Source organism: Lissotriton vulgaris, unplaced genomic scaffold (genome assembly GCF_964263255.1).
Source record: "Lissotriton vulgaris unplaced genomic scaffold, aLisVul1.2 SCAFFOLD_2302, whole genome shotgun sequence".
NCBI lineage: Eukaryota > Metazoa > Chordata > Amphibia > Caudata > Salamandridae > Lissotriton > Lissotriton vulgaris.
In genome coordinates this window covers 95,012-167,100 of record NW_028242786.1, presented here as the reverse complement: position 1 = coordinate 167,100, position 72,089 = coordinate 95,012, and the positions used below count along the sequence as shown (strand labels likewise).

The 72,089-nt window shown below is 45.8% G+C and overlaps 1 protein-coding gene across 1 annotated transcript; it reads left to right on the top strand.

Annotated features, from left to right (window-relative positions):
• The first annotated feature begins 35,056 nt into the window (after positions 1-35,056).
• On the top strand, positions 35,057-47,746 carry LOC147668840 (mas-related G protein-coupled receptor member H-like). Its single transcript, XM_086948410.1, has 2 exons — positions 35,057-35,192; positions 39,359-47,746. The coding sequence occupies exon 2, from the start codon at positions 39,376-39,378 to the stop codon at positions 40,354-40,356; it is 981 nt and encodes a 326-aa protein (XP_086804536.1). The 5' UTR covers positions 35,057-35,192; positions 39,359-39,375; the 3' UTR covers positions 40,357-47,746.
• The last annotated feature ends 24,343 nt before the right edge of the window (positions 47,747-72,089 follow it).

Below are 72,089 nucleotides of genomic sequence, written 5' to 3'. Positions count from 1 at the left end.
GAGGGGAGGAGCGGCTTCTTGTGCAGGATGGGCATCCATGTTTTAGGAAGCAGAATAATATTAAAACACCTGCAGCTAACACCAGCAAAACAGGGAATCCACCAAACAAACTCGAAAATATTGAATGGAAGAAAGCGGGGATGACACCAAAAATCTTTTCAAATGTAGTCACGAGACCACTGCTAACCAATTTAAAAAAAGGAGCTAAGCCAGACGTGGAGGAGGCATTAAAGATTTGATGAACTAATTCGCAGAAATGAAACGGCAAGTCAGTATTTAAAAGTGCCTGCACCTCTGTGCGTGTGTTAGCTATGTGAAGGACATAAGTTTCACGGGCCGAGCTCAGGGCCACTTCCTTTTGAGACGAAAGAGCCCTTATCCTGCTCATACCATTGAACTCCGCTTTCAAGGTTGGGATGCGCGGCCAGATGGAAACATCTGAATTCCCATGCGTGGGTGGATATAACACGTTCTTGCAACACACCACACGTTCTGATACAGTAACCACATAGGCGATACCGACCATTAACCCACAACACTCCTCGTTATTCAAAAGTAAATAACTACCGTTTGTCAATAAAGTGAATGTGGGAACTATTGCAGGAACTGGTGTGCCTTTTAAAACACAGGCTAAATTAGGCCGGTCCTGATTACAAGAACCATGCAACTGGATGTGTCTGCATATCAGTGAACGGTCAGGCGACTGTGTGCATTCTTCACCATTCAGATTTACTTCCTTTCCATCCTTCAGGCATTTGTACGTGTATGGTAAAGACCATGTCTCATGTAGGAAAGCACTGCCTAGTGGTTCATATCGCCCTATCGCAATATATCGCATACAATTAGTAAATTTATACAAAGCAAATGGCAAAGTAATAACACCATGGATAAGCCATGTAGCAGCAGTTGCCTCAGCTACAGAAAAGGGCAAAGATTCTAACTTTTCAATGTGTAACATAGAAAATGATGCATCTCGCATGGAAAGCATGCGCTGCTTGTCAGTCAAATTAAATGGGGCAAATAGGGATGACACGTTCACGTAACTCCAGGGCACGCGACCCGCTTTCAGAGTCTGTAGTGTCCATGCAAACTGCATTACAGAACGCAATTGATTTTGACCATGGTACAATACAGACACCTCATCATTCACAATGTCAACTATAGAAGAGACAATATTGTTCAACGTGTAAATTCGGGAAGAAAGCATGTTAATACTGTTATCGACAACTGCAAGTACTTTTTCCAAATTTGCTTGGTCAATCACCCTTAGGCGCTTAGCAGCCTCAATTTGCGAAAATTTCCAAATTTCATTATAAACCGCATAAATCCACCGTTTAGATCTACCCTTAGCCGGGCCTTTTATAAAATCATTTAAATCCACATTATCAGTCAACTGAGACAGATGTAGTTTAACTGCAGCTAAAGTGGAATGTTGTAACCAATTCTGACACAGTTTTCCCACAGAGTAAGCGGTGACAGTATAATCAGTTTCAAAACGGGGATCAGGTCTGACTTGTGTGAACCCTTCAGCCAAACCCAGAAAACGACGTTGGCAAGAATCAGCACTTCTTTGCCACATCAGCCAACCCTTCGAATCCAAACTGGATACATTGTGTAATAGAGTCTGTAACTCACAAATAGACAATTCAGAAAAATTACCCCAACCAGAATATTCTTCCAATTCGGGGATAATTGGTGTATTTAATTTTTTAGAAGTAGCCAATCCAAAGCATGTTGTTTGGGAAATGGTAGAATTTAGAAACAACATGTGATTCGGGATGAGACATGCACGGTGCAAAGCCTCAGTGCCTTGTACCTGCCAATCTTTGGTACCCCAAACCGATTTAAGGTCAATTATTCCTTTCCAGAATTTGCAGCCATCTACAGCTAATTTGTCTAGAAAGGACTTCGAATACAGCAATTTTGTATCGGTAAGTCTAACTTTGGACATGGGCTTTTGTGTCATTTTGAAATAAAATGACTCAGGTTTTGATTGATTAAAGTCTGTAAAATAAGTGTATTTTTTCAGAAATGTACTGGAGCTGCCTATTAATGGAGCTGGGCAGTGTTCCCACTGTGTGTAATTCACAGCAACCCTCCTGGAATTCGTCTTATGCAGAAAATGATTATCATAATGTTGGAAGCAAAACAAATCACCATAATTAACAGAATCTAAATATAAATCCTCAGCATCAAAAGCAGCATAATATTTCAAATCAGAGAATTATGCTTCTACGGCCTGAATATCCCAATCATCAGAACGTATATTTTGTTTAATCACATCCCCCATGTTTACTCTAAGCACATTCGGAACATTAATCACTTCAGTGGGCCCATGTATCTGAAATCTAACCTCATCCCACACAATCCCATCAAGGACAGGCCAAGCAGTAATGTTGACTGTATTCAAGTCTCGTTTCAGTCTGTGTGCTGAATGTGAAGAGGAAAGAGGGGCCAATGTTCCATTAAGGTACCGAATTCCTGTTCTTTCTTTAACATAGTGGCCATTGATCAGGCGGAAAAAATAAAACACAAAACCAATTGACATTAAAAGGTAAAATGAAAATAGAATCAACCAAATGTATGTCCAAGGGGGAATTAAAAAATGTTTTTTTAAATAGAGTGGCATATTTTGCAATAGTTGAGGGTTTCTTTGAAAGTTCCGAAACAGAGTCAAAAGAGAATCTGGACTGGTCGGCCAAATGAGTCTGCAAATCAGGCATAGATAAATCAGCAGGATAGGTGTAGTTCAGCTCATCAATGTTAGTAACAGGAATAGTATTTAATAAAGGACTGGATATAGCAGGCATCTCGAGGGATACCTCAGGTTCTGCACCAGAAGTAATAGCCAGCACAGAATGCCTCACCATGGAAGGACAGGATACAGCCGGTGTCATGCTATGAAGAATGGGCCACCCTGTGTGTCTTGACATTGTCAATACAGATAAATCTGTTTTCCTTACGACCTGGAAGTGGTGGTAATATGACTGTTCTCGTGCCCTTCACTCCAAGAACTCGAACTGGTGCACGATATGAGGGACCAAACTCTTTCTTGTTATCGATCTTCTCTCGAACCAGTTCTCCAACTTGGGGTAGCCAGCCAACTACCGGGATCTGCAACGCATCATCCGATGTGGAGGGCAATTGTTCCTTTGCTAGACTGTCTCTGGTCTTTTGTAGATCCTGTAAAACATTGCAATGTTCATCTACGTCAAAGGCCGCGGCCTGGGCCTTGCAGTCTAGACCGTCGAGTTCAGGGACGTACATCTTGATACCAAAGAGCATTTCGTATGGGGTCCGCCCACCCAGAGACCTTCTAGGGAGATTATTAAGCACACACTGCATGCCATTGAGGTGGGCCAACCATTTTCTGCCAGTGCCTATAACTCGAGCTGTCAAAGATTGCTTTAAGTCACGGTTCATTCGTTCCACTTAACTATTTCCCTCGGGTCTGTACGGGGACGAAAACTTGACTTGGACCCCCATCCTTATACGCCTTAGAGGCGAAAGCCGGACCCTGACCTGAATGGAAGGTACCACAGGCAAAAATCCCTACAAAGACTCGCAAATCCTTAATGACAGTCCGTGAATCAGCGCTCCGATGAAGCCAAACCCACACAAAGCGTGTGCATGAATCAACTACTACTAAGATGTACTTATATGCAGTATCAGAAGAAAAAGGACCGCAGTGATCTAAATAAACGCACCCAAGCGGTTTATTAGAGATGTACAACTGTGTCTGAGGCGGACGCGCAGCAGTTGAAGGCTTAATTTGATGGCAAATGTCACATTGAAGGACATAATCGCACGTCTGTTTGTACAGTCCCCGCCACCAGAACCTCTGTTGTAGCTGAGTTACAGTGGCTGAGACGCCCGCATGCGCAGACGACACACCTTCATGAGCCGCTGTAATCAAAGCAGCCCTGCGATCCGAGTTGGGAATTAAACGTTCGCCAACTTCAGGAATTTTCACATAAGGAACCTTATCGGGACTTAAGTGGTATGTGTATTTAGAAGGGAATCCTGCAGGATATTTACTTCCCTTCTCAGTAGCAGCAACCGCTGCCAAGATGTCATCATCTATCTTACTTTTGGACCTCGTGACTGCTGCAACTAAGTATTTAGATACTGCTGACTTCGCTGCTTCATCAGCAAGCGAATTACCAACAGCGTGGACTCCCACGCGCTGATGGCCAAGAGTATGAATCACAAACACGAGTGGCAACTTCTCTTTGAGTTCCGCCACTCGGACCCAGATCATTTTATGTTTGATTGTGCTACCTTTGGAATCACGAAAATCATTCTGAATCCAAAAGAACAAGTTCTCTTTGTAAGACTGGACACAGTAGTAAGAGTCACTTACGATCAAAGTCGTCACACTCGGATCTGTGTACTCCAATGCAAGCATCAGAGCACGAAGCTCTGCCAATTGTGCGGTGCAGTCTCCAAGCGTCTGCGTGTGCACGACACTGGACTTGAACTCATCGTTCACCATGGCACCGACCACAATGGCGCATGCGGAAACGTAGGCATGTTTAGAGCCATGCGCAACCTGCGCCGAACCATCAGTGTAAATGATGCAATGGAAATCCTCCAACGGCCGCATTGCTAAAGGAGCTGGATGAACAAATTCATACTGTAAGTACTCCTGCGACCGTAAAGTGGCGTCAAAAATAAACGTGACATCCTGGGATGACAAGGATGCAGCCCATTGAATCCACCGAGGGTGCAAAGCTTTAGAATTTGGTACACTGGCTTTCGTAACTGCCTCCAAGGCAGGACACGGGGTCACAACCAACATGCGTTTTCCCTGTGACAGGGCACGTTCCTTGAGAATTGCCATCTGCACAGCCATCAAAACTTTCTCCACAGTGGAAAAGCGCATTTCAGCCGAAGTGTACAAGTGTAACTTGTAAGCCATAGGTACTGTATCTCCTTCATTAAAAGTTAGGTACGTGAAACCTACCGTCCCCGGGACAATTCTTATCACCAGGTTGGTCTGGTTATCAAGAGTCTGTAAGTATTCAGAAGCGAGCAAATCAGCTTGCAAAGACTGCAGAATAGCTGAATGCTCAGGCAGCCAGCATGATTTGGAGAAAGATGGTTGTATCAAAGCATACAAAAGCTTGATATGCTGGGCATATTCCAGAATGTATGTTCTTCCGAAATTCAAAAAGCCCAGTAAAGACTGTAATTTTTTCAGTGTTGTAGGAGAGCGCAACTGTGCGCACTTCTCCAGGAAGTGAGGAGCCAAGCCTTTTCCTTCATTAGTTAGTTCATTGCCTAGAAACAACACTGTGTATTCTGCAATGTGCGATTTTGCAAAATTAAACTTGTAACCCATGTCTGCGAAGTTACAAATAATACTGTTCACTCGACACAGATGCTCCCAAAGTTCGTCGTCCGTGAGATAGATATCATCCACATAGGAACAAGCATCTGGGTCGACCCTCTCCAACAGAGAGACAATGCGGGCGGAAAATACTCCAGGACTGTTCTTATAGCCCATTGGGAGACGCCAAAACATTTTTTTGACACCGCCGCATGTGAAAGAAGTCCATTGGGACTGTCCAATGAATGGGCATAAAAACCATTGGAAATGTCAAGCATGGTTTTGAACCGCTTACGCACAAGACTATTTACAAGGGCAGAGCCGTGAGTATTCTGTACTGCACAGTTACGGCAATGCGAGTTCAAATGCCGGTAATCCAAAGCCAAACGGTAAGAGCCGTCCGGCTTGTTTACAGTAAAAAGGGGGTTATTCATCGGTGACACACATGTTTCAAGTATACCTTGATATTCCAATTGTTCAAGGATCGCTGCGACTGAAGCTTTGGCTTCACGCCGTATGGGATATTGAGGTTGAGGCTGCGGCTGAGACCGTAAAGGAATCTCGTGGTTTGGGGACAATTTATCCCAGCCACATTGATTGCGGTACACAGCCGGTGCAAGCGCCAGAGCCCACTCTTCTGCAAAGTGCAACGCTTCCACTCTCGAAACAGTGTTCGCGAAACTGGGGAGGATTACCTCCTCCCCACGTGGAGCCGCGAGCACAAAAGGTGGGGGCCAGTCAGCCTCCGAAAGCAAAATGTCATACGTAGACGAAAGATTTTCCCAAAATACCCCTTTTATGGTACGCTGTATGTCACCTTCAATTAACAGGAAAATTTCAAAAAGTCTATCAGGGGGAGGAACTCTGGTATCAGCTGTTTCAATCACAACATAAGTGTCAGTCGCTGTCACCTTCAGTAGTGGACGGGGGGCCTCTCTCACTATGGTAATCTCCGCCGCGCTGTCCAGCAAGGTCAGAGGTTAAGTCAGATTCCGAAGCCGCGTTCTCACAATCTAGGGCATTCGATGCGCCGTTAAGGCTGCGACTTTCTTCTTGGCAAACTGTGGTCTCTGAGGCATAGAGCCCTCCTGCTTTTCTGCACCGTTGCACGGGCGGGGCTGGCCACGTCCTTTCTGACCACCCCGGCCCCTGCCGCCCCCTCCACCACCGGTTGACGGAGCCGATGAGTCCTGAAAGGAACTAGGAGAGCGTTGGTCAGAAGCCTGAAAACGTTCAGGTGATTTATTCATCGCGCGGTCGCGCAAATCATAAACTCATTCCGACTGCGCAGGCAACGGAGACGCAGGGCTCGAAACCTGTGTTTGTTGTTGTTGTTGTTGCTTACCCTGATTCTGTTTTTTAGGCCAATTTTGTTTCTTGGACTTGGGTTGAACGTCAGTCTCCGAAGCTTGTCCCTGGGGCTGCTTCTTTTCCTTAGTAGAAAAAGGCTTATTACCCTTACTGTAGCGACCCACGGTTTTATAAGCCGCCACAATTATCCTTGCTAACTGTCGGGGTTTCTTGGCATTGGGCACCAGCGCCAAAGCGTTAGCTACCTGAAAATTCACTGCATGCCCCTTGACATTCGCAAGGATCAGATCGCGAACCACTTCAAAGGAGCCACATAGGCGCAAACCCTACTCAACAGCCGATTCCGGCCTGTGGTCATCTTGAACACGTTTAAGGACCGTAGACAGATTGGACACAGACAGGGAGCCGAAGCACCTCGAATATACAGCTGTAAAAGTCTTACCCCAGGTCTCACAGTCAACAAGCTCTGGGGCCAAATCGTTCGGCAAACTAAGCGTAAGAATCCGGTGTTTCTCAACAGGAGTCGTATTAGGAAACACCGCCTCCAGCTGGTCAAATTTCTCGGCAAGCCAGAAAGGAAATTCATCCTTATTCAGGGGCTTCTTGCCCATAACGGAATTCACCATGACAGGACTGATTTTCAAACCAGCCTGCCCTGCCGGAAGGGCTGCACCTCTAGGGGCTGCCCCCTGAATATTACGACTGGCGTAATGCACAAGGGCCCTAATTACGGCAATGGCGACTACATGAAGTCGCCTAAGGTCAGCCACGTTACAAGTGGCGTGATTAGGGTGAGGAGTAAATCCAGCCAAAGCGGGCCAATTTGTGCCTGGAATGGACAAAGGACCTATCCTCGGAGCAGTTAAAGCGTGTGGTAGGGCGCCACCAAACCAAACTCCATGCTGCCAAACATCAATAGGTACTTCCTGTGCTCTGTACGGAGCATATTCAGCAGGTACAGGTGATGCAGTGTACGAGTGGTACACACCAGAATTTGCGTCCACCGGTGGAAATGTCACCCACGAATAAAACAGTTTGTACGGGTAAGCATGTTCCGTACTCACCACTAGCACCACAGCCAAGCCTTCAGCAGGTACATCATAAGTCCGCAAATGATCACGCACCGCAATGCGACTATGCAGCGGGATGTCCACGGCTTGTGCCATGAGTGCACAGGAACGTGAAAAAACAAAGATTACTTTGTAGCACAACTGGGTAGTAATTCAAGGAAACCGTTTTTAGATAGATTCAAGCTTGAAAAGACCTATTTCAAAAATAGGTAGGTTTTTCCGACACTGCCGTTTTCCGGAAACGGGAATGAAGGGGTTAAGGTTTGAATGATATACTACTCGAGTGTCATGATATAAGGCCAACAATGTTGGGCGCCATGTAGCAGGGTTTCCGTTCTCCCACAGAACTGTGCACAGAGATCTAGAACCTCGGTGAATTAGGGTGACCCAAAACTCACCTTAGTATCCAAAATCCCCTTACCGAACTAGCTACAGTGTCTCATTGGTCATAACAAACTCCCAATGACTTAGACAAACCAGAACATGAACTTGGGTTACCTCAGGTATCGTGGAACACATGAACACTCTTTCGCTCTATAATAATTTCAAACCACAACGGGGAGTAAAAGAACACACGTGCAAGTTTGATATATTTATTTTTCAATGCAAGGTTCTCAAACGCAGTATCTTATATAATACCAGCATACATATTATAAAAATCAGAGTTATCAGCATAGTCACTAATCCATAGTAAGCGAACGGTGATAGCATATTATAATGCAAAAATCTATAGAAATCTGTATCACCTATATTTCGCGCACCCTATGTAGCATACTATATTATATCTAAGAAGGTCTCATTTGGGTTTTAGCAGGGCAGGCCCATACCTCTAAATATCAGTAGGAGAAGATCACATCATCAGCCACCAGCTCTCTGCATGCAAAGCACCATCAAGTGTGTTTTTGCATTCTCTGTAACTCTATCTTAAACCCGCTTAGAGCCCAATGTTGGCAGCAACATTATTTGTGTTATGTCTAATGTGGTGCGAGGATCAGGCCTCCCAGCAACCTTGTGTTAGGTTATTCTTAGAGGGTGCAGTTCTCAGTGTGCAGACAGTGTACCAAGTGTACCAAGCACAACTGATATCAGAGCAATACCATATTATTCTCAAATAAATCACATCTTTCGTCTAGGTTGAAAGCTACAATAACAATTATGTGTTGTGTGCAAACTGAAGCCGAAGTAAAATATGTTCTTTAAACATTTAATAAACTCATGCTAACTTAACGCAATATATAGAAAAGCAGTAACTATATGACACTGCCTTATGTCCAAAATGCTACTGCACCTCCGTTACCCCCTCCTGTTGCTCAACAAGTGGTGGCTCTGTTGCCGATTGTCCAGCAACAGGCTCAGCATATTAATGCTTCCTTGCCTGCTTCTGCTCCATCCTCACAGTCTGTAATTTAGACCCCACGTTCTCCTGTTCCTACTCTTCAGCCTGCTATGTTTTAGTCTCTGCTGCCTTTTACATCTGTAATGCCTCCTATCCTTTTGAGGGACTCTCCTGCTTCACAGAGGAGGATAGCAGATGCTGTTTCAAGTTTCTTTTCTCCTCTTCTTTGGTCTTTAAATTTGTCTCCAGCTTTCTCTAGATGACAATCTGGTTGTCAACTTCCTCTTACGTATGAGAGAGTAGTTTTGGGTTCCCTTGCTCGTAAATGGATTGAGCATGGATTAGAATATAGTGCTGACGATATTATGAGTAACTTCTATCAATGGCCAGAGCCCACGCAGAGATATGTTTTCAATGTTATGTGTCAAACCCTTATTAGAGGTTGGGAAGATACGGAGTCAGATACAGTTCCTTCGGAATTACTGAAAAAAAAAAAATTACAAGCTGACTTTGATAAAAGTTTTATTGTAGGACACCGAGTTGAAGAGGCAGTGAATAGACTCATTGCGTTTCGAACAATGTTTTTGTCCCTGTCTGTTTCCGAGACTAATGCCGCCATTAAACAAGGTAGTAAGAAGTATCCGATGCGTGAAGTTCCTCCCGTATGAATAGAAGAGGTGCTTGGTCCACCTCAAGTCCCTGCTCATTTCCAGCGTATATGGGTTCACGAACCCTGGAAGAGGTTTGAAGTGTTGGCGCTTAAGAACACTCTTCCAGACCCCCATAAAAATCCTGCTGGATATTACAAAGAATTGTCCCAAACAGTTGACGCTTGTATTATGAATTTGGCCGATATTGATATGCTATTTGGAAATGTTGTTCCGCAAGGTATATGGGCACGGATTCGTAAGGAGAATCATGTACCTGAATTAGGTGGTGATTGGGCTACTATCAGAGCTGCGGATGTGAATCGGGTGGGTGGTGCGAAACCCGAGGATTTGATTATTATTATTATTATTATTATGTTTCTTATATAGCGCCTGAATCGACCCCCGAAGGGGTATCTCCGCACTTGCCTTGGGAACCCGTCCTGGCTTTTCCCTGTGAGATAGCCCCTACAGGCATCCCCAAGGTGAAAGCCAGGCACGTTTATTGACCACAGTGGTCACGATTTGAGTGTAGTGGGTGGTCAGCGATTGTTTGTGGATATGTTTGTATATAATTTGCTTCCGAAGTTATCGAATAAATTAAAGAGTTCTGAAAGTGCATGGGCTGTCTCTTCCCCTGCTAAAATATTAGCTACTGCACAGTATTATGAGAATAGGGATAAGGAAGAGAAGGAGAAACAAGAGAAGAAAAACAGATATTTAAAGACAAAGGTTCTTTTACAGCAGGCGTATCCGCCTCGCTCAAATCAGTGTCAGCAATCTTCTCAGTTTCAACAGCCCCCACAGTTTCAGAGATTGTTGCCGAAGCCCGAGTATTACACGCCGCGACCTTCGTTAGGTCCTAACCAATGTGCATATTGTAGGGAAGAAGGACATTTCAAGAATAGCTGTCCAGTTTTATTACAGCGTAATAATAGGATGCCTGCTCCTCGAGGTCGTGGTAATTTTCAGACAGGATCTAGAGGTAGAAGACGAGGTGCGTCCTCTCAGGAGCAGCGTTCTTTTCTTCACCTACTTCGAATTACTTTGATCAACAGGCAGTTCCGTCCACACAATATTACAATGATGATTATCACGTCGAGAATAGGGCTGATGATTTTCAGATTGAATAGGACTGCCGTGGACAAAGTAAGGGAGTTGTGTCGAATCCAGTAGATCAAAATAGGCAGTATGTCACTGTCAATACTATGGGAGTTTCAGAACAGTTTCTTTTGGATACTGGTGCGATGAGAAGTTCTATCATGCATTCTTTTTTTTTCAAAACAGTTTTATTAAGATCGCTGAGATAAACATACACAGTGCTCCGATCCCCGGAGGGGCTGTGACAACAATTATGTTTCATAATGTGCGATTCATTTAACTGTCATACCTTCCACCCTCCACCCCACACCCCAACTACCCAACGCTCCCCTACCCCCCCTCCTGCAACGCAATGTCTCTTCAATACTGTTTAGGGTAAGCATACAAATGTCCGTATATGTAACCGTGTCTCAACATGCCCGTTACAACTGCCCATTCTCGCCCCTTGGCGGTGGTGGAGGCTCCAGCCACAATCCCCTGTAGTCTGTCCACCTTTTCCATATTTTATAGTGTTTTGTGGGGCAGCCTCTGGCCTCCAACACCGGCCACTCCAGTCCCACGCAAAAGTCCAGTACTTTCTTCCACCCGATCACCTTGGGAGCCCTGGGATCCTTCCAGGCCTGTGCTATATCTCGTTTGGCTAGTGTTAGACCCAGCAGCAGCAAGTGCCACTTGTAGACGTTACTGCCCACCCCTTCTAGCACATGGAGCAGGCCCAATTTTGCCGTACGGGGGTGGTCCCATCCCAGCACCTCCGACAGACAGACCCACACACCAGTCCAAAATCTCGCCAGGCCACTACATTCCCACACTGTATGTAAGAGGGTGCCTATTTCATGGCCACACCGCAATCACGCCAGGGACTCAATCAGACCAGCCCTCCACAATCTCTCTCTGGTATAATAGGTACAGTGCAGGTATTTCAATTGTATTTGGCGTAAGCAGACAGCTATTGCCGCCCCTCTGGGGGACTCGAGAGCCTCCCGCCAGTCCTCCTCCTCCAACTCACCCACATCCCGCACCCAGCGGTCTCTCAGGGGCTGTAGATCCGATGAACAGTGTGTCACTAACGTTTGGTATATTTTGGATATCTTTTTGTGTTCTAGATCCCCCATAAATACCTTCGCCTCTAACGGGCTGAATTCAGGTAGCGTATCTAAACCCACAAGTGCAGGTGCCAGAGCGTGCTTAAACTGTAAGTATCGAAAGAACTGCATGCGGGGCATGTCAAATTCTGTGCTAAGGTCTTTAAAGGATTTAAGTGTGGTGCCCTTTAGGACCCGGCCCAATGTTGAGATTCCTATCAAATCCCAGTCCCCAAATCCCGGAAGGGACATCAGGGCCGGTAGTTGCCCGTTGTGGCAGAGTGGGGTCTCCCCCGTCAGCTTTCCCCACCATCCCATACGACGCAGTGATTGTCGCCATATCTGGAATACTACTTGTGTCGCCCTAGGCAATCTCTTTCGCAGCTGCGCCGAGTATAAGACCGTGTGTAGGGAGTCCGGTTCCATTAGGTACCTTTCTAGGGCATATGCCAGATCCTGTCTGCCACTGTACCACCAATCATTCAGGACTACCAGGTGTGATGCTTGGTAATACGACAAAACATCCGAGGTTGCCAGTCCCCCACAGTACGTGGACAGAAAGCAGGTCCGCAGAGCTACCCGTGACGCCCCACCGGCCCACAAAAATCGACCGAGTGCCAAGTTGACCAGTCGAAACCATTGCGGCGGTATTGGGAATGGGTGGTTTTGCAGCTGGTACAGCAAACGGGGAAGGGCAACCATCTTAAAAATGGCGGATCTACCATATATATTGAGGGGCCTGCGGGACCAGCATTTCATCTCCTGCTGCACCTTGTCCCATATGGGAACTACATTGCGCTCCCAGGCAATTGTCGGCGTGGTCGTCAGGAACACTTCCAGATACTTAAGACCCCTGACCGCTCTCTATAGTGGCGAGGCCCACGGCCTGACCTCAAAGTGGTCTCCCAAAGTACAGAGGGTGGATTTCTGTGGTTTCAGGTCTCGAGACTTCTCCGAAGATTTTCATTATGTCTAGGACCCGCGGCCCGGACCGATTCACATTTGTAAGGAAGAACAGGACGTCGTCCGCATATAGTGCGATTCTGTCCGACGGTCCCGCCTGCCACTCAAAGCCCCTCAGCTGTGCATCTATCCAGACCCATGCAGCCAGTCGGCTCCATAGCTAGAGTGAATAGGTAAGGCGAGAGGGGGCACCTATCGGGAAGGCTGCCGATACCTCCCCCGCCACCCTCACCGAGGCCGTCAGACTGGTATATAAAAGTCGGATATAGGACATAAGGTGGGGCCCTAGATTGAGGCGCGGAAGGAGGGCAAATAAGTAAGTCCAACTCAAGGAATGAAAGGCCCTGTCAATATCTGCTAGTAAGAGTGCCGCTCGATCTCCGGTTTTACTCATCGCCTCTACCGCCACGTGGGCGCGTCGAATATTATGCTGCGTCGCCCGGCGGGGCATGAATCCGGCTTGGTCCGGATGGACCAAGTCTGATATGTATGGGAGAACGATTCGCAAGTGCCTTGGCTAGTATTTTGGCCTCGGTGTTTAGAAGAGAGATTGGCCTATAGGACTCGTGGCGGTCCGGTGGTCGACCGGGTTTGCAAAAAACTACTATTTCTGCATGTCTCCAGTCCACCGGCAGAAGGCCCTCCTCTCTCGCTGCCTCTAGGGCGGCCTTGTAATGCGGCCCCAGTTGGAGGTGGTAGCGCTTGAAAAACTCACTAGGGAAGCCATTGGGCCCGGGGGCCTTACCAGTATTGAGGTCCCCCAGCGCTGTGTCCAGTTCCTCGGCCGATAGTGGGGCCTTAAGGCACTCACGCACATCATCTGGAAGCGTGCAGGGTGGAAGATCAGTTATAAATTTGTCAATGTCAAGTGCCGAGAGGGAGTCCCGCGGGGCACATTGTATCGCAACGTAGCCGGCGAAGCTGTTCGCCAGCTCCCTTGGAGCTGAAATGGAGGCCCCGGCATTATCCCTGAGGCCCGGCAGTTCCTGTGTCTGGAACACCTTTTTGCAGAGTCTATGGAGCATCGTACTGGATTTGTCGCCCCATTGATAAATTCTACTTCTTGTCGCCAGCCAGATTTGCCGGGCTTCGTCCAACTGGAGGGAGGCATACGTCTGCTGCGCCAATAAAAGCTGCCCTACATCCTCCAGGCGGCTCGCCACCCCACATTGAGTCTCCAGCCACTCCAACTCCGCCGCGGCCCGCACCAGTTCCTCCTGTCGCCTGCGCCGCGCTGCCGCGCACCATGCTATATCTACCCCGTGAAGCGTGGGTTTCAGAGCCTCCCAAGCTGTCCGTATGTCGGACACCGTGCCTAGATTTTCATCCCAGTACTGGGCGATGGCCACCTCCAAGTGTTGTGAAATGCTTCCTGCTGCAGATGCCAGGTGGAGAGGCGCCACCTAAATGGCCGTCTCTCTCTATCTAGGGTAACCTCAACCACCATGGGGGAGTGGTCCGAAAGTCCTCGCTGCAGGATAGTCGCCGAGATTACTCTGGTAACGACTGCACTGGGAACAAAAACATAGTCCAGTCTCGAGAACTAGTGGTGGACCGCCGAGACGTATGTGTACTCCCGCTCATATGTGTGTGTAAGTATCGCCATGTGTCCACCCAATTCAGGCCTCTCACCATACCATTTAATTTAGTGGGGGTATCTACTATGGGGTCACCCCTGAATCTGAAGCGGTCTATCCGACACTGCATTACGTCATTCCAGTCCCCCCCTATTACCGCCAGGCCATCTGGGATTTCAGCCCACACCGTGAAGAGTTTTTCAATCAGAGCCCATTGCAATGGGGGCAGAGCATACACGCTCCCAAGAATTATCGACTCTGAGCCCACCGTCCCTTGCACAAAGACATATCGGCCTTGGGGGTCTATCCAATGTTTTGTGTGTGTGTAAGCCAGTCTGCGGTGTAACAGTATTGCCACCCCCGAGAACCCCTCCCAAAGCCCGCGTGATAGACCTGATCCTAGCCATACCTCTCTAGGCCCAGAGCTTTGTTACCCATTAGGTGTGTTTCTTGTAGCATCAAGACACCCACTTTCTCCCTCTTCCCCTGTCTCAGCACTGCACCTCTTTTGATCTTGTCGAGCATACCCCGCACATTCCAACTCATCACCTTCATTAGGGCGCCAATATGCGCCCGCCCAGAGTTTTCAGTCTCCATCTAAGCGTAGGTGGATTCGTACAGCAAGTAGCGGGCACAACAGGCGTGGAAACCACAACAGCATTTTTCAAGACAATCGTGTGCAGAACAACCCCCCTCCCCCTCCCTCAGGCCCCAACCACCCCTCCTTGCGGTCCCCCCTCAAACCAACATCAATCAGCTTCCCAAAACTCCCCCCCACCCCCACCCGATACCTCAATGAATGATGAAGTATCTGTCGCGGTGTAGCATGACTTCTGCCCCCAACATGAGACAGACCGCCCACCCGACCAATGGATCCCCATAGCTACACTTAACCCACTAACAAACTTGTCCTAACAGAGGGGCCGAGTCCGCCCACCCTATGCCGTCCCCCCACCCGGATCCCAAAACCACAAAGTTACTTGTATAGATGAAGTCTTAAGCTGCAGTCCGCCAAGGCTGTCCATGTCCGGGAGGAGCATATCTTCCTCCCTTGATCCTGAGTGATCAATCATCTTTCGCTGCGATACCTAAGATGCCGGATCTTGAGAATCTGGAGCCCCAGTAGCTCCCGCTGCCCCTTTCTCTGTAGAAGAGTTCTTCTTAGGACGGGATCTCAAATTGCTTCTGCTGCGCGATCGCCGCGGGGTCCGAGGGGGCCCGGCAGTGGAGGAGTCCGAGTCTCGACCCGGGGGAGTGTGCACCCTAATAAGGACCATCTTGTCCGTCCAGGCAAAGACTTCCTCTGGGGTGTTAAAGAATAGGGTCTTGGATTGAAACACCACTCGCAGGCAGGCCGGGTATAGCAGTGCATACTGAATTTTCAAGCCCCGCAGTCTCGCCTTGGCCTCAGTGAAGGATTGGCGTTGCCTCTGTACCAACTTAGTGTAGTCCGGAAAAATCAGGATTTTATGATTGTCATACAGCAGAGGTTCCTTTATACGGGCCTGTCACAGGATCGTGTTGCGGTCGTGATAGTTGAGCAGTTTGGCTATCACAGGTCTAGGGCGTTCCCCAACCGGCGGCTTCTGGGTCAGTGATCGGTGTGCCCGTTCGATTATAAAACATCGCGATAGGGACTCCGGAGGAATCCAACTTTCTAGTCAACTGGTCATGAAGGCCTCCATGCCACCCTTCTCACAATCCTCCGGAAATCCCACAAATTGTAGATTGTTCCTCCGGGCCCGCCCTTCTGCATCCTCTGCCCTCAGAGCAAGGCCTCTCTGGATCCCCTCCATATTGGCCACCTTCTTTTTAAGAGTCGCGACGTCATCCTCCCATCCAGTAATCCTTGTTTCGGCTTCAGTTATGCGAGCCACAGCATTGCGTAGGTCTTGGCGCAGTAATGTAACATCTGCTCCGACCGCCCCAATTTTTGCGTCCAACATGTCCCGGGATTGTGTTATTGCCGCCATAAGGGCAGCATTATCAGGGACGGATGTAGGTGGTCCCCCGGCCGCACCGGCACCCCCAGGCGGCCCCATAAATTTATCAATTGTGCCCTGCTTTGAGGTGTGTCCGCTGTTGCCGCCCCTCGTCATGGCTGCCAGTATATACAGGTACTAGGTCCAGGGCGCTACCAGAATAACGATCAGGGTGCAGGTGACCTTCCCCAGGTCAATTCGCGCCTCTGCCTATGTCGTCGCACCCCTGCGCTCCAGCCGTACCTCAATGGGGCCGCTCCTCACTCCGGAGACCAGTAGATGGGCCACTGCCAGGGCCGGGGCCACGTGAATCACTCCGCTCCGCAGGGCGCACTCCAAGGGGCCCACCACCACCGTCCCACGAGCCGTCACCGCTGGGCCAGGCCACAGGATACAGACCCCTGCGGGGTTAACTCACGTTGATCGTTGTGCAGCAGGCCACTGCTACCTGCGGCCACCTCTCCTCATGAGGGCCTGCCCAGCGGCCCACCAGTGTCCCCAAACCAGAAGGGGAGAGGTCCCAGTACACTGCGTGAGAGGCGCCAGATGATTGCCCCAGTCCAAATATCTTGTCCCCCCTCAGGCAGCAGTAGGAGCCGCTGTCAGGGTGTAGCAGAAGGCGGGGGGAAATAATATTACCAGGAGGGGGGGTCTCTGTCGCTCCACAAACCGGCCGCTTCCGCCAGTCCGCCGCGACTTCCAACCGGCCCGCCCAGCCGCCGCCTCAGTCCCTCACACGGCATGCGCTGCAGAGCGCCTTGAGACCCTCCGTGTAAGTAGCGCGCTATATAAATGCCTGTGATTGATTGATTGATTGATTGGTCCCCCGTAGCCGAGCCACCAGCCTCTGCACCAGTCCCCCTCGGGGCACCTCCGCTCCCACGTCCTCCTGAGTCCCGATAGTCAGGGACCGGCCACAGCTCCACCTCCTCGCCGGCCACGCCTCACTCCTCACTTCCGGCCCGCTGCTGCAGACCGGAGGTCCCGGCTTCACTCGTGGCTGCAGGCCGCACAGCCCCGGGGCCCGAACCACCGCCCGGCAGTTCGTCACAGCTCCCAAAAGACCACCGAGGCACCGCAGCTAGGTCCGACGGCCAGATGTGTCGGTTTTGGGCGTCTCGGGGTGAAGGAGATGAGGGATAGATGTAGGATAGTTGATCGGCGGGACGGAGCTCACCTAAGCTGCGCCCGTCATGATCGCCGCCTTGTCCACGCCCCCTATCATGCATTCTAAACTCCCTGGGGCACCTTTGTCTGGCTTAATGAATACCTCTGTGGGATTTTCTGGCGCCCCAGTCCGTAATCTGGTTTCTTGTCCCTTGCCTGTCTCGATTGGTCCTTATGATTTGGAAGCCTCACTTATTCTGACAACTGGTTGTGGTGAGAATTTGCTAGGTCTGGATTTGTTGAAAAGACTGCATGCAACGTTGTACTGTTCCCCTTCTGGTGTACATCTTACGTTGGGAAAGACATTGATGTCTTCTATGTGGTTGTCCCGAGACCAGTTTCCATCTGAGTTGCTTTCTCTTCCGGAAAGCCTTTGGGCCATGGGTCCAAATGACGTGGGTCGTCTTGCGATCCCACCGTACGAGGTCACAGTTATTGATAATGTTCGAATGCCACGCATTCCCCAATATCGTATTTCTAGTGATGGAGAAAGAGCACTATTGGCTATTGTTGATGATTTTATTTGGAAAGGTGTGGTCGAAGAAACGAGAGGCAATGTTTGTAACAGTCCTGTTCTTCCGACTCTTAAGAGAACGGATCCTTCACAGCCTCCTGTCTGCCGATTTTTTATTGACCTGAGAGAAGTCAATAAAATAGTGGTACCACAGTTCCCTGTTGTTCTGGACATTACAGCTTTGTTAACAATGATTCCTGCTTCAGCAGTTTGGTTTTCTGTGATTGATTTACAGAACACTTTCTTTAGTATTCCTATTGCTGAAGAAAGTAGGGATAGCTTTGGTTTCTCCTTGGGTGGCCGAAGTTTCCACTTTAAGAGAGCTCCTCAAGGCTATTGTGAGAGTCCTTTTGCCGGAGGCCTCCACAGACCCAGGTCACACCATCCTACCCGGCGACTTGGTCTGTGTGAAGAATTTTCAACAAACCAAGAATCTGGAGCCTCGTTGGTCTGCGCCTAGTCATAGCTCTCTGATTAAAGGCATAGTGGTAATGGCTAAGATTATAGAAAAGAATAGGATTCCATTGGATGAGAAGAGAGCTTACGATGGATGGAATGTTACCCACTATGTCTCTATTCTTGGTGACAAAACTAAGAAGGGTGAGTCTTCTCCAGTATGGACTGTACCCCATCAAGGACATTTTTGTCTCCAGGTAAATAGCAAGAAAGCTGACATCCAGCAGAAATGTTTATACACATACATCTTTTCAGCCCCTGATTTTCCTTTTCCCGTTGGTTCCGTCTCAAGGAACATATTTTGTCTGCAATGACCGAGCCTATACTTGGCTCCCTTCCAACTTTTCTGGGACTTGTTACATAGATTTCCTCCTTCCCCCTACATATACGGCTCCGTCAGACCATCACAGAGTTAGGCATAGCAGAGGTGTAATTGATGCCAAAGACATGGCAGAACAAGAGGGAGGATATTTCCTTAAAGGATTCCTTCCCTTTTGGGGCCCGATGATTAACAGTAGACACATCAGGCAATTGGTTCGAGTGGTTGAGACCACTATTAATGTTACTGCAGGTGCGATAGGTAACATTACAGCAGAGCTTCAGGCTGACCGTCTCATGACGTTGCAAAATCGAATTGCGTTAGATGTGATCTTAGCAGAACGAGGAGGTGTCTGTAGATTGATCGGATCTAGTTGCTGCATTTATATTCCTCTGACCTCTGTGCCCCTGGGCCGGTCACTCCTCCTAGCACTGCGCACTCTCCCCGTGGGTATGCCCCTGCTGACCCGTTCCCGCCGCTGCTCGCAGCTGTGGCCCTGATTTCCTGATTTTTCTCTTCCTGACTGTCCCTTGCCCAGTCCGCCGCTTTCCCGCCGTTTTCCCGCTGTTTTCCGCCGTTTCTCTCTTTCTGGCTGTCCCTTGCCCAGTCCGCCGTTTCCCGCTGTTTTCCCGCCGTTTTTCTCTTCCCGCTGTGCCCCCGTCACCTCCCCGCTCCCCGCCGCTGTTCCCCTGCGGCCCCGCCCCCCTCCACCTGGAGCCTTCCCATTCGCCACCCCGCTCCCGCCTCCCAGCTGCCCCTCCCTCGCTCCGCCCCCTCCACTCTCCTCTTATGGCAGAGTGGCCACCGCGCAGCGGTCACGCGCAGCGGGCGCGCCGATTGCGCGCCAAAGGTAAGCCCGTCTGCGCCCGTCCGTGCCTGGACCGCGCCCAGCGCCAGGACCCCTGGCCCCCGCACCTCCCAGCCCACCCGCCGGACATACGACGCAGCCACCCTCAACGCACTCAACGACGGCCGATTCCCGGGATGCTACCGAGCCACCCCGAGACGCACCCACGGACCCTTCGGCTGCAACGCCTGCAAGTTCACCTGCATCCGGACCTGCCACACACCAGCACCCGCCAAGAAGAGCTCCAGCAGCAGCCACCTCCAGTGCATCCTGCTCAACACCCGCTCCGTCCACAGACACGCCATCGAACTCTGGAACCTCATCGACACCACATCTCCTGACGTTGCCTTCCTCACCGAAACCTGGATGAACGCCTCCTCCGCTCCCGACATCGCCATCGCCATCCCAGAGGGCTACAAGATCACCCGGAGGGACCGCACGACCAACCAAACGGGAGGAGGCATCGCCATCATCCACAAGGACACCATCCGCATCACGACCAACACCGACGGCATCCTGACCACCGCCGAACATCTACACTTCCAGATCCACACCGACCCGAAGACCACCCTCAGAGGCACCCTGATCTACCGTCCCCCAGGACCACGCACACACTTCAGCGAGGACATCGCCGACTTCATCAGCCCGCATGCCCTCCCCTCCGCTGACTACATCCTCCTGGGAGACATCAACTTCCACCTGGAGAACAACAACGACCGCAACACCAGCATCCTGCTCGACAACCTCGCCAACCTCGGACTCAAGCAGCTGGTGTCCACCCCCACCCACCTCGCCGGACACACACTCGACGCCGTCTTCTCATCCAGCAAAGACATCGCCTTCAGCCACGCCACAGGACTCCACTGGACGGACCACAGCTGCGTCCACTTCACCTTTAGAAGAACGACGACACACCACCACCAGCAACAGGTTGCCCGAAGAAGCTGGAACAAGATCACTGCCGACCAGCTCGCTGCTTCCCTGAGCCAGCACCCTCCCGCCAGCTCAGCGAACCCCAGCCAGGCCGCCGTCAACCTCTCGAAGTGGATCAGCAACTGCGCGGACAAACTCGCCCCACTGAGGACCCCGCCCAGCCGACCCGGTAGCAAGAAGGCCCCATGGTTCACCGACGAACTCAAGAGCTCCAAGAAGAACTGCCGAGCCCTCGAGAAAGCCTGGAGAAGAGAACCAACACCGGACAACATGGCCACCCTCAAGCTTGCCACCCGGAAACACCACCAGCTGCTCCGCGCCACCAAGAAAACTGCCTTCAAGGACCGGCTGGACAACAACGCACACAACAGCAAGGAACTCTTCAACATCGTGAAAGAGCTCTCCAACCCCAACGCCGGAAACAACGACATCACCCCATCGCAAGAACTCTGCAACTCCCTCGCCTCCTACTTCCACAACAAGATCGCGGACATACACGACAGCTTCAGCACCCAACCGACGAACGCCACGACCGACACCACCGAACCAACGCCCCCCACCACCACCCTCCGCGCCTGGACCCACATCAGCACCGAAGACACCGTCCGCATGATGAACTCCATCCACTCCGGATCGCCGACCGACCCCTGCCCTCACCACATCTTCAACAAAGCCGACGATGTCATCGCACCCCACCTACGGGACATCATCAACACCTCCTTCACCACCGCCACTTTCCCAGAGAGCTGGAAGCATGCCGAACTCAGCGCGCTACTCAAGAAACCAACAGCGGACCCCACCGAACTCAAGAATTACCGTCCCATCTCCCTGCTCCCCTTTCCGGCCAAAGTCATCGAGAAGACCGTCAACAAGCAGCTGGCCGCCTTCCTCGAGACAAATGGATCCCTAGACCCCTCGCAGTCGGGCTTCCGGGCCAACCACAGCACCGAGACCGCCCTCATCGCTGCCACCGATGACATTCGAGCCCTGATGGACAACGGAGAAACAGCGGCCCTCATCCTCCTTGACCTCTCCGCGGCCTTCGACACCGTCTGCCACCGCACCCTTGTGCAGCGCCTCAGCAACGTCGGAATCCAGGAGAAGGCACTAGAATGGATCGTCTCCTTCCTCGACGGTAGGACACAGAGAGTCCGCCTACCACCGTACAAATCAGAGTCCACCGAACTCATCTGCGGCGTACCCCAAGGTTCCTCGCTGAGCCCAACCCTCTTCAACGTCTACATGAGCCCCCTCGCTGCCATCGCACGCCAACACAACCTTAACATCATCTCCTACGCCGACGACACCCAGCTGATCCTCTCCCTGACCAACGACCCCGCCGCCGCCAGAGCCAACCTTCACGAAGGTATGAAAGAGGTAGCCGAGTGGATGTCGACCAGCCGCCTAAAGCTGAACTCGGACAAGACGGAAGTCCTCATCCTGGGATCCTCGCCCTCCGCCTGGGACGACTCCTGGTGGCCCCCCGCCCTGGGCACCGCACCCAAACCGACAGACCACGCACGCAACCTGGGCTTCATCCTGGACTCCTCCCTCTCCATGACCAGGCAAGTCAACGCCATCTCCTCGTCGTGCTTCAACATCCTGCGCATGCTACGGAAGATCTTCCGGTGGATCCCCACCGAGACCAGGAAGACGGTCACCCAGGCCCTCGTCACCAGCCGACTGGACTACGGCAACGCCCTCTACGCCGGAACCACCGCCAAGCTCCAGAAGAGACTCCAGCGGATCCAGAACGCCGCAGCCAGACTCATCCTCGACGTCCCACGACACAGCCACATCTCCAAACACCTGAGGGACCTGCACTGGCTCCCGGTCAACAAGAGAATCACCTTCCGTCTCCTCACCCACGCTCACAAAGCCCTTCACGACCAAGGCCCGAGCTACCTCAACAACCGCATCAACTTCTACGCTCCCAAACGACACCTCCGATCAGCCAATCACGCCCTCGCCGCCGTCCCCCGCATCCGAAGAGCGACGACAGGAGGAAGGTCCTTCTCCTACCTGGCCGCCAAGACATGGAACTCCCTCCCGACCAACCTGCGCCTGACCCAAGACCACCTTGCCTTCAGGAAGAAGCTCAAGACCTGGCTGTTCGAGCAGTAGCAGCACCCCGCCCCCCCCCCCTCTAGCGCCTTGAGACCCTCCGGGTAAGTAGTGCGCTCTACAAATGCCTATGATTGATTGATTATTCCAGACGACGCTCCAGCAGTATACCAAGCCATTTCCAAATTGCACACGGTCTCCGAGTCCATTCATCAAGATGAAGGAGATTGGTCTTTTATGGGATGGTTTTGGGGAATATTGTCAGCCTGGGGATGGAAGATCTTAACATTCCTTGGAGCCATATAGGCCATCATATTCTCCTGTTGTTTATGTGTTCAATGTGGTCCTGCAGTTTGTGGCCTGTTGGCTACTTTATGTGCTCCACAAAGACAAAGAATATTAGGATGATGGTGAAGCAACAGCTTGAAGATTTTATGAACATCAGTGTTGATTCCGACTCAGATTAGCATGAGTTGGTTTGTTTTTGCCTGAGTAATGGCAAAAGGAGGGTCTGAGGTTCTGAAAATTATGACTTCATTCGTGCTCAGCCTCCATTTTGTGATCGCCTCCATTTTATGTTGCCCTCACTCAGGCAGCTCGGCGAACGCAATGTTTATGTCGTTTCTGCCTTTGAGTGTCAGGTGGCTCCTCTGCTTGTGTTTACTAACGAGTGTCAGGGTCTGGCCGAGTACACTAATTCCTGTCTGAGCTGATTAATCCCCGTCCGGATTACATGTTAGTTCACACCATTGTTTCCTTTAAGTTATCTTATCTGCTGTCCTTCGCTACATGTCTCATGCATTCTCCTTTTTCATGACTGTCCTTCTACGACACACAGCTGTGTTTTCTCTGCTTGTTAAATCGAATAATGTGGATTTATTTGTAATTTACTTAAGGGGTCGAGTGACAAACGGAACCGGGAATCTGAGTTGCTTTAGTCTTAAAACATTGTCTACAACGTTTGCCTATAGCTCATGCTCTTGTGTGATTGCATTTTGCATTGTATTGTATCGTATATAAACCTGTGCGCCACGAAGTTAAGTGGCAGGCTCTTTTGAACCTCGTTGTACTGACGACTTCTAAGACCACTGTACTAGCTGCAGCTAATAAATACCATCTTCTACGCCAGACGAAGAGTCTGTGTCTCTGTATTTGACAAGGCAGGTGAATCCGGGGGATTTAGGCGTACCCTGCGCCGCCCGGCCTTAAGGCTGCGGTTCTCCAGAAGCCCTCACCCACCAACCTAGTTAGTGGCATGCTTCATCATCGGGCCCACTACAGTGACACCGAATGTGTCCCGGGTGTGCTTCAACGCCAAAGATACTGCTGAGCTGGTATGATTGCTGAGTGTGCGGTGTAATGAGTGAGTAAGTGAAGGTTTAAAAGCGGTACAGTGGGTCCCAGTACCCGAGGGTACCCGAGGGTAAAGAGATAAACTTTAATCACTGGGCCCCTGTTAGCAACTAAAAGGCAGTCGGACGTGCTGGAGTGTGGATTATGACCTCCTGTGTCCTGTGTGGTCTACATGTTTCAGCCAGGCCTTTCGAAACTGGCTTTCCTCAGGACCATTGAGGATGTGAAAAAATTGTGCAAGTAAATAATAAAATACTAAATTATAGTGATTGTGTTGTTTTTTTATAAATGTGTTGCACTCCATAAAGTGCGTTATATGGTATAGGGGGATTCCCTCTTGCTTTACTACACATAAAACATATAGGACGTAGACAGACGTACAGGGTAGAGTCATATTAGCATAGTATGCTGATTGCACAACATTTACCGGCTGGTAAAGTGTGTGCTCGACCTATATGAGGCTAAAGTGTGGTCATGTTAATGACATAACTGGCGTGGGTTTTTATCATTTGAAACGATTGTTGTGGTGGTGGGCTAAACAGCGGATTTTAGCAGGGTGAGATACAGGTAAGTAAAATACATTATCCTCACACAGGCTAGTGGTCTGTAAAAGCCTCCTTGGGTCACTTGGCAGAGAAAAAGACCCTGAAAAAAGTTTCGGAAAACGTGCGGTTAAATCCGACCTGTAGGGAAAAAGATTCCAGCAGCTTACCCTGTTTGTAGCGGTCGTTTGGTGGATTTACTCACGGAATTGCCGGTCTGGATCCTCCTTGGACCTGTCGTCCTTCTGCGGTGCCCGAGTGAAATGAAGGGGCCGTCGGCCGGGTTTAAATAACCTGTCTGATTGTCTGCATCTGGGTATTGGTAAAAATAGAAGAAGGTGCGGGCTCGTGCTGGGTGCCTAGTCATCCTGCTGCGGTGAGCATGGGAGCGGGAGCAGTGACTCTGGCGCTTGCGCGCTGCTGGTGAGAAACCGCTCAAAGAGACCTTCTGTGTATGCGCATGCGTTTTAATGCGTTTGAAGCTACTGCTGGTAATGTCGAAGGGAAAAGTTACTTCGATTAAAAGTCCAATGTTTGAGAGATCAGCGTTAATGTGCTTTGGGCAATATTGGGTTTACAAAATTATTTGGAATCACATATCATTAATAAAATGTCAGTGTAGTTGCTTACAGCCTGATTCATGAAAGACCCGTTTTGCGAGTCTCTAATAGCGATTCATAAGGAATCGCTATTACAGGCTCGCAAAACGGGATTCATGTAGGAATATCCCAAAAAAATGTGATTCCTAATTATTCCTTATTTGCGATTAGCAAATTGCTAATCTCAAATGAGGAATAACTCCCCATTCATTCCTATGGACCAAAAGGCCCATAGGAATGAATGGGGAGTATTCCTTATTTGCGATTAGCAATTAGCTAATCGCAAATAAGATAGCGATTTAAAGGGTGCCAGGGGTGTCCAGAGGACACCCTGTAGCACCCCTTAAATGCTAATTTAAACAGGTGTTGCACCCACACATGTCCAAAGGACATTTGGTTTGTGCAACATGCAACTCAGAAAAATGCTTTTAAAAGCATTTTTCTGAGTTTTCGCTGTTTACCACGAGGTTTGACCTCGCGGTAAATAGCGGCTGAAATTGCGATTTCGCAATTTGAAAATGGATGATGAATTGCAATTAAGGAATCTCAAATAGAGATTCCTTAAATGTAATTCCTCGCAAATTTGCGAATTCGCTATTACCGATTTTTGCATTTGGGATGATGAATCCCAAATGCAAAAATCGCACTCGCAAAGGGCCAGATTCTCAGAATCTGGCCCTTTGCGAGCGCAATTACCTTTGATGAATCAGGATGATAGTGCTTACATGCATATTATAGCACTGGCCAAATGGCTGAATAGGTGGCTAAGCTGGGGTGCACTGGCCACTGAGAAGGTTAGGAAGTTGGAAGGACCACGTGGCATGGTGTGTTGGTATTATCATTTATGGGGACTCAGCTGGGAACTGTGAGTGTGTTATGCTGTTACTCGGGGTGTGAGTACTCATGGGGTGAGAGAGATCCACAGGATGGAGTCAATCAAGCCCTCTGTGTGGGTAGAGAGGCGGTGTATCCAGCATTGTTCCTTCAAGAGGAGGTTCTTTTCATTTGTTTCCGTTACTTCAAACTGCTCAAAAACAGTCCATGTGAAGTCATTGGGGGTGTGGTTGTGAGACAGGAAATGGTCTGTCAGTTTGCTTATGTTTTTACTGCACCGAATGGTGCTCCTATGTTCAGTCATTCTAGTTTTGACTTTGCGGGTGGTCATCCCAATGTACCTGAGGCCGCATCTGCAGGTTATTAGGTACACCAGGTTTGATGAGTTGCAGGTAGTGAACTGGCATTGTGTCCATGTTTTGCCAGGTTCCAAACTGAGGGTTTTTGATGGGGATGTCAGGTGGCATACACTGCAGTTATTGCAGGGTTGGTGGCCTGTGAGTTTGGGTAGGCCCCAGGCGTTCAGGATTGTGTTGTCTGCGGGGTGGTTGTTTCGCCTGGGCCTCGTGGATACGAGTTGATCTTTTAAGTTCTTTGATCTTTTATACGCAAAACGCGTTTTTCCCAGTCTCTAGTGCCTGAGTTGATGATCTTCCAGTTTTTTTGGATGATGTTAGACACCTGGTTTGATGGGGTATTGTATGTAGTTACACAGGTGAGTACGGGTTCCTCAGGTGGTTTGACGGTGGTTTCCAGGAGTGCGTCCCTGTTTTGGTTACGTGTCCTTTTTCAAATTTTTTTAATGATCCTAGTGGGGTACCCTCTGTCCTCAAGTTTGTGGACTAGGGCGGTGGATTGTTGTTTGTAATCATGAATGTTGCTGCAGTTGCGCCTGATGCGTAAAAATTGTCCATAGGGGAGGTTTTCCCTCAGGAGTCTAGGATGGAAGCTGTCAAACCTAAGGAGGGAGTTCCTTGCTGTGGGATTGTAAAATGTGGTAGTAGTCAGGCCGTCTTGGTCTGCTCTGATGTTGAGGTCCAAAATGGCCAGTTCAGTATGGCTGCTAGTGCACGTGAAGCGTAGGTAGGCATCACGGCTGTTTATCCAAAGTAGGAAGTTGTCAAGTGTCTCCTGGTTGCCTTCCCAGATGATGAAAATATCGTCGATATACCGACGCCATGTCTTTATGTTGGTCGAGTTCGGATTGGTAGGTGCTTGGATATGGGTCTGTTCAAAATGGTGGACGTAAAGCCCCACCACGCTAGGGGCAAAAACACTCACCATAGAGGTTCCGTTGCTTTGTAGGTAGAACTTTCCCTCATATTCAAAATAATTTTCTTTCAGCGCAAGGGTGGCACAATCCATGATGAAGCTTCGGGGGTATGGTATAACCAATTACCTCTACCTCACCCTGCTAAAATCCGCTGTTTAGCCCACAACCACAACAATTGTTTCAAATGATAAAAACCCACGCCAGTTATGTCATTGACATGACCACACTTTAGCCTCATATAGGTCGAGCACACACTTTACCAGCCGGCAAATGTTGTGCAATCAGCATACTATTCTAATATGACTCTCCCCTGTACGTCTGTCTATGTCCTCTATGTTTTATGTGTGGTAAAGCAAGAGGGAATCCCCCTCTAACATATAACGCACCTTAGGGAGTGCGACACATTTATAGAAAAACAACACAATCACTATAATTTAGTATTTTATTATTTACTTGCACATTTTTTTCACATACTCAATGGTCTTGAGGAAAGCCAGTTTCGAAAGGCCTGGCTGAAACATGTAGACCACACAGGACGCAGGAGGTTCAAGTTCAAGTTCAAGTTCCAAAATGTGTATAGCACACTACTCACACAGAGGGTCTCAAGGCGCTTGAGGGAGGGGGGTGCTTTACTTATCGAATATCCAAGTTTTTAGTTGCTTTCTGAAGGAGAGGAGGTTCTGTGTAAGGCGGATGTGGGTGGGGAGAGAATTCCAGGTTTTGGCCGCTAAGTAGGAGAAGGATCTTCCCCCCATGGTGCATCTGTGTATGCGCGGAATTGCGTCGAGGGCTTGATTGGACGATTGTAGTTGGCGGGAGGGGGTGTAGAAGGATAGTCGCGTGTTGAGGCATTCGGGTCCTAGGTCGTAGAGGGCTTTGTGTGCGTGGGTGAGGAGACGGAACGTTATTCTCTTGTTGACAGGGATCCAATGGAGGTCTTTCAGGTGGCCGGAAATGTGAGCTTGCCGAGGGATGTCCAATATGAGTCTGGCTGAGGCGTTTTGGATGCGTTGGAGTTTTTTCTGTGGTTTGGCTGTGGTTCCGGGGTAAAGGGTCTTTCCGTAATCCAGTCGGCTGGTGACCAGTGCGTGAGTGACCGTCTTTCTTGTTTCGTGGGGATTCAATGGAAGATTTTTTTGAGCATGTGTAGGATGTTGAAGCATGATGATGAGACGGCGTTGGCTGTCTGGTCATCGAGAGGGAAGAGTCCAGGATGAAGCCCAGGTTACGTGCGTGATCCGTAGGTATGGGTTCGGTTCCCAGGGCCGGTGGCCACCATGAGTTGTCCCAGGCAGAGGGGGATGACCCTAAGATGAGGACTTCCGTTTTGTCCAAGTTTAGTTTTAAATGGCTGTTCTTCATCCACTCGGCTACTTCTTTCATTCCGTGTAAGTTGGTTTTGGCGGTGTTTGGGTCTTTGGTGAGGGAGAGGATCAGCTGGGGGTCGTCTGCGTAGGAGATGATGTTGGGGTTTTGTTGGCGCGCGATGGATGTGAGGGGACTCATGTATACGTTGAAGAGGGTGGGACTGAGTGATGATCCTTGTGGTACGCCGCAGATGACTTTGGTGGCCTCTGATCTAAAAGGGGGAAGGCGGACTCTCTGTGTTCTTCCGGCGAGGAACGAGATGATCCAGTCCAATGCTTTTCCTTGTATTCTGACGTTGCTGATGCGTTGTATGAGGGTGCTATGACAGACTGTGTCGAAGGCTGTGGAGAGGTCAAGTAGGATGAGGGCAACTGTTTCTCCGTTGTCCAGTAGTGTTCGAATGTCGTCTGTTGCTGTGATGAGGGCGGTTTCGGTGCTGTGTTTGGTTCGGAAGCCGGACTGAGAAGAGTCGAGGGATTTGTTGGATTCAAGGAAGGCGGCGAGCTGACTATTGACGGCTTTCTTAATGACTTTGGCAGGGAATGGGAGGAGCGAGATGGGGCGGTAGTTTTTAAGTTCAGTGGGGTCTGCTGTGCGTTTCTTCAGGAGAGCGCTGAGTTTGGCATGTTTCCAGTTTTCCGGGAAGGTAGCGGAGTTGAAGGAAAAGTTGATGACATCGCGGAGATGGGGTGCGATGATGGAGTCTGCTTTGTTGAAAATGTGGTGGGGACATGGGTCGGTTGGCGATCCTGAGTGGATGGAGTTCATCAGGCGGATGGTGTCTTCGGTGGTGATTGGGTTCCAGGCGTAAAGGTTGTTAAAGTGCGGTTTTGGTTCAGAGGTGGGTGGAGTGGACTGTTCTTCGGACTGGTTTTCAAAGCTGTTATGTATTTCGGCGATTTTGTTGTGGAAGAATGAGGATAGAGAGTCGCAGAGGTCTTGGGATGGAGTGATGTCGTTGGTGCCGGCGGTGGGGTTGGTAAATTCTTTGACGATTTTGAACTTCTTGGATTTCTTAAGGTCATCGTTGAACCAGGGGGCTTTTTTGCTACCTTGCTTGATTAGATGGTTTTACAAGGGTGCTAGTTCGTTGTGATCCATTGTGTGAGGTTGGTGGCTGCTTGATTTGGGTCCGATGATCTGGCAGGGGGGTTTGGTGAAGCGATGTGAGGAGCTGGTCGGTGGTGATTTTGTTCCAATTTCTTCGAGGAATAGGTTGTGGGGGGTTGTGGGTCGTGGTCTTTTTGTAGTTGAAGTGAACGCAGCTGTGGCCAGTCTAATAGTGAGTTGTGGTGTAATCGAAGGAGATGTGCTTGCTGGAGGTGAAGATAGGGTCGAGCGTGTGACCGGCAAAGTGGGTGGGGGTGTCAACAAGTTGTTTGAGTCCGAGATTGGCGAGGTTGTCCAGAAGGGCGGTGGTGTTGCTGTTGTTTTTCTTTTCCAGGTGGAAGTTGAGGTCTCCCAGTAGATGTAGTTCTCGGAGGGGAGGGCATGTGGGCTGATGAAGTCAGTGATGTCTTCGCTGAATTGTGTGCGGGGTCCTGGTGGTCAGTAGATGAGGGTGCCTCTGAGTGTGGTTTTGGGGTCGGTGTGGATCTGGAATTGGAGGTGTTGGGCGGTAGCGAGGTTATCGTCGGAACTGGTCGTGATGCGGATGGTGTTCTTATGGACGATGGCGATGCCTCCTCCTGTTTGGTTGGTGCGATCTTTTCGGATGATCTTGTAGGCGTCCGGGATGGCTATGGCGATTTGCTAACAGGGGCCCAGTGATTAAAGTTTATCTATTTACCCTTGGGTACTGGGACCCACTGTATAGCTTTTAAACCTTCACTTACTCACTCATTACACCGCAAACTCAGCAATCATACCAGCTTCGCAGTATTTCTGGCATTGAAGCACACCCGGGACACATTCGGTGTCACTGTGGTGGGCCCGATGAGGAAGCATGCCACCAACCAGGTTGGTGGGTGAGGGCTTCATGAACAAACCAAATGGTTTACTAGCACACGTACCTAATTGAGTCTTCCTCTCACTACTTAGCTAGTCCTTATTGATATCTACATATAATCCTGGGGATCCGGACTAACTTACCTAGTCCTCTCTCCTTTGATTTGGCGATAAAAGCATAAAGCCCCACCTAGGGCTAACTATTAGTGCTTGACCGGGTTAAATCCAAAAGTGAAGCTGACCGTAATGGAGCGCGTGTTGGACACAGTGCCAGATAAGCCCTGCTGAAGTTTTACTTTCTCAACAATTGAGCCAAGAGTTTCGTTCACGGGGAAGAAGATTGTTGGGAGTAAGAAGAGCGTCGCTGGTGATCGTCTACGGGGCTCAATTAGCTTACCAGCATCACGGATGGACAGGCTGGAGCCTCGTAGTCATGAGCAGTGGTGCTTGACCAGGTCAGTTTGATCCTGTGTGCAAATGGTGTGCTTCAGCAGCAAACTGGCCCATTCATGAAGAGCCAAAAAGCTTGATTTTAGGGGCCCAAAAAACACTTCAAAGGGCCCGGACCTGAGAAGCACCCATTGGGGGTCAGGAACTCATGAAGACAGGTCATTGGGCTTTCGGGAGCCTGTTTTGTCCCTGGGGCTCATAGCAGGAGACCAGAAGAGTAGCCATTGGAGTCAGTCAGTGGTCCTTGGTTCAAGATGGGTTTCAAGTCCAACTTTCTTGAAGTGGCATTGTGTAAGTGGTCACGATAAATTTGACTTTGCCAGTAAAGAGGATTTATTGTTCCAAATTCATAATAAAAAATCCATTCACTCTCAATCAGGAATTACAGCTTATCTACTGGAGAAAGAAATCCCCAATGTTATCCTATGATAGGGTAGGCCTCACAGTAGTGAAAAACAACTTTAGGGGTTTAGCACTACCAGGACATGCACAGCTTAAAGGTACATGTTCTAGCTTTTGCTTACACAGCACCCTGTCCTATGGGCTTCCTATGGCCTACCTTAGAGATGACTTCTGTGTAATAAAAGGGGAGTTTAAGGCTTGGCAAAGGGCTTTACATGCCAAGTCAATGTGGCAGTAAACTGCACATACAGGCACTGCAGTGGCAGGCGTAAGACAGGTTTAAACGGCGACTTGTTTGGGTGGCACAATTACTCTGTATGCTCACTACTAGCATAGAAATGTCTTCAGTCCTGGGCATATGGCATACCAGTTACAAGTAAACTAAATATGCCAGTTGTGTATACACCAATTTTACCGTAAAGTGCTCAGAGTCCTAAGGACAACAAAACGATTCAGCAAAAAAAGGAGGTAAGCAGGAAAAATCTTTTTAGGAAGACCACCCTAAGGATGACAGGTCTATCAAAGATGTTTAAGTGTTCAAGGGAAGAGCTTTTTTAAATCCAAATCCACTTGTCCTCACATAGCAAATATTCAGAGAGATCGTAAACAGGTTCTCATTCATGAAGCACCAGTATCTGTTGATGAAAAGACATTCTTAAACTTCACTAACATCCTTTGTAAGAAATTGAAAGCAAAGTTAGTGAATGAAAGCCATATATATATTGAATACTGCAATACCTTCAATCTGGTGTGATATTGGTACCCACCAACGCCATTATTCCAGGTGTTGAAATACTGCATTGATATTCACTCTCATATTATAATGTCAGCATTGTAAAGGTACAGAAGCAAAGATTGTTGGTCTCACTGGCTCAGTGGTTGTGAGAAGGCCAGAATCACTTCGTAGAATTACGTAGAACTTTCGAAACTACCTAGGCCTATGTTGAAAAATAAATATTACAGATCTTTGTCACTCAGAGCAGTTGCATTTAGGCCAGCAAGTTGTGACGAGCTCTAAACCTGAGGGTTTGGAGTTGATGGATTCCAAGAAACTTTCTTCAAGTGCGAGTCTAACTCTTTTTTTGGCTGGGCAGGGAGTAGGTCGAGTGAAATGTGACCATGTTGGGAAGGACAGTCAAATGCAGGATAGTTTGGTTTTTCCTTTAGGATTTGGTAAGTCCTGCAGTAGGAGGCTGTTAAATCTGGGGGTCTCTATTTGGCAGAGGTAGGTACCAATGTCCAAATAGGGACCCTTGCTTCTAGTCAGGGCAAGGGGGATACACTCTTTAGATAACCCCTGCTCACCCCCTTGGTAGCTTGGCACGAGCAGACAGGCTTATCAAAGGCAATGTGTAAAGTATTTATACCAACACTCACAGTAACACAGTGAAAACACCACAAATGGACTCCACGCCAGTTTAGAAAAATAAAGTATCTTTATCTAAACTACACAAGACGCATCAGAGCACAAAGCAGTATCCACCTACTTGATATTTATTCACAAGTCTTGATACATTTAGCTACATTTAGCTCCCCAGCATTTGCTACATCGCAAATGTTACTGATCAAAGAGTATGACAGACGGCAGTAATGTGTTGTGATTGGACACGGAGCCTGTCTACAAGGGACCATGACAGATGGGAAATTATGGCACAATCCTGATACCTGAGCATTCAGAAAGCAGAGCTTCGTCCTCCAACCAGAAAAGAAAGATGGCATCATGGTGGTGCTGTGTACACTGCACTGACACCCTGCCAATGAACCTGCTGGTTACTACATAGGAATCTGCTGTGAATATAGGGCCCGATTCACAGAATGAACTCAAGACTCAATCCTAAACTTACTACTATTTTGGTATTCACAGAATGAACTTACTACTTTTGGTATTCACAGAAGTCATTATTTTGTCTTAAGTCTGTCTTAAGTCTGTCTTAAGACAAACTTAAGATAAAATCCTAACTTCTGTGAATACCAAAAGTAGTAAGTTCAGGATTGAGTCTTAAGTTCATTCTCTGAATCGGGCTCAATGATCTGAAGAAATATGAGGCGATCCCCCCACTCACAATGGGGGTGGAAGTAGAGCATGAGGGTTGACCGACTTTACAGATACTCACAAGGGCATGTTAAGTGGCTCACGATGACCTGATTTTGAAGTACAGGGAATAATTATCACAGAAGAGGACTTAGAGGGAGGGGTCTTCACTTGTATTACTTCGACACCAGGGTGCACCAAAGCAGTAAAAGTGCCGCAAAATCCAGTGTTTCTTTTGGTTTTTCCTGAAGCAAATATTCTTTTTGGTGGTGTTTTGTCAGTTATAATCTGTTTTAGTGAAAACCAAGAACTCTACTGATACATTTCAACACTGAGGTGTTTGGGATTTATCAGGTGCAATGATTATCACATATTCTGACTTTTTTAAGGACTAACAGGCAGATGCTGGTGTTTACTATTCCAAAATCTGCATATATCTTTAAATTCTGGCATGCTTGACCTGCCAAATTCCATTGGGGATTGCAAACTTCATCGTATCTAATAATTAAAGGGTGCAATCAGCAACGCGCCACTTGTAATTACATTCCCAATTGCAATTCAACCACGGATGCAAATATTGCCTTTGTCACTTGACACATCAAGGGACCTCGGTGAGTGCTTGATGCTTCTTGTGCCTCAGTCATGTAACTCGGTTTAGGAGGCCTAAATCACTGGTGTCCAGAGTTAAAATATAGCAGTGGTATACCTAGTCTTCCCACGTGGTATGAATGTACATGAGATATCATTAAAATTGGTCATTCCGGTACCTAAGCTTAGAAACATTTCCATTGTCAGTGGATATCCTAAAAATGTGCATGGTATCAGGCCCTCTACGTATCTGTTTTTTACACTACTGGTTTAGGATAACCTGTACTGTGATACTAGCTATATCATGAGATAAAGTGATGTGTAATTATGGCACATAGTAAAGTCCGACATCAAGGTGTTCAGATTTATCCGTGCAGCAATTATCATCTATTCTGACTCTTTCAGATCACCATGCAGAATTTGGTGCTGAACACTGTAATATCCACACTTCATAGTAAATCCCAGCAGCTTTGACCTTCCAAAACTTAAAGGAGGGGGCAAACCTTATTGCATCTGGTCATTGCCAGGCACCTTCTTCCTTCACCACAATCGTCTCCATGAATCAGTCCTTAGTTTGACCTGCTGCACAGTTCAGAAATGTAAGTGTTTGATCAAGCATGTATGATTCACATTGTATATCACAAGATAATAGGCCATAACGGAAAAAAACACTTTTTGTGTCCACCCAATTGAAGCACATTCACCAAACGCACCCAAACGTAGAAGTACCCGGATTCAAAAATAGCTTTGTAATTGGTTGCGGGCACGCCCCATGCCGCTGACGTATTGCACAACAGGTGCCCTCATGGCAGAAGCTTGCACCCGCGGTGCCATGCAAGATCTGAGTCACGTTGGCATGCAGTGCTGGGTGGATGCCAGCTTTCAGGGTGGCAGCGTGTACTTGCTCTCTGGCACAACATTGCCTGTTTAAAAACATATCAGTTTTGGTCCGTCATTTGCAGGAGAGACACCGTCGCAAAGACAATGAAAGCCTCGGAAACGTTCCTCAGTGGCCCAAAGTGAGGCTCCCGCCTCCACCTTCAGTCGGCTGCTGAGAGAACACGTGGCGTCAGAGGGGCAGCTGAGCCAGACACGCTCAAGTAAAGTATAAGCCTTACTTTAAAGCCCTCTCTTTGACCTTCTCACTATTGATAAGCTCATTCTCCCCTTTCCCCCTCACTGTCTTCTTAAACTCCCTCTTCCAGCTGTAACTATCATTCACGCTGTCCCTACATCTAGCTCTTAAAAGAGGGTTAAGTCCTTTTAGAACACTATGGTCCGTAATTATTAGTTTTTCAGAATTTAGAGGGAAAAATAGCGAGACCGGAATGACCAATATTTTTATCTCCTTACCATACCTCAGGCATTCCAAGTTGTTGCCCAATGGAATGGGGAATAACTACGTGGGCCTGGGATCTTTTTTCTGCGGGTGATCTGTGATTGTGGGAGTCTGTGGGCGCAGGGCCGTCTCTGCTGTGGCTCGGAAGAGCATTGAATGTTCCTTCTGTGCTGTTGGGGGAGGGGAGGTGGAGTGGGAAGCCTCCCTTCCCCTTGGATCAGAGGTCAAGAGGACGTTTCTGCCCCCGGTTAAACTAGGACCGCTCTCTCCTATCCAGTAATCCCAGGCGTGGGAGCCCTGGGCGAGCAGAATCGGCCATGGTGGAAAACTCTGCCCCCAGAACTCAGGAATATCGCTCCAGGAACTTTTAATCGAGGAGACACTGGAGGCCTTCCTTTATGGGGATTTGGCAGAGGGCATCACAGCAACTCATCTTGTAGCGAGTCCCTATGTCAAAGTGAAAAGGCAGAAATGCATTGCATTTATCCAATATTGTGCATGGTTGCATTGCATTTATCCAATATGGTGCATGGTTGCATTGCATTTATCTAATATGGTGCATTCATGTCCTTTCCCCCTGCACTGACGCCATTTCAGCAGCCTAGTGCCAATTCAGGCCCCTTTGCACAATGGTGCAAGGGTGCCTGTGTAGTCGGCAGGATTGTTTTTGTCCAGGAAGGGTTAACAATCCTGGGAGGCTTTATCCTCTTCAAACGTGTCTTGCAGAGCACAGAACACACGGAGAGAGGCAAAAACAAGGAGAAATGCAGTTATTTCTCCTCGTTGCGCTTCCCCTAGGAAGATGTGAGGTTTTGGCGCAACCCCAGGATTACCTAGATTTGTAAATCTGGGGAATCGTAAAAAATCAATGGGTGTTGCATCAAAACACGACCACAATACCTATGGGACGCCTCCCTAGCGCAGAGTAAGGAAACAGCAATTTGCACTGCCTTCTCTTACTCCATATCTATGAGAACAGTCAAAACCATGCATAGTGGCTTTAGGTGACCTCATAAATAAGATTTTGCAGTTTGCGATGCTGGATAGTCACAAAAAGTGATGCTACGGCGGGGTGAGGGGCTCATAAATATGCCCCTGAGTGTTAGGAGTGTTTTATTGTGGGGCATAATATATAGCAGTGTCATGTAAATGAGAGAGAAGGAGCAGATTGATAAATTGGGTTGGTCGGGATTATATATAATTATTGTGTTAACGGCCCCAACAACGCTGGGATGCCTGGCTTCACCTTGGGGGTGCCCAGGAGTGGGCATTTCACAGGGAAAGGCCAGGAAGGGTTCCACAGCGGTATGCGTACAGTGCCAAGACGCATCAGGGTATAAGTGCGCTATACAAGTACGAATTCATTTCATTCATTTCATAAAGATGCACATTGGAGTATTGTGGTGGTTATGAAATAAGGTAAGGTGTTCATAGTGTAAAGGTAGTGGGGATTGTAAGGGAACATAAATGATGGGTTGTCTGGGACTGTGAGTGATGGTGCAAATAGATGTTTTTATGTGGCTAAATGTGAAAGGGGAGAAGGAGATTGACATGTTGGGATTGTTTGCAGTTTCAGGGGAAGGTTAGGTCGATATTTTCAGTGTCTGGAGATGTATTTATTTATTTATAAAAACACTTGTAAAGCGCGAACGAAGGCCCTTGGGCATCTCGGCGCTGAAGTTACTGCAGTGTTTAACCAACAAGGGGGGCTGAAGTTCATTGATTAAAAAGCCAGGTCTTAAGTTGCTTGTGGAAAGACCAAAGAGAGGTGCTGGTTTTGATTGAGTGTGGCAGTGTGTTCCACAATTTCGGTGCGGCCACAAGGAATCTTCTGTCACCCCATGTGACGGATTTGGTTCGGGGTACCATCAGTTCATGTGAGCTGGATGAGCGTAACGTTCTTGAGGGACAGTAGGGAATGAGGTTTTGGGTGAAGAATGCAGGTCCAACATTATGTAGAGCCTTGTATACCAGGCAAAGAGACTTGAACTTGATTCTCTTTCTCACCGGTAGCCAATGAAGCTGTCTTATGGTGGGTGACACAGGTTGATATTTGGGGATGCGCCCTAGGAGCCTGGCAGCTGCATTCTGAATAGCCTGCATTTTCAGTAGCACTCTCTCCTGGGCACCTAGAAACAAGGCATTACAATAGTCTAGGGTAGATAAGACCAGGGAGCTCACCAAGGTTTTGCCGGCACTCTCGGGTAGGAAAGGCAGAATTTTCTTTTTGAGCCTTAATTTGTGGAAGGCTGAGGAGGACATCTGGTTTGCGTGTGGTAGAAAGTTCAGGCGATTGTCGAACATGACTCCCAAGTTCCTCACCTTATTGATCGGGTCCGGGGGCTGGCCCATGGATGATGGCCACCAGAGGGGGGACTACTCCGGGGATAAGGTGCCAAAGATTACAACTTCCGATGTATCGGAGTTTAATTTCAGGCAGTTGTGAGCCATCCAACTGCAAAGGAATAATAAGTTGGTGTACTTTTGTATGTCAGGGAAAATGCAGACAGATATGTTAGGATGAGCGGGAGTGCAGGTTGAAGCATAGCATTGTTTGGTAGTATCAAAGAAGGTGAAGAAAGATGTTGTTGGTGGTTGGTGTTTTAACATGAGATTAAGTTATCTTTTTGTTTCACCTGGGAATTCAAGAAAAGGCCAGGTAGATGTGTTCAGGGTTTGTGGTGCAAGTAAATGTAGAGTCACAATATTGGTTACTTGACATAAGGAATAGTGTAGACGGATGGGTCAGTGTTTGAGTTTGGAAGAGAAGGTGTTAATAGCGGTACTGCAGTGTTTGGGATTGAAAAGTACGATGCAGGTAGATTCTCTCTTTTTTTTTAAATAGTAGGCAAAGATGCCGATAGAAGTTTAAGGTGTTTGAGTGGGAAGTTGAAGATGAATATGTTGGGATGCTTTGCATTGTCAAGTTAGTTGCCGATCAATGAGTCTTTGTGGTTGGACTGTCATGGAAGGTGTAGATCGATATATTGGGGTTGTTTGTAATAGTCAGGGTAGGTGCATATTGTGCATTTTGATAGGGTGTTATGATCTGAATAGTGAGGGAAGGGGCATATTGGTAAGTTGGGGTGGTTTATGGGCTCAAGCCATGTGCATATTGGTAGGTTGGGGTGGTTTCTGGACTCAAGCCAGGTGCATATTGGTAGGTTGGGGTGGTTTGTGGACTCAAGCCAGGTGCATATTGGTAGGTTGGGGTGGTTTGTGGACTCAAGCCAGGTGCATATTGGTAGGTTGGGGTGGTTTGTGGACTCAAGCCAGGTGCATATTGGTAGGTTGGGGTGGTTTGTGGACTCAAGCCAGGTGTATATTGGTAGCTTTGGGTGGTTTGTGGAGTCAGGACAGGAGCATATTCGTATGTTGGGTGGTTTGTGTGGTCAGGGTAGCTGCATATTGGTATGTTAAAGTGTTTGGGATTGTCAGTGAAAGTGCAGATTCATATGTTGGGACTAACTGGTTTTGTCTCAGATGAGATGTTGTGGTTGGGGAGATAGAAAGAAGAGGTGTGGATAGATGCACTGAAGTGGACAGTGTTTACAGAGGTGTTGCAATAGCCATGGCTGTAAAGGTAAAACTAACTTGGCTGCTGTTATATTGAGATTTATCATTTGCATCATGTTTGACTAAGTAGATCACATGGAAAAACTAAAGTTTATTTACACAACTTTTTTTCTCATGCTTTTTTACCTAATTAATTAATTGTTCAACAGTTTCATAACCCGCACAATTACTGATTGGGACATCCTGGCGCATGATGTTGCACATAAAGTATTGTTTATGTTTGTTTTTGAATAAAAGGAGGGTTAACACCTCGGCCTGGTTTACTTGTGAGGTGTTAGAAGTTGTCTTAGGAATTTGGTATATTTGTCCACCATGTTTGAGCCCAATTTTTTTGTTTTTTTTTGTTTATAGGAATCGAAACAACGAACATGGCATACTTTAGCAATAGTTCTAATGCAACTACATTTAAACCAGAAGGAAACAGTACAGAACTTGCCAATCACGATGCAGACCAGAAGCAATTTGCACGAACACTGGAAATCGTGACTTTGGTCATCTGCATCATTGGACTGGTTGGAAATGGCATCATCTTGTGGTTCCTCTTCTTCAAGATGAAAAAGAACAACTGCAATATCTATATAATCAACCTTGCAATAGCAGACGCCATCTTCCTTTTTGGTTGCACCATCATACTTGTGATATTCATTTGTGCCAATAGTTATGTGAAGTTATCGGTAACAGACAGTACCAATGCATTGAAAACTGCTGATGTGCTCTACAGCCTTGGTTTCAACACCAGCAGTTTTGTCTTGACGGCCATCAGCGTGGAGCGGTGCCTGTGTGTCTTGTTCCCAGTGTGGTACCACCATCGACAACTCACGAAGCAGTCTGTCATTGTATGTCTCCTACTCTGGGCCCTATCCTGTTTGGTGGTGGTTCTGGAAAGCTTTCTTTGCAAGCTTGATGTGGAATACCCTAAACCAGGGTCTGAGTCATGCACCGGTGTCTACCTGTTCACCTCCGCGTTGTACCTCTTGGTGGTCCTGCTCATGGTCTTGTCGAGCCTGACCCTGATCATCGAGATACGGAAGACCTCCAATGAATGCCGCCCACTTAGGCTTTACATTGTCATTATGGTCACTGTCGTCATCTTCCTCCTATCAGTGGTGCCTACAAGGGTGCTGGGTCTTTTGTTATACTTTGGGGTTCTGCCATCAGAAATGTTTTTAGTGGAATTTGCAAATGTGATATTCTTCTGTACATCTATATACTGCAGCACCAACCCTTATGTATTCATATGTGTAGGGATGTGGAACAAGCACTGCTTTTGGCGTTCCATCAAGCAGGCCCTGGAGAAGATCTTTAAGGAGACAGAAACTTCATGGCAAAAGCAGTCTGAAGACAGCTAGAATGTTTTCATTCTAAAAATAGTGGGTGAAAAATAATGTATGCTCTATCTCTAAAGGCCCAATTCACAAAGGAGTTTCCGTGCCTCACTTGCATGTGTGAAAGTTGGAAATCTGGCAGCGCAGTAGATCTTCCACCACTGTGAGGTTAGTGTTGGGGTTTAAACATGGGTGATCCTAAAGGTGAAATAAAAGAGTGACCATTAGAAATGTTATAAACATCACCATGTTGTAATTGTGGGTTTTCACAGACAGTTCCAATTGGGTTTTATACCCCTTTTGCAGACCTAAAACTCCCTGGTTGAGGTAGTCTGGCCCTTGTTGTGTAGGGCTTTGTATATGTGGGTGAGGAGTCTAAAGTGGCAGTATTTGCTGATGGGAGCTAGTGGAGTGTTCTGAGATGGGGGGTCATGTGGGTTTGTCTCGGGAGGTCGAGGACGATCCTGGTGGCTGCATTCTGTATTGTTTGGAGAGGGTTTAGGAGTTGGTTATTGATCCCTACATATAGGGTGTTGCCATAGTCCAGGTTTCTGGTGATGAGAGCCTGGGTGATGGTGCTTCAGGTGTCTGTGGGGAACCATTTGAATATTTTATTCAGCATGCGTTGTATGTGGAAGCATACTGAGGCGACAGCATTCACCTTTCTTTTCATGGATAGATTACGGTTGAGGATGATGCCTACATGTTTTTAGTTTTCCATGTCCTGGGAAGGGGGCCTAGTTCGGTGGGCCACTAGGTGTGGACCCAGGGGGATGCGGAGTTCCCAAATATTAGTACTTTAGTGTTAGATCTGGGCGTCTCTAGTTGGCAATGGTATTTACCTTTGTCCAAATAGGGAACCTTACTTCTAAGTAAGGATAAGAGGATTACACTCCTAGATAACCCCTGCTCATCCCCTTGGTAGCTTGGCACAAGCAGACAGGCTTATCTCAGGCAGTGTGTTAAGCATTTGTCAGCATACACAGTAATACAGTGAAAACACTACAGATGGACACAACACAGGTTTTATCAAAATAAGTATTCTTTATATTGACTTAACACAAGACCACAAACAACAAAAATCCATAATACTATACTTAAGATTGACTTAAAGTTGGTAAAAGTTACGTAGTTCAAGTTGATGATAAATGCGACAAAGTTCTCAACAAAGTACCTGGATGCGTAACGCAAAGTGAACAAAAGGCTCGCAAAAGGGGAGATGTGTCGGTTCTGTGATCCGGGGGAAATGATGATTCGTGCCTCCATGCTTTCGCAGAGTAGGGGATGCATTGTGATCTTTACCGGTGAGGGGTTAATGCGTAGATTTTCGGCCTGCTGACCCGTTGCGATGCACAAGATGGCGCCTTGATGCAATGGGATAATCCGGTTGCGGTGCGAGAAGATGGCATCCTTGAAGCGACAATGCGGTGATGATGCGTAGACGCCCTGGCAGCCTTGCGACGACTCTGTACTTTGGAGCCGTGACAGGCCCTGCGACGCACTTCTCTGGAGATGCAATGGCGACTCCCTCGATGGCGTCACGCCTCTCCAGTGATGCGACAGCAGGCAGCTTTGACGAAGACACACTTCCAGGGAGATGCGGCGGAGGCACGCTTCTCTGGCAATGCGACGATCTTAGCTGCGGCGGCGACACGCTTCCTCTCGATGCGTCGTGCTTCCAGCTCCCAGCGACACACAAATGTATGTAGATAGAATCCCCAGCAAGGAAATTCACAGGGGGAGCGGGTAGTGAAGTCTTTTGTCCCTGAGACTTCAGTAGGAGGCAAGCACAAGTTCAAGCCCTTGGAGAATATTCTGTAGATGATGAAAGTCCTTTAAAAGTTATTTCTCCTTTCCCTTGGAAATGAAGCAACCACTGCAGACCAACCCAGCAAACGGCACACTGGCAGAGGGGCAGTCCAAACTCCTGCAGCTTCCTTGGTTCTTCTCCTTGGAAAAAGGTTTCTTGTTCCGATAAGTGATCTATAGTTCTTGGGTTTGAGTCCCAATATTTATACCCCAAAATCCTTTGTTCTCTGAAGGCAGAGAGGCCTCTGCGTAGTCCAAACCAGTTCCTGAGCACTCTGTTTACATGTCTCCTTCTTTCCTTTCACAGTGCAGGGCAGAAACATCAGACGCCCCACAGGAGGTGGAGCCAGCATTGTGGAGGAAAAGCACAGCCCTGGAGCACTTTGTTGGCATGAATCCTTCTCTTCTTGCACAGCGAGGGCAGAGACATCAGCCGCACCCCAGGCGGTGGAGCTAGCAATGTGGAGGGAAGGCCCAGCCCTATTCAGGTCCCAGGTGCGACTCCTCCCTCCAATCTAGATGCAGATCTCCCTATTCACCACTGGGCTGACTTATTCTGTCTCCTGGAATCCCCCAGCCCTGTCACTCAAACTCCAGACAAGGAATACACAACCTAGCAGAGGCAGGCTTTGGATAGTTAGACAAGAATATACCTACTTTCTAACTGTGGTATTTTCAAACACAAAATGCTGAAACCAACTTTACAAAAAGATGTATTTTATCATTCTGAGTTCAGGCATACTAAATACGAATTTCTACCATGTTCCCTGAGTCAGTTAGGATTATCAGAATGTATTAATCTTACGGCCCATCCTGGCCCATGGAGAATACAGGTAGCTTTGCAATAGTGAAAACGAAAATGGCTGTAATTCACTATTAGAACATGCTACACACACCAGGGCATGTTCTATGTTATGTTTTGTTATTTATTTATTTATTTATATAGCGCTCGGCTACTCAAAAAGAGTGTCCCGGCGCTTTATTGGAGAAGGGAAAACTGCGACATAATAACATAACACCAGATAAAAGAAAAAAAAACAGAGTGCCAGACTAAAACTCACAATAAACAGACTACTGAGTAAACAGCCAAGTTTTAAGGCCTTTTCTAAAGGCCAGCAGGCTAGTGGCTCCCCGCAGAGCAAGCGGCAAAGAATTCCACAGCTGTGACGCCAGCAATCCAAAAGAGTGGCCACCGAGGTGCGCTTTCTTTACACGTGGCACAACTGCCAAGTACAGGGATTCCGACCTCAGAGACCTGGTCGGTTGATAAAAGACCAGTCTCTTTTGGAGGTACTTAGCTCCCCCCTTGTGAAGAGCTTTATAGGCCAGAGTTAGAGCCTTAAAGGCAATCCGCTTGCGGATGGGAAGCCAGTGCAAAGTTTTTAACAGGCCCGAGGCACTGGAACGCCTATTCAGTCCATAAATTGCCCTTGCAGCGGCATTCTGCACCACTTGAAGCCGCTGCAGCAAGTACTCTGGTAGGCCCAGGTAAAGAATGTTGGAATAATCCAACCTGGACCCAATCAGAGCGTGGACTGTCAATCTCCTGTGTTCCTCGGAAAGCAGGGGCAGAAACCTCCGCAGCATCCTAAGGATGCCGAAGCAAGTGCCCGACACCCCCAAGATCTGGGATTTCAAGGTTAGCCTATTATCCATCTTGACCCCCAGATTCTTGGCAACCTGAGAGGAACAAGACGGGGGGAACATATTCAATGGCCACCAGGCCTGCCAATCTGGCTCTGTGTCACACCCAAAGAAAAGTACCTTGGACTTGTCGGAATTGCACTTGAGGCTGTTCAGATGGAACCAGTGAAAAATAGCCCCAAGGCAATCCCGAATACTCTCCCCATCAAAGTCACCTCCTCTCTTACAAGAGAAGAGGAGCTGGGTGTCATCCGCGTAGGATACGATCTGGGCGCCCAACGACTCCACCAGCGCCGCCAATGGGGTCATAATGATATTAAAAAGGGTCGGGCTCAAAATACTTATACTTATACTTAAAATGCACCCTGCCCTTGGGCCTACTATAGGGGTACTATAGGGGTGTCTGATATGAAGCAAAGGGAAGGTTTAGGGACTGGCAAGTGGGTGCACTTGCCAAGTCGACATGGCAGTCACAAACTGCACACAGGCCTTGCAATGGCAAGCCTGAGACACACTTTACTAGCTGCTTCTGAGGGTGGCGCAACCAGTGCTGCAAGCCCACCACCAGCATTTGATTTACATGCCCTGGGCACACATGGTGCACTGTACTAGGATCTGACAAGTAAATTAAATAACCCAATCATGGAATCACTAATTAGTACATCAATCTAACATAAGGAGCACTTGCACTGTGGCACTGAATAGCAGTGGCATAGTTCCCAAAGCATATAACCAGCAAAAACATATTAAAAAAAATCAGAGGAGACTCATGCAAATGATGCCATGTCTAACACTCAGTATTTTCAGTATTAAGCTTGAGCATTTACTCGGCATCCAGCTGGTGATGTGAGTCATGCACCTGTGGAAGGTGGTTTTTGTGTTGGTGGAGTCAGAAGAGAATGATAGGATAGGCGTCAACCGCATAGAATATAATGTTCTTATTGTAGAAATTGACCAGGGTGGTTAGGGTTGCTATTTAGGTGTTGAAGAGAGTGGGGCTTAGGGAGGAGCTTTTGGAGACTCCACTGATGATGTCTTTTGGATCTGGGGCGAAGGCTGAAAGGTGGATGCTTTGGGCTCTGCCTGTGAGAAAGGAGACAATCCATTTGAAGGTCTCTCCTTGAATGCCCATCTAGTGGACGCCAATGAGGAGTGTGTGATCAAATACAGTGTTAAAGGCTGTGGAGAGGTTGAGGAGGATAAGAGCAGCGGTGTTGCCCTTGTACAGGAGGGCTGTGATGTCGTCCATGGCGGTAATGATTGTGGTTTCAGTGCTATGGTTGGCGCAGAAACCAGATTGCGAGGGATTCAGGAACTTGTTGGTTTCACAATGGTTGGTCAGCTGGATGTTGACTGCTTTTTCCATGACTTTTGTGGGAAGGGTAGAAGAGAGATGGGTTGGTAATGTTTGAGGTCTGTTCGGTCTGCAAAAGGGTTTTTTGACAGAGGTTTGAATTCTGCATGCTTCCATGAGGTGGGGAAGCAAGCATCCAAGATGGAGACGTTGATAATGAGGATGACTTCCCTGCAGATGGTGCTGGTTCCCTTGTTGAACATGTAGTGAAGGCAAAAGTACTTTTGGGCTCTGGAATGGATAGAGCTCATGGTGGTGGCGGTGGTCGGCATAGTGAGGGGTTCCCAGTGGAGACATGGGGTGTTGCTGTTGCTTGTGTATAGTGCGCCGAGTGTATCAAGTGGGGTTGGTAGTTGAAGTGTTTGTACATTGCTGCTATTTTGTCATGGAAGAATTGTGAGAGGGTGTTACAGAGATCCGAGGAGGGTTTTATGTCATTCTCAGTTGCTGAAGGCCGGTATACTCTCTGACAAATCTAAAAAGTTATTTGCTGTGATTGAAACTGGCATTTAGGCGGTTGTTGAGGGCCTCTTTCTTGGGAGTGGTATTTGTTTTGTCTTTTTTAAGGTTTTCTCTGTTGGAGAGGGTCTTGTCGGAGTGCAAGGTCCTTTCCAGTTACTTGCAGCCACTTTTTGTGGAGCCACTAAGAGCCACGCAAAGTAGTTTTGCATGGCTACAAACGTGTGTCTTGAGGTTTGCGTCGCTCTTGCACCACGTTCTGTGTTGAAAGAGTGACACAAATGGCCTCATAAACAGGCCCCTTAGTTCTTGGTTATCTAAGCATAAGATACCACTGAAACCATGTCATGAAACTCTGGGGATCCCAGACCCAAAGTTGTGTTAGAATTTTGGGACTATTGCCATTAGGTAAATCCCCATTTCTTTTGTTGTGGCAATTTCTATTTGCAGCAGTTAATATGAATGTCTATATTTTAACTACATTTTAAAATCAATGTTTGTATGTTCTTAATGTCTACCAAATACTATCGCAAACAGCACTGCAAGATAGTACACCTGTACAATACCCAATATGGAGCTTAAAAGCACCTTCACACAGGAGCAGTTTAATAAGTCATGAACATTTTCCTTTTTTGCCTTACTTTTTTGTAAGTTTCTCTGACTGCGCAGTTCCAAAGACTGTATTTGATCTGTATATGTGAATATTTCATGTGCCTGTTCATGATTGATTTTTAAAGCAATGTTCAGTGCTTAAAAAATATTACGTTTTCCCACACTTTGTAAACATATGGTGACTAAACTTCCAATATTCAGTCAGGAAAATAAGTAACAGAGAAAACAAAACTGGTGGGAATAGACATCAGTGTCTTAAGGTTTATATTGCTCTTAGTGTTCCTAAATCAGTTTTCCATGGATTAATAAAGGCAGATTTGCAAATCCCCCAGGCCCTATATTGGGTATCATTCTGAGCCAAGAGGACGGAATAACCTCCTGGAATTCTGCTCCGCCTAATCCCAAGTAGTTAGGTATTTCCACACCTGGTTTTTCCATGCATGGCAGAACATCACTTGATTTTTAAGCCGGTTTAACCAGCTTGAAAAATCACATGAGGCAGCAGCAGTCTCATTCCTGTTTCACTTTTTACGGTGAGCATGCAAAGCACCTCCTTGCCAGAAAATATTTTCTCCTTCCACACCTACTTCTCCCAGCCCCTTCTCTCACCTCCACTCCACCCACAGACCTATGCCTAGATGAATAAACTGCTCAGAGCAGGTGGTAAATATATGTGGAACAAATTAATGAAGGTGTGAATTCTGTGTAGTTTCACGGCCAGAAAAGGAATTCCCATACAATGAATCCCTATCCCATAGGATTTAAACTATATTTGCACGAGGTAGGACTACAGTTTCTTGAGGATCTTTTATTGGTTAGACCGTTGCTATTGTGGGCTTCATTATGAGCCAATGAAGAAACTGACTCTTAGTTTAGACTGTTTAACCCTGAATGATGTACTAAGTATTCCTTGGCTACTGTATATCAACTCCTCTCTCGTCAGGCGGTTTAATTGATCTATCTGGTCGGATCTTATAAAGGTATCATCACTAACCAAGACATGGATTAAAGAAACCTTTCTCCAGCATGGACTGGATCATCGATCGAGGGACGATGGGAAAAAAACGGTGGTCGCCTTTTATAAATCTTTGAACTTGGAGGAGAGAGTAAATAACTATTTATCATATGTCTCTAATGGGCAGCATTGATTTGTGCTTAATGAGATGTAGCATTGAACACCACCTAGTTGCTTTCCCAAATATGAAGTCCCGCCCACCTGACATGGTTCTTTGCCCTTGTGACAACCGAAGTAAACAAAGCACGTTGCACTTTCTAATGTCTGTTAATTGTATCAGAATTCTAGGGATTTTTATCGTAAACCATTGTTTGTTGCACAGAACATTAGGTCACATAAAGTGGCAATGAAATATTTGGTGACACAAAGTGAACCCTTTTTATGCTCTAACGTTGCCCTATTTATTTTAATGTGAGGAAAAGTATTATGCAATAGGGCAACAAAATATTTTTATAATCATCACTGTATATACATTGTATCAAAAAGTTTTTAACTGTTTTAAATATGCTATTCTGGTTGTACTTTTATGGCTGTTTTTGATAGCCCAATAAAGTTTTACGAAACAAAACAAAATTATAAATGCTATTTACTGGTGTGAAATTACTGCAGGAAACAGGAATATCGCATGTATTATTACCCCCCTACAGTGCAACTTATACTCAGACCCACTAATGATAAACTTCTAAAGATTGAGGCATGGTTTACACAAAAACAAGCTCTGAAAAGGTTGACATGTTTATACCTTTCTGAACATTTGTGCTCTGCAAACCTCTGAAAAGACCTTGTGACCCCTGATGATTTGGCACCTGTAGGTGCCCTGTTGAGAACTTTGTGATAGCCAATGCAGGAAAAAAGGAAAATAAAGTGCGTCAAGTACAGCCTTCATTTGCTGAAGGGCTCTTGCAAAGGAAGATTGTAATAGGCACTGCCCTATCCATGCTACTGTGATAGACGTTCACCCCACAGTTCGCCTTTAACAGTAATTATCGCTATTGCTTGGTAATATGCCCCATTGTTTAGCTGTTTAGTGTAAAATGTATCATCTAAGGTCTCATTCTACAACTTTTAACACTGAGTATTGTTGATCATGTGTTCACAGTTTCTCTGTTACTCTAATTCATGTTCATGGTTCATAAGTAATTGGCTTCACTTAAGCTGAAGCACATTATCTATTGACTCTGAACACTGATGGTCTAGCTATTGTATTAAAATACACTATTATTGCATTAAAGAGTCCCTCAAGTCAGGAGCTCAAGAATACAAGTCATCAACAGCATACCTGTTGAATCTTGAGTAGGCGGCTGATGCAAAGACCACACTAAGTATATGTTACTCATTGGAAACAATTTGTGGCAACAGTTAGCTAAAGCTACCTACAGGGGAAACCTACAAAGTTTATGTTTGAGCTAGTCAGCACTAATTTGCATAAGGTAGGCCTTTGTCTAGAGTGACACAGTGGATGAAAAAATGGTTTGGAATGCTGCCAGGCAATTGCAACTGGGTACATATGTGTAAGCAAATTTCCCATCACCGTTGTGTGTTGTTGTTTTCAAAAAGATAACACAAAACGTTGAGAAGCCCTTCAGTCTAACATGAACTATATGCAAAACAGGCGAGGAGCACAGAAAATAATAAAAAATCAATTGCCTTTTCAACTGACCAGTGCTCTAGCTAGAAAAGGTTCCATTGAAGGCTAATTATAAAATGCATGAAATGTAGTACAGTGTGTATATTTATATATATATATATATATATATTTTTTTTTTTTCCTCTTAATACAAGCCTATGGAACCTAAGCACATGACAGATGACTAATGAGCAGGTGGTAGGATCTTATCCTGGCGGAAGCACAAGACATCCTTGAGGAAAAGATACCACTCATGAATACGATGCTGAGTTCATTATTCTGCTAAAGTCTCACTTCTAATTGCCAACACGGAAAACGAGGTTACGTTTTACTGAAATTGTCAAATGTAGAGCATTGACTAAAATAGCTTCTGGGCCTACTGAAGTCTTGAAACTTAGCAAGCATAATTGAGGCTAATGTACACTTCACATCAATAAGTATTGACATCATCCATAATTCATTAAAATATTGGTACTTTAAACGGTATGTGGATTTATATATGTGAAGACAACAATAACGTTGACGTACATGCAATTGTGTTTATATTCTATTATTCACAATTATGTAGCAGCCCAAGAGGACAAGCATATGCCAGATACGGGTCCCTTGCTTGCTATGACTCAGGATGCACTTTGTAACTCACTGACCACACATAGTCAGTTCGAAACCAGTCTGGGGTTGCTTCTCATCCCTTTGAAAGGGGACTCGTCTGGCAATTTGGGTTGGACTGTTGCCATGAGGATCAGAGGCCCTAATTTGCATAAGACATGTCTTTGCCTGGAATGACACTATGGCCAAAACGTTGTGGGTTGGAATGGTATCCTGATGGATTGCCAGTGGTTGGACTATTTGCAATCTTTCCTTCCAACACTTTTGTATGTATTATGTGTGAGGTATAACACTGAGTACATTATACAACGGTGTATCTTGCTGTCTATATTACGCCTTCCACAAGCTTGTTCATTCCCTCTAATGTTCTAGACTATTATCTTTCCTCCCTACTCCAACAGTTTTCATCTTGAGGGCTGCATTGACTTTCTCTTAAACGGAGGTAGACCTATCTGATCTCAGTTGGCATAATCGTTTAAAATATGTTTAGCCAAGAAACACTGTGATTAGTTGTGTCTATTTTTCTAATTTGTCCAGCCTGCCTGCCCACTCCTCGAACCAACACTACCCTCACTGTCCAGACCAGCACTGCTTTCCTGTCTACATCTCCCTCCATCAGAGGCACTCTTAAGTACCCCAGAAAACATTGTAGATAACGTTGATCTGAATAACTGTACTTTCCATCTGCATAATCGAATATTGTGGTGGGTACATACGTTTCTAAAACAGGTCCTTAATGTGTGTTACCATGTTGTGACTCCTGAAATCTACTTCCCTGTCACATTGACCCCTCTTTTTCATGCCACTTCTATGAAACTCTCACTAAGCCTGTTATTTGTGGGAGTCTGAGTGACTAAGACGCCCTCTGCTATGGTTGGGGTCATGTTACCTGCAACACCTGCTACTGGGGTGTTGCAGATGAACCAGTTCTGCCCACTCTGTCTGGCATAGCTGCTGCCCAAGCATCTACATTACTTGCGTGGTCATTTCTAGGGGGTGTTCTCTCATGCCCAGAAGCAGCAATGTGTTGATGCCGCTCCACACAGCAGTGGCAGTGTGCCAGTTCTGATCCATGCAACAGAGGCAATGCATCAGTTCTGATCCACGCAGCAGCGCCTATGTGTCCGCTGGTGCATTGCCACAGCTCCATGGACCGGATCCAATGCAAAGCCCTCAAAACCACCACTGTGCGATGCTCTTCCCAGCGCAAGGCCTCTGAATCTCCATCGACGGCAGTCTTGACGACAACACCGAATCTCCGTATCACAGCCCACCATTTATCGGAGCTGATGAATTACAACTACTGAGCTGACCAAAACCAGAGCATAATCTCTGCTGCTTGCATTGGCACCAATACATTGCCTCGACTGTACCATACATCCCTGACATTGACTCACCCAGGATTTGGCTACATTGGTTCAGCGCGCCTCACTGGGTCCCCGCATCTGGCTCTATCACAGTCTGCCTAAATGTCTGACTTAAAACCCGGTCTGGCATGACCAGATTTCCCAAAAGAGCTTTTTACTTCTAGGTGCTATGTTTACCTAAAAAAATTCTACTTATTGGTAAGTTAAAAAATTCAGCTTATTGGATTTTTTTTTGTTTTAGTCTTGTTTTTTGTATTGAATTCAGTTCCATGTTTCTAAACTGGCCCTTCGAAATTGAATTCAGCCCTTTTGAAGCTGGGAAGCCGGGGAGGCGAAGCCAGTCTTTGCCTCATCACTGCCATAGGGAAACCGGGACCAGGAATGTAGTGAGTGAGAGTGAGAGGACTACACTCCCCTGGGTGCATTGCGGCAAATCGCGCCGTCGTGCACCCGCCAACATCATCGGAGCGCCATGAGGCGCAGCTAGAAGTGCCCAGGGCCTCCCGCAGCTCGGGGCGCCCTTTGAAAATGAATTCAGCCCTTTTGAAGCCGGGAAGCCAGCCAGCCTTTGCCTCTTCACTGCCATAGGGAAACCGGGAGTGTAGCGAGTGAAAGGACTACACTCCCCAGGGTCCATTGCAGCAAATTGCGCCGTTGCGCACCCGCCGACATCACCGGAGTGCCAGGAGGCACGTTTAAAAGTTCCCTGGGGCTCTGGCAGTGCGGGACGCCCTTGGAAATTGAATTCAGCCGTTTTGAAGCCGGAAAGCAAGCCAGCCTTTGCCTTGTCACTGCCATAGGGAAAAAGCGACCGGGACCTGGAGTGTAGCGAGTGAGAGGACTACACTCCCCAGGGTCCATTGTGGCAAATCGCACCATCCCGCACCGCCAACATCACCGGAGCGCCAGGAGGCGTGGTTAAAAGTGCTCAGGGGCTCCTGCATTGGTGCAGTTCTGTGAAACCATGATTATTTAAAAAGGATCTGATAATAACTGTAATGTAGGGATAGTATTTGCACTTTTCTCTTTTGGACTTTGATATTTTTATAGGGAAAAGTACATTGCACTTTACATTTTGTGGGGCTGAGCTAGTGTATAGTCTGTATTGGTTGACCCTTTCCTCAAGGATACTGAGTTGTAGCCCTATAAGTGTAGTAGGTAATTAATCGATCAACACTATTGGGAAAAGGAAGCAGGCAGCGAGTCATACATCGAATGTACCAAGTAAGCATAGGAAGATCAACATGACTTTGTTGAACTATTTAACAGGGGCAGTCGGGGATATTGAAAGACACATTATCTCAGTGTAGGAAACATTAAATATTGATACGTTAGATCCATTATTATTATCACAAAAAACAATGGCCTGCACTAAGCCAAGGGATGTAGAGGTGGTGGAGAAAGATCTCCCTGGCAATATTCCCCTTGAGCAGCGAAAAAATGGGTGTCTTCAGGAAATTTCTGATGACATTTCTGATGGGGTATTAGAAAGCGATCAATTACCTCCCCTGAAAAAACCCTGTAAATCGTCTAATTCGAAGATACCCAACAACACTGCAGAAGGCACAGTTGTAATTCACCTGGTTCCCACTTCTACCCCCAGACTAACTAAGACCCATGCAAGAAACCACTGGGGAAATTGCCAGGTGTAAAAAATTAAATGCAGAAGGAAGTAGACATCGTAAGTGCCCTGAGGGGGAAAAACACCTGTAATGAATGAACATGTGAACTGGTAAATTTGCCCTCGGGTATTAAAGACTTAAAGGAGTTTGTTACACAAACTATCAATAACATCCACATCAACCCCAAGACCACACTCAGAGGCACCCTCCTTTACAGGCCACCAGGACCCCGCGCACAATTCAGTGAAGACATCACGGACTTCATCACTCCACACGCGCTCCCCTCCGAGGACTACATCCTTTTGGGAGACCTCAACTTTCACCTTGAAAAGAACAACGACCGCAACACCTCCACCCTTTTGGACAACCTCGCAAACCTCGGACTTAAACAACTTGTTACTACCTCCACCCACATCGCAGGTCACACACTCGACCCTATCTTCACCTCCAGCAAACATGTTTCCTTCAGCCACACCACAGCTCTCCTTTGGACTGACCACAGCTGCGTTCACTTCACCTACAACAAGCCCACATCCAACAACCACACCCAACCCACTCTGCAAAGAAACTGGAACAAAATCACCATCGACCAGATCTCCTCATCGCTTCTTCAAAAGCCCCCCGCCCACTCCTCAAACCCAGACCAAGCAGCCACCAACCTCACCCAATGGTTATCCAACAGCGCCGACATCCTAGCACCACTGAAAAAACGACAAATCAAACTAGGCAGCAAGAAGGCCTCCTGGTTCAACGATGACCTTAAGAAATCCAAGAAACTCTGTCGCTCCCTCGAAAAGGCCTGGAAAAATGACCCAACCACCAGCACCAAGGACGCCTTCAAAAACGCCACCCGCATACACCACCAACTAATCCGAAATGCCAAGAAAGCAGCCTTCAAGGACCGTCTAGATAATAACGCCCACAACAGCAAGGAATTATTCAACATCGTCAAGGAATTTACCAACCCCTCAGCCAACTCCAACGACATCACCCCCTCCCAAGCCCTCTGCGACTCCCTAGCCTCATTCTTCCACAACAAAATCGCAGACATCCACAACAGCTTCGACAACCAACCCGGAGACCAACCCTCCCAATCCCCTGCAGGAACACCACCCCCCCTGAACATCCTCAATGACTGGAAGCCAATCTCCACTGAGGACACCATCCGTCTGATGAACTCTATCCACTCAGGATCCCCCACTGACCCTTGCCCCCACCACATCTTTAACAAAGCAGACTCCATTATTGCACCGCACCTCCGAGACGTCATCAACTGCTCCCTCAACTCCGCAACCTTCCCGGAAAGCTGGAAACATGCCGAACTCAGCGCCCTCCTGAAGAAACCCACAGCTGACCCCACCGAACTCAAAAACTATCGCCCTATCTCACTCCTTCCATTCCCAGCCAAAGTCATCGAGAAAGCTGTCAACAACCAGCTCGCCGCATTCCTCGAAACCAACAAATCCCTCGACTCCTCACAGTCCGGCTTCCGAGCCAATCACAGCACCGAAACCGCCCTCATCGCAGCAACAGACGACATTCGAACTCTACTGGACAATGGAGACACAGTCGCCCTCATCCTCCTCGACCTCTCCGCAGCCTTTGACACAGTCTGCCATAGCACCCTTCTACAGCGCCTCAAAAACACAGGAATCCAAGGAAAAGCACTGGAATGGATCACCTCGTTCCTCTCCGGAAGAACGCAGAGAGTCCGCCTTCCACCATTCAAGTCAGAGGCCACTGAAGTCATCTGCGGCGTACCTCAAGGGTCCTCACTCAGTCCCACCCTCTTCAACGTCTACATGAGCCCCCTCGCGGCCATCGCACGCCAACATAACCTCAACATCATCTCCTACGCCGACGACACTCAACTGATCCTATCACTCACCAGAGACCCTAACACGGCCAAAACCAACCTACATGAAGGAATGAAAGAAGTAGCCAAATGGATGAAGCACAGCCGTCTGAAACTGAACTCAGACAAAACAGAAGTCCTCATCTTAGGTTCCTCCCCCTCCGCCTGGGACGACTCTTGGTGGCCAGAGGCCCTTGGAAAAGCACCCATCCCGACGGACCACGCACGGAACCTGGGCGTCATCCTGGATTCCTCACTCTCGATGAACAGACAAGTCAACGCCGTTTCTTCATCTTGCTTCAACATTCTTCGCATGCTCAAAAAAACATTTAGCTGGATCCCTACCGAAACTAGAAAAACAGTCACCCACGCTCTGGTCACGAGCCGACTGGACTACGGAAACACCCTCTACGCCGGCACCACTGCAAAACTCCAGAAAAAACTACAACGCATCCAGAACGCCTCAGCCAGGCTCATATTAGACATCCCGCGTAAAGAACACATCTCTGATCACCTGAAAAACCTCCACTGGCTCCCCGTCAATAAGAGGATCACTTTCCGGCTCCTAACCCACGCACACAAAGCACTCTACGAAATCGGACCCGAATGCCTCAACACACGACTATCCTTCTACACCCCCTCCCGCCAGCTACGATCCTCCAACCAAGCCCTTGCCACTGTACCCCGCATCAACAAAACCACCATGGGAGGTAGATCCTTCTCCTACCTAGCAGCTAAAACTTGGAACTCACTTCCCACTGACCTTCGCCTTACTCAGAACCACCTAGCATTCAGAAAACAACTCAAAACGTGGATATTCGACAAGTAACTCCCCACCCTTCTCCAAGCGCCTTGAGACCCTCTGGGTATGTAGCGCGCTATATAAATCTTTGACTTGACTTGACTTGAGTGTGAGCGACATGTTTTTTTTCCAAACGTACCTGTGATTACAGAAAGAGGTACCCACTAGAGAGTAAAGTGCATAGACTCAAAGAGACATGCAGGACTGGTCACAAAATAGCTGAAAGACGAAAGGGTGGGGAAAGCACAAGTACAACGATTAACAATGTCCCTGGGGTGACATATAGTGCACAAATACTTAACCTGCCACCAGCAGCTACACCGTATACCATCATTTTAGCCAATGTTCCCCTGCTTCCTTTAGCAGCAACGGAAACCTGTCCCGTCCTAAGAAATAAAACCATAAATTGGTTGGGAAATAGGACAGGTTTAACCAATGTACTCTTCAGGGAATTTAAGATGCTGATGAGAATTAACTGGGTAGGAAACAACAGTAAACTCTACAAAGGCGATTGGATAGTACTCTCATTAGGATCACCTGCCTTGGTAAGGGAAATTCTATTGATAATATACCAATCAATCCAGACTGACGCTGGGTTGCCCAGCACCCTGTGACTCTGGGCAATAGCTCGCTTAATCTGCCCGACGGCCCCCAGTGCCTTGACACCTTCGGGTAATTGTTTGCGCTTTACAAATACTGGACATTTACATTTACATTTAACTAATACTAACATCCAAGTTTGCCACTGGGCTTCTTTTATCAGCCACCAACCCCAACTAAACCCCAAAATTATGGACCTTATAGACAGTTTTTGGATGTGTCAAATAGATTTGGGCCTCTAACTACATTGGATGAAAATGACTGACAACCAACCAGTAGGTTCCCGCTTGAGAATGAGAACGAACATATAGCTGAAAACCCAAGTGTATTAACCCCGTTTGGCTCGATCCAGGTTGACCGAGTGGATGAAGGGGAAAGTAACCCTAATAGTGATGATTTTTCTGAGGTAGATTATACAGAAACAATTGACCAACTAGCAGGAGTATGCAGAATCCTTTTTTGGAATATAGCGGGCTTAAGGAATAAAGTGAACGATCCGCTTTGGTTGAACTTCATAAGTAATTTTGACGTTTTGTGCTTGCAAGAGACATGGGTCATCGATAAAGTACACATCAATGGATTTCAAACATTTCACACACCTGCTATCCAGTCACTGAGTGGAAGATCTAAGGTGGAGTTATGCGTATATGTCTCAAACTTGCTAGGGGTACATAACATGGAGATGGTCAGTTCTGAAACTTATTACCAAATCGTCCTAATACATACGGATTCAAACTGCACATTGGCTTTGATTAATTTTTACAACAATGTGGTAAAAGGTCAGTTGGGTGTCATATTAAAGAAGCTTAGTGGGGATATTAGTAATTTAAAACTAAAAGGTGACATTGAAACTATTCCTATTTGCGTTGGGGATTTTAATATCAGTTTGTGCCCATTTGCTGAAATAGGGAAATGTGGTTTAACTTTGGATAAGGATGATCCTCCGATTCACTTCTTACACTCAGACAAAGGAGAGTTGTTTAGCGAGATCATGTACATACACGACTTCGGTTTCTCAAATTGTTTATGCACGCACAAAGTGGAGTTAGGCCAAACATTCATAGGCAGTGGTGCTAAATCAACCATAGATTTCATCATCATGCCGAATCGCCACACAAGCTACGTGAAAGAGTATAATATCCATCAAAATGTCATGAGTGACCATTTGGCAATTAGTGTAAAAATAGCTATTTCAAAAAGTGTATCAAGGAAAATTTGTGATAAAGTAGCTTGGGTGCAAAACATAGAACTGGGAAGACAAAATGGTATTGCAATCCGCTGGGCGAGCCGGGATCCTGCAGAGCTAAGCACGGAAATAGTTACAAAGGCATTAGACTCAATCCTAATATGTTTAAGTACCAGTCCAACACATGAAGATGTTTTAAAAGCTTTTAACTGTATTTATGAGATGGTTAAAAGCACGCTGCTATCAGAATATAAAGGTATGCGTAATTCCAGTAAGTAAGAGATAAAGAGGAGATTAGGGTCTGCAGAAAGTTGCATAATGAAGCTAGGAAAAGTAAGATTAAAGAGCAAAAACATAAGGCCTGGAAGAACCTTAGCGATGCCTCCTCGAGCAGGGATAGCCTGAAATTCTGGTCAGCAGTGAACGCCCCATTCCTCAATAATAAATTAGATGGTCCATCAATTGAGGTGACTATTCAGGAAAGAACTTGGGTAGACTTTTGTTTGTATGTTCTTAATGTCTACCAAATACTATCACAAACAGCACTGCAAGATAGTACACCTGTACAAAACTCAATATGGTGCCTAAAAGCACCTTCACAAAGGAGACGTTTAATAAGTCATGAACATTTTCCTTTTTTGACTTACTTTTTTGTAAGTTTCTCTGACTGTGCAGTTCCAAAGACTGTATTTGATCTGTATATGTGAATATTTCATGTGCCTGTTCAGTGCTTCAAAAATATTAAGTTTTCCCACACTTTGTAAACATATGGTGACTAAACTACCAATATGCAGTCAGGAAAATAAGGAACAGAGAAAGCAAAACTGGTGGGAATAGACATCAGTGTCTTAAGGTTTATATTGCTCTTAGTTTACTTAAATCAGTTTTCCATGGATTAATAAAGGCAGATTTACAAATCCCTCAGGCCCTATATTGGGCTTCATTCTGAGCCAAGAGGACGGAATAACCTCCTGGAATTCTGCTCCGCCTAATCCCAAGTAGTTAGGTATTTCCACACCTGGTTTTTCCATGCATGGCAGTACATGACGTGATTTTTAAGCCGGTTTAACCAGCTTGAAAAATCCCACGAGACAGCAGCAGTCTCATTCCTGTTTTACTTTTTACGGTGAGCATGCAAAGCACCTCCTTGCCAGAAAATATTTTCTCCTTCCACACCTACTTCTCCCAGCCCCCTCTCTCACCTCCACTCCACCCACAGACCTATGCCTAGATGAATAACCTGCTCAGAGCAGGTGGTAAATATATGTGGAACAAATTAATGGAGGTGTGAATTCTGTGTAGATTCACGGCCAGAAAAGGAATTCCCATACGGCGAATCCCTATCCCATAGGATTTTAACTATATTTGCACGAGGTAGGACTACAGTTTCTTGAGGATCTTTTATTGGTTAGACCGTTACTATTGTGGGCTTCATTATGAGCCAATGAAGAAACTGATTTTACAAGAACTCTTAGTTTAGACTGTTTAACCCTGAATGATGTACTAAGTATTCCTTGGCTACTGTATATCAACTCCTCTCTCGTCAGGCGGTTTAATTGATCTATCTGGTCGGATCCTATAAAGGTATCATCACTAACCAAGACATGGATTAAAGAAACCTTTCTCCAGCATGGACTGGATCATCGATCGAGGGACGATAGGAACAAATCGATGGTCGCCTTTTATAAATCTTTGAACTTGGAGGAGAGAGTAAATAACTATTTAAAATATGTGTCTAATGGGCAGCATTGATTTGTGCTTAATGAGATGTGGCATTGAACACCACCTAGTTGCTTTCCCAAATATGAAGTCCCGCCCACCTGACATGGTTCTTTGCCCTTGTAAAAACCGAAGTAAACAAAGCACTTTGCACTTTCTAATGTCTGTTAATTTTATCAGAATTCTAGGGATTTTTATCGTAAACCATTGTTTGTTGCACAGAACATTAGGTCACATAAAGTGGCAATTAAATATTTGGTGACACAAAATTAACCCTTTTTATGCTATAACGTTGCCCTATTTATTTTGAAATCGATTAATGTGAGGAAAAGTATTATGCAATAGGGCAACAAAATATTTTTATAATCAACACTGTATATGTATTGTATCAAAACGTTTTTAACTGTTTTAAATGTGCTATTCTGGTTGTACTTTTATGGCTGTTTTTGATAGCCCAATAAAGTTTTACGAAACAAAACAAAATTATAAATGCTATTTACTGGTGTGAAATTACTGCAGGAAACAGGAATATCGCATGTATTATTACCCCCCTACAGTGCAACTTATACTTAGACCCACTAATGATAAACTTCTAAAGATTGAGGCATGGTTTACACAAAAACAAGCTCTGAAAAGGTTGACATGTTTATACCTTTCTGAACATTTGTGCTCTGCAAACCTCTGAAAAGACCTTGTGACCCCTGATGATTTGGCACCTGTAGGTGCCCTGTTGAGAACTTTGTGATAGCCAATGCAGGAAAAAAGGAAAATAAAGTGCGTCAAGTACAGCCTTCATTTGCTGAAGGGCTCTTGCAAAGGAAGATTGTAATAGGCACTGCCCTATCCATGCTACTGTGATAGACGTTCACCCCACAGTTCGCCTTTAACAGTATTCTTTTCATGCTTGCCCCAGTCCTGTCCAAATGTGATAAAATGATTTATTTTAACCTAACTCTTTCTGCTTGTGATCAAGATTTAACAATCCACAGCCTTCATGAACTGGGCATTGCTGCATCAATGGTGGGGGGAGTTAGATCCTCCTTTTTTATTTTCTTAGCTGTATTCCTCCAGACACCTATTTTATAAAGAGCCATACTCATACAATATTTGAGCAGTAACCGGTTACACATACGCCAAGGACACAAATGTGGAAGCTGGTTTAACTCTGGCAAGAATTAAAGACATTTAATTATTTCTGAACAATAATCAATTTCAATAGTACATGGAAGAAATGTTTTCCTTTTCTTTTGCTAACTGTGTTCTTGGGCTATTTATTTGCCTGGGTAGTTGTACATTACACAAACGTTCACACCATACACCTTTGTTAAATGTATACTACAAATTGTTCAAATTAGCTCTGTTGCCTCATTCCGCTATACAATAATCTGAAAATAATAACGATGGGGCATATTATCAAGGGATTTTATCTCCGCTTTTTTGGCTTTAAAAGCCAAGAAAGCGGAGATAAAATTATCTCCCTATTACCTAGCTGCCGCTAACACCAGTTAGCGACAGCTAGTAGGAGATAGCGACCATCTTGGGCCCCACTTTGCATGTCAGTGATATTTATCACTAATGACATGCAAAGTGGGCGTGCCAAGATGTTAGCCACTGGAAACAGTCGCTAACATCGCTATCTCCTATTACCAACTTTTGGAGATATTCGCTTAGCGCGATTATCTCCAAAAGCTAACACCTGCCCCTGAACAGTTCTTAGCCATGTTATCCAATGGAAGGTGGATAACATGGCTAAGAGCATTAGCTCGGTAATGCATGAATATCGCGGACTTTTCAGCGATATTCATGCATTCCGGCCGTTTTTTATCGCATTTGCGATAAACCTTGGTTATACCAAGGTTTATCTGCGATAAAAATCGCCGCAGCTCAGCGGTAAATTTTTGTCTCTAACAAAGCAATAGCGATAATTATCGCTATTGCTTGGTAATATGCCCCATTGTTTAGCTGTTTAGTGTAAAATGTATCATCTAAGGTCTCATTCTACAACTTTTAACACTGAGTATTGTTGATCATGTGTTCACAGTTTCTCTGTTACTCTAATTCATGTTCATGGTTCATAAGTAATTGGCTTCACTTAAGCTGAAGCACATTATCTATGGACTCTAAACACTGATGGTCTAGCTATTGTATTAAAATACACTATTATTGCATTAAAGAGTCCCTCAAGTCAGGAGCTCAAGAATACAAGTCATCAACAGCATACCTGTTGAATCTTGAGTAGGCGGCTGATGCAAAGACCACACTAAGTATATGTTACTCATTGGAAACAATTTGTGGCAACAGTTAGCTAAAGCTACCTACAGGGGAAACCTACAAAGTTTATGTTTGAGCTAGTCAGCACTAATTTGCATAAGGTAGGCCTTTGTCTAGAGTGACACAGTGGATGAAAAAATGGTTTGGAATGCTGCCAGGCAATTGCAACTGGGTACATATGTGTAAGCAAATTTCCCATCACCGTTGTGTGTTGTTGTTTTCAAAAAGATAACACAAAACGTTGAGAAGCCCTTCAGTCTAACATGAACTATATGCAAAACAGGCGAGGAGCACAGAAAATAATAAAAAATCAATTGCCTTTTCAACTGACCAGTGCTCTAGCTAGAAAAGGTTCCATTGAAGGCTAATTATAAAATGCATGAAATGTAGTACAGTGTGTATATTTATATATATATATATATTTTTTTTTTTCCTCTTAATACAAGCCTATGGAACCTAAGCACATGACAGATGACTAATGAGCAGGTTGTAGGATCTAATCCTGGCGGAAGCACAAGACATCCTTGAGGAAAAGATACCACTCATGAATACGATGCTGAGTTCATTATTCTGCTAAAGTCTCACTTCTAATTGCCAACACTGAAAACGAGGTTACGTTTTACTGAAATTGTCAAATGTAGAGCATTGACTAAAATAGCTTCTGGGCCTACTGAAGTCTTGAAACTTAGCAAGCATAATTGAGGCTAAAGTACACTTCACATCAATAAGTATTGACATCATCCATAATTCATTAAAATATTGGTACTTTAAACGGTATGTGGATTTATATATGTGAAGACAACAATAACGTTGACGTACATACAATTGTGTTTATATTCTATTATTCACAATTATGTAGCAGCCCAAGAGGACAAGCATATGCCAGATACGGGTCCCTTGCTTGCTATGACTCAGGATGCACTTTGTAACTCACTGACCACACATAGTCAGTTCGAAACCAGTCTGGGGTTGCTTCTCGTCCCTTTGAAAGGGGACTCGTCTGACAATTTGGGATGGACTGTTGCCATGAGGATCAGAGGCCCTAATTTGCATAAGACATGTCTTTGCCTGGAATGACACTATGGCCAAAACGTTGTGGTTTGGAATGGTATCCTGATGGATTGCCAGTGGTTGGACTATTTGCAATCTTTCCTTCCAACACTTTTGTGTGTATTATGTGTGAGGTATAACACTGAGTACATTATACAACGGTGTATCTTGCTGTCTATATTACACCTTCCACAAGCTTGTTCATTCCCTCTAATGTTCTAGACTATTATCTTTCCTTCCTACTCCAACAGTTTTCATCTTGAGGGCTGCATTGACTTTCTCTTAAACGGAGGTAGACCTATCTGATCTCAGTTGGCATAATCGTTTAAAATATGTTTAGCCAAGAAACACTGTGATTAGTTGTGTCTATTTTTCTAATTTGTCCAGCCTGCCTGCCCACTCCTCGAACCAACACTACCCTCACTGTCCAGACCAGCACTGCTTTCCTGTCTACATCTCCCTCCATCAGAGGCACTCTTAAGTACCCCAGAAAACATTGTAGATAACGTTGATCTGAATAACTGTACTTTCCATCTGCATAATCGAATATTGTGGTGGGTACATACGTTTCTAAAACAGGTCCTTAATGTGTGTTACCATGTTGTGACTCCTGAAATCTACTTCCCTGTCACATTGACCCCTCTTTTTCATGCCACTTCTATGAAACTCTCACTAAGCCTGTTATTTGTGGGAGTCTGAGTGACTAAGACGCCCTCTGCTATGGTTGGGGTCATGTTACCTGCAACACCTGCTACTGGGGTGTTGCAGATGAACCAGTTCTGCCCACTCTGTCTGGCATAGCTGCTGCCCAAGCATCTACATTACTTGCATGGTCATTTCTAGGGGGTGTTCTCTCATGCCCAGAAGCAGCAATGTGTTGATGCCGCTCCACACAGCAGTGGCAGTGTGCCAGTTCTGATCCATGCAACAGAGGCAATGCATCAGTTCTGATCCACGCAGCAGCGCCTATGTGTCCGCTGGTGCATTGCCACAGATCCATGGACCGGATCCAATGCAAAGCCCTCAAAACCACCACTGTGCGATGCTCTTCCCAGCGCAAGGCCTCTGAATCTCCATCGACGGCAGTCTTGACGACAACACCGAATCTCCGTATCACAGCCCACCATTTATCGGAGCTGATGAATTACAACTACTGAGCTGACCAAAACCAGAGCATAATCTCTGCTGCTTGCATTGGCACCAATACATTGCCTCGACTGTACCATACATCCCTGACATTGACTCACCCAGGATTTGGCTACATTGGTTCAGCGCGCCTCACTGGGTCCCCGCATCTGGCTCTATCACAGTCTGCCTAAATGTCTGACTTAGAACCCGGTCTGGCATGACCAGATTTCCCAAAAGAGCTTTTTACTTCTAGGTGCTATGTTTACCTAAAAAAATTCTACTTATTGGTAAGTTAAAAAATTCAGCTTATTGGATTTTTTTTTGTTTTAGTCTTGTTTTTTGTATTGAATTCAGTTCCATGTTTCTAAACTGGCCCTTCGAAATTGAATTCAGCCCTTTTGAAGCTGGGAAGCCGGGGAGGCGAAGCCAGTCTTTGCCTCGTCACTGCCATAGGGAAACCGGGACCAGGAATGTAGCGAGTGAGAGTGAGAGGACTACACTCCCCTGGGTGCATTGCGGCAAATCGCGCCGTCGTGCACCCGCCAACATCATCGGAGCGCCATGAGGCGCAGCTAGAAGTGCCCGGGGCCTCCCGCAGCTCGGGGCGCCCTTTGAAAATGAATTCAACCCTTTTGAAGCCGGGAAGCCAGCCAGCCTTTGCCTCATCACTGCCATAGGGAAACCGGGAGTGTAGCGAGTAAAAGGACTACACTCCCCAGGGTCCATTGCAGCAAATTGCGCCATCGCGCACCCGCCGACATCACCGGAGTGCCAGGAGGCACGTTTAAAAGTTCCCTGGGGCTCTGGCAGTGCGGGACGCCCTTGGAAATTGAATTCAGCCGTTTTGAAGCCGGAAAGCAAGCCAGCCTTTGCCTTGTCACTGCCATAGGGAAAAAGCGACCGGGACCTGGAGTGTAGCGAGTGAGAGGACTACACTCCCCAGGGTCCATTGTGGCAAATCGCGCCATCCCGCACCGCCAACATCACCGGAGCGCCAGGAGGCGTGGTTAAAAGTGCTCAGGGGCTCCTGCATTGGTGCAGTTCTGTGAAACCATGATTATTTAAAAAGGATCTGATAATAACTGTAATGTAGGGATAGTATTTGCACTTTTCTCTTTTGGACTTTGATATTTTTATAGGGAAAAGTACATTGCACTTTACATTTTGTGGGGCTGAGCTAGTGTATAGTCTGTATTGGTTGACCCTTTCCTCAAGGATACTGAGTTGTAGCCCTATAAGTGTAGTAGGTAATTCATCGATCAACACTATTGGGAAAAGGAAGCAGGCAGCGAGTCATACATCGAAAGTACCAAGTAAGCATAGGAAGATCAACATGACTTTGTTGAACTATTTAACAGGGGCAGTCGGGGATATTGAAAGACACATTATCTCAGTGTAGGAAACATTAAATATTGATACGTTAGATCCATTATTATTATCACAAAAACAATGGCCTGCACTAAGCCAAGGGATGTAGAGGTGGTGGAGAAAGATCTCCCTGGCAATATTCCCCTTGAGCAGCGAAAAAATGGGTGTCTTCAGGAAATTTCTGATGACATTTCTGATGGGGTATTAGAAAGCGATCAATTACCTCCCCTGAAAAAACCCTGTAAATCGTCTAATTCGAAGATACCCAACAACACTGCAGAAGGCACAGTTGTAATTCACCTGGTTCCCACTTCTACCCCCAGACTAACTAAGACCCATGCAAGAAACCACTGGGGAAATTGCCAGGTGTAAAAAATTAAATGCAGAAGGAAGTAGACATCGTAAGTGCCCTGAGGGGGAAAAACACCTGTAATGAATGAACATGTGAACTGGTAAATTTGCCCTCGGGTATTAAAGACTTAAAGGAGTTTGTTACACAAACTATCAATACTCTTGTGGGCAGATTGGACAAAATTGAAATAGGCCTAGAGAAAGTTCTAGCGGCCCAGAACAAGGCCATGCAAGAAGAAAAGGGTGCAGAATCTCAGAAGCCACTGGGTGTCCATACACATCCAGAAAAAGGAGTCTTAAAAACTATACCCCGGCCAGTCAAGGGATTACAAGGAGTAAGTGAACAGTGTGAGCGACATGTTTTTTTTCCAAACGTACCTGTGATTACAGAAAGAGGTACCCACTAGAGAGTAAAGTGCATAGACTCAAAGAGACATGCAGGACTGGTCACAAAATAGCTGAAAGACGAAAGGGTGGGGAAAGCACAAGTACAACGATTAACAATGTCCCTGGGGTGACATATAGTGCACAAATACTTAACCTGCCACCAGCAGCTACACCGTATACCATCATTTTAGCCAATGTTCCCCTGCTTCCTTTAGCAGCAACGGAAACCTGTCCCGTCCTAAGAAATAAAACCATAAATTGGTTAGGAAATAGGACAGGTTTAACCAATGTACTCTTCAGGGAATTTAAGATGCTGATGAGAATTAACTGGGTAGGAAACAACAGTAAACTCTACAAAGGCGATTGGATAGTACTCTCATTACGATCACCTGCCTTGGTAAGGGAAATTCTATTGATAATATACCAATCAATCCAGACTGACGCTGGGTGCTGGGGATCACGGTTTGATCCCCAGCTCTGGCGGCAGGGCTCTGCCCAGCACCCTGTGACTCTGGGCAATAGCTCGCTTAATCTGCCCGACGGCCCCCAGTGCCTTGACACCTTCGGGTAATTGTTTGCGCTTTACAAATACTGGACATTTACATTTACATTTAACTAATACTAACATCCAAGTTTGCCACTGGGCTTCTTTTATCAGCCACCAACCCCAACTAAACCCCAAAATTATGGACCTTATAGACAGTTTTTGGATGTGTCAAATAGATTTGGGCCTCTAACTACATTGGATGAAAATGACTGACAACCAACCAGTAGGTTCCCGCTTGAGAATGAGAACGAACATATAGCTGAAAACCCAAGTGTATTAACCCCGTTTGGCTCGATCCAGGTTGACCGAGTGGATGAAGGGGAAAGTAACCCTAATAGTGATGATTTTTCTGAGGTAGATTATACAGAAACAATTGACCAACTAGCAGGAGTATGCAGAATCCTTTTTTGGAATATAGCGGGCTTAAGGAATAAAGTGAACGATCCGCTTTGGTTGAACTTCATAAGTAATATTGACGTTTTGTGCTTGCAAGAGACATGGGTCATCGATAAAGTACACATCAATGGATTTCAAACATTTCACACACCTGCTATCCAGTCACTGAGTGGAAGATCTAAGGTGGAGTTATGCGTATATGTCTCAAACTTGCTAGGGGTACATAACATGGAGATGGTCAGTTCTGAAACTTATTACCAAATCGTCCTAATACATACGGATTCAAACTGCACATTGGCTTTGATTAATTTTTACAACAATGTGGTAAAAGGTCAGTTGGGTGTCATATTAAAGAAGCTTAGTGGGGATATTAGTAATTTAAAACTAAAAGGTGACATTGAAACTACTCCTATTTGCGTTGGGGATTTTAATATCAGTTTGTGCCCATTTGCTGAAATAGGGAAATGTGGTTTAACTTTGGATAAGGATGATCCTCCGATTCACTTCTTACACTCAGACAAAGGAGAGTTGTTTAGCGAGATCATGTACATACACGACTTCGGTTTCTCAAATTGTTTATGCACGCACAAAGTGGAGTTAGGCCAAACATTCATAGGCAGTGGTGCTAAATCAACCATAGATTTCATCATCATGTCGAATCGCCACACAAGCTACGTGAAAGAGTATAATATCCATCAAAATGTCATGAGTGACCATTTGGCAATTAGTGTAAAAATAGCTATTTCAAAAAGTGTATCAAGGAAAATTTGTGATAAAGTAGCTTGGGTGCAAAACATAGAACTGGGAAGACAAAATGGTATTGCAATCCGCTGGGCGAGCCGGGATCCTGCAGAGCTAAGCACGGAAATAGTTACAAAGGCATTAGACTCAATCCTAATATGTTTAAGTACCAGTCCAACACATGAAGATGTTTTAAAAGCTTTTAACTGTATTTATGAGATGGTTAAAAGCACGCTGCTATCAGAATATAAAGGTATGCGTAATTCCAGTAAGTAAGAGATAAAGAGGAGATTAGGGTCTGCAGAAAGTTGCATAATGAAGCTAGGAAAAGTAAGATTAAAGAGCAAAAACATAAGGCCTGGAAGAACCTTAGCGATGCCTCCTCGAGCAGGGATAGCCTGAAATTCTGGTCAGCAGTGAACGCCCCATTCCTCAATAATAAATTAGATGGTCCATCAATTGAGGTGACTATTCAGGAAAGAACTTGGGTAGACTTTTGTTTGTATGTTCTTAATGTCTACCAAATACTATCACAAACAGCACTGCAAGATAGTACACCTGTACAAAACTCAATATGGTGCCTAAAAGCACCTTCACAAAGGAGACGTTTAATAAGTCATGAACATTTTCCTTTTTTGACTTACTTTTTTGTAAGTTTCTCTGACTGCGCAGTTCCAAAGACTGTATTTGATCTGTATATGTGAATATTTCATGTGCCTGTTCAGTGCTTCAAAAATATTAAGTTTTCCCACACTTTGTAAACATATAGCGACTAAACTACCAATATGCAGTCAGGAAAATAAGGAACAGAGAAAGCAAAACTGATGGGAATAGACATCAGTGTCTTAAGGTTTATATTGCTCTTAGTTTACTTAAATCAGTTTTCCATAGATTAATAAAGGCAGAATTGCAAATCCCTCAGGCCCTATATTGGGCTTCATTCTGAGCCAAGAGGACGGAATAACCTCCTGGAATTCTGCTCCGCCTAATCCCAAGTAGTTAGGTATTTCCACACCTGGTTTTTCCATGCATGGCAGTACATGACGTGATTTTTAAGCCGGTTTAACCAGCTTGAAAAATCCCACGAGACAGCAGCAGTCTCATTCCAGTTTCACTTTTTACGGTGAGCATGCAAAGCACTTCCTTGCCAGAAAATATTTTCTCCTTCCACACCTACTTCTCCCAGCCGGTATTGCACCGTTACATCGTAACGTCATAGATCCAATAATACATGCGATATTCCTGTTTCACACCAGTAAATAGCATTTATAATTTTGTTTTGTTTCGTAAAACTTTATTGGGCTATCAAAAACAGCCATAAAAGTACAACCAGAATAGCACATTTAAAACAGTTAAAAACGTTTTGATACAATACATATACAGTGATGATTATAAAAATTATTTTGTTGCCCTATTGCATAATACTTTTCCTCACATTAATCGATTTCAAAATAAATAGGGCAACGTTATAGCATAAAAAGGGTTCACTTTGTGTCACCAAATATTTCATTGCTACTTTATGTGACCTAATGTTATGTGCAACAAACAATGGTGTGAGATAAAAATCCCTAGAATTCTGATAAAATTGACAGAACAATAGAAAGTGCAAAGTGCTTTGTTTACTTCGGTTTTTACAAGGGCAAAGAACCATGTCAGGTGGGCAGGACTTCATATTTGGGAAAGCAACTAGGTGGTGTTCAATGCCACATCTCATTAAGCACAAATCAATGCTGCCCATTAGACACATATGATAAATAGTTATTTACTCTCTCCTCCAAGTTCAAAGATTTATAAAAGGCGACCATCGATTTGTTCCTATCGTCCCTCTATCGATGATCCAGTCCATGCTGGAGAAAGGTTTCTTTAATCCATATCTTTGTTAGTGATGATACCTTTATAGGATCCGACCAGATAGATCAATTAAACCGCCTGACGAGAGAGGAGTTGATATACAGTAGCCAAGGAATACTTAGTACATTATTCAGGGTTAAACAGTCTAAACTAAGAGTTCTTGTAAAATCAGTTTCTTCATTGGCTCATAATGAAGCCCACAATACCAACGGTCTAACCAATAAAAGATCCTCAAGAAACTGTAGTCCTACCTCGTGCAAATATAGTTAAAATCCTATGGGATAGGGATTCGCCGTATGGGAATTCCTTTTCTGGCCGTGAAACTACACAGAATTCACACCTCCATTAATTCTTTCCACATATATTTACCACCTGCTCTGAGCAGGTTATTCATCTAGGCATAGGTCTGTGGGTGGAGTGGAGGTGAGAGAGGGGGCTGGGAGGGATCTATGACGTTAAAACGCGTTATTTTACAACACAGACCGTTACATCGCAATTTTTACAACGCAGGAACCATTACAATGCATGCCTTTACAACGCATGTCATTACATAGCAGATGCTATTACAACGCATGCCATTACAACGTAAGTATAGGTAAGTATATCTTTTAAAAAAAAATGTAATTAAGTTAATTTAATTAATTTAATTTAACTAATATAATTAAATTAATGTTTAAATTGTAATTAATTTAATTTAATAAATTTAATTCTATAAATTAAATTTAATTAATTAGAAAATTGTAATTAATTTAATTTAATTAATTTAATTTAATTAAAAAAAGGAAATCATGTAATTTAATTAATTTAATTTAATTTAATTAATTTAATTTAATTAATTTTATAATTGTAATTAATTTAATTTAATTAATTTAATTAAATTAATGTAATTTAATTAATTTATAAATTGAAAATAATATAATTTAATTAATTTAATTTAATTAATTTAATTAATTTAATTTATTTAAAGTCGTTTTTAAAAAAAACTGAACCCTACAAATACCCCTGTACCCCAAAACCCAAACCCAGCCCTGAAACCTAAAAATACCCCTGTACCCCAAAACCCAAACCCAGCCCTAAAACCTAAAAATACCCCCGTACCCCAAAACCCAAACCCAGCCCTAAAACCTAAAAATACCCCTGTACCCCAAAACCCAAACCCAGCCCTGAAACCTAAAAATACCCCTGTACCCCAAAACCCAAACCCAGCCCTAAAACCTAAAAATACCCCTGTACCCCAAAACCCAAACCCAGCCCTGAAACCTAAAAATACCCCTGTACCCCAAAGCCCAAACCCAGCCCTGAAACCTAAAAATACCCCTGTACTCCAAAACCCAAACCCAGCCCTGAAACCTAAAAATACCCCTGTACCCCAAAACCAGCCCTGAAACCTAAAAATACCCCTGTACTCCAAAACGCAAACCCAGCCCTGAAACCTAAAAATACCCCTGTCCTGAAAACCCAAACCCAGCCCTAAAACCTAAAAATACCCCTGTACCCCAAAACCCAAAACCCAGCCCTAAAACCTAAAAATACCCCTGTACCCCAAAACCCAAACCCAGCCCTGAAACCTAAAAATACCCCTGTACCCCAAAACCCAAAACCAGCCCTAAAACCTACAAATACCCCTGTACCCCAAAACCCAAACCCAGCCCTAAAACCTAAAAATACCCCTGTACCCCAAAACCCAAAACCCAGCCCTAAAACCTAAAAATACCCAAACACCCCAAAACATATACCTCAGTACCCCAAAACATAACCTCCTATACTCATACTTATTTTTAAAATTACTTAAATTAATATATTTAATTTATAATATAAAAAACATAAATACATTTATTCATTTATAATTAATATTAATTAAATTAAATAAATAATATTAAATAACATTAAAAAAAATTATATACTTACCTATACTTACGTTGTAAAGGCATGCGTTGTAATAGCATCTGCTATGTAATGTCATGCGTTGTAAAGGCATGCGATGTAATGGAACCAGCGTTGTAAAAGTTGCGTTGTAACAGCATTCCGTTGTAAAAGTTGCGATGTAACGGTGCAATACCGTATTATTACCCCCCTACAGTGCAACTTATAATCAGAGCCACTATGATAAACTTCTAAAGATTGAGGTATGGTTTACACAAAAACCAGCTCTGAAAAGGTTGACATGTTTATACCTTTCAGAACATTTGTGCTCTGCAAACCTCTGAAAAGACCTTGTGATCCCTGATGATTTGGCACCTGTAGGTGCCCTGTTGAGAACTTTGTGATAGCCAACGCAGGAAAAAAGGAAAATAAAGTGCGTCAAGTACAGCCTTCATTTGCTGAAGGGCTCTTGCAAAGGAAGATTGTAATAGGCACTGCCCTATCCATGCTACTGTGATAGACGTTCACCCCACAGTTCGCCTTTAACAGTATTCTTTTCATGCTTGCCCCAGTCCTGTCCAAATGTGATAAAGTGATTTATTTTTAACTCTTTCTGCTTGTGATCAAGATTTAACAATCCACAGCCTTCATGAACTGGGCATTGCTGCATCAATGGTGGGGGGAGTTAGATCCTCCTTTTTTTATTTTCTTAGCTGTATTCCTCCAGACACCTATTTTATAAAGAGCCATACTCATACAATATTTGAGCAGTTACCGGTTACACCTATGCCAAGGGCACAAATGTGGAAGCTGGTTTAACTCTGGCAAGAATTAAAGACATTTAAGTATTTCTGAACAATAATCATTTACAGTAGTACATAGAAGAAATGGTTTCCTTTTCTTTTTCTAACTGTGTTCTTGGGCTATTTATTTGCCTGGATAGTTGTACATTACACAAACAATCACACCATACACCTTTGTTAAATAAATACTACAAATTGTTCAAATTAGCTCTGTTGCCTCATTCCGCTATACATTCATCTGAAAATAATAACAATGTTTAGCTGTTTAGTGTAAAATGTATCATCTAAGGTCTCATTCTACAAGTTTTAACACTGAGTATTGTTGATAATGTGTTCACAGTTTCTCTGTTACTCTAATTCATGCTCATGGATCATAAGTAATTGGCTTCACTTAAGCTGAAGCACATTACCTATTGACGCTGAACACTGATGGTCTAGCTATTGTATTAAAATACACTATTATTGCATAAAAGAGTCCCTCAAGTCAGGAGCTCAATAATACAATCAACAGCATACCTGTTGAATCTTGAGTAGGCGGCTGATGCAAAGGCCAAACTAAGGGGCAGATTAGGATTGCGGTTTTTCCGCATCCTCCGGGCCGGCGGAAGCCACCGCCGGCCCGGAGGATGCGGAAAAACCGCAGTGGACCCACCAAAGACCCACCACCACATTAGGATGGCCGGTGGGTCCTGGTTTCTGTCTGCAGCTTTTCCGCCGTGGT

Coding starts and splice junctions, on each gene's coding strand:
- LOC147668840 (XM_086948410.1), top strand. CDS start 39,376: ATGGCATACTTTAGCAATAGTTCTAATGCAACTACATTTAAACCAGAA.